The sequence below is a fragment of the Tinamus guttatus genome, unplaced genomic scaffold, assembly GCF_059628265.1.
Source record: "Tinamus guttatus ecotype Peru unplaced genomic scaffold, ASM5962826v1 Tinamus_guttatus_pri_ptg000683l, whole genome shotgun sequence".
In the NCBI taxonomy this organism is placed as follows: domain Eukaryota; kingdom Metazoa; phylum Chordata; class Aves; order Tinamiformes; family Tinamidae; genus Tinamus; species Tinamus guttatus.
The window spans coordinates 131-67,584 of record NW_028289217.1 but is presented as its reverse complement, the minus strand read 5'-3'; the positions used below and the strand labels follow the sequence as shown (position 1 = coordinate 67,584).

General features: G+C 66.2%; 7 protein-coding genes across 8 annotated transcripts in view; 2 read left to right on the top strand and 5 right to left on the bottom strand.

The window, feature by feature from the left end:
• The window catches only part of RFX1 (regulatory factor X1), a 13,854-nt gene extending 4,504 nt beyond the window's left edge, over window positions 1-9,350 (bottom strand). The window contains exons 1-8 of the mRNA XM_088536624.1: window positions 9,333-9,350; window positions 6,908-7,240; window positions 4,623-4,729; window positions 3,574-3,657; window positions 3,231-3,326; window positions 1,798-1,892; window positions 167-497; window positions 1-62 (exon numbers count right to left, since the gene is read on the bottom strand). The exon at window positions 1-62 is cut by the window's left edge and continues 120 nt beyond it. Coding sequence (XP_088392750.1) covers window positions 1-62; window positions 167-497; window positions 1,798-1,892; window positions 3,231-3,326; window positions 3,574-3,657; window positions 4,623-4,729; window positions 6,908-7,202 — 1,070 coding nt within the window. The 5' untranslated portion in view covers window positions 7,203-7,240; window positions 9,333-9,350. The remainder of the gene's footprint in view (window positions 63-166; window positions 498-1,797; window positions 1,893-3,230; window positions 3,327-3,573; window positions 3,658-4,622; window positions 4,730-6,907; window positions 7,241-9,332) is intronic.
• An 885-nt stretch (window positions 9,351-10,235) lies between these two features.
• On the top strand, window positions 10,236-18,310 carry LOC148591876 (ATP-dependent Clp protease proteolytic subunit, mitochondrial-like). Its single transcript, XM_088536625.1, has 7 exons — window positions 10,236-10,263; window positions 11,331-11,432; window positions 12,157-12,228; window positions 13,474-13,570; window positions 16,290-16,477; window positions 17,948-18,053; window positions 18,129-18,310. Exons 1-7 carry the CDS (start codon window positions 10,246-10,248, stop codon window positions 18,308-18,310), a joined length of 765 nt encoding a protein of 254 aa, XP_088392751.1. The 5' UTR covers window positions 10,236-10,245.
• Window positions 18,311-32,835: 14,525 nt separating this feature from the next.
• LOC148591875 (RNA demethylase ALKBH7, mitochondrial-like) lies at window positions 32,836-39,455 on the top strand. The gene is given in 6 exon segments (XM_088536617.1): window positions 32,836-33,124; window positions 33,127-33,170; window positions 33,546-33,722; window positions 33,874-33,998; window positions 38,558-38,679; window positions 39,388-39,455. Coding segments are annotated over 6 exon segments (825 nt in total).
• A 335-nt stretch (window positions 39,456-39,790) lies between these two features.
• LOC148591874 (persephin-like) lies at window positions 39,791-40,123 on the bottom strand. The gene has a single exon (XM_088536616.1). The coding sequence runs from the start codon at window positions 40,121-40,123 to the stop codon at window positions 39,791-39,793; it is 333 nt and encodes a 110-aa protein (XP_088392742.1).
• A 717-nt stretch (window positions 40,124-40,840) lies between these two features.
• On the bottom strand, window positions 40,841-46,675 carry LOC148591873 (general transcription factor IIF subunit 1-like). 2 transcript variants are annotated; one of them, XM_088536611.1, is made up of 13 exons: window positions 46,651-46,675; window positions 45,561-45,607; window positions 45,378-45,450; window positions 44,378-44,571; window positions 44,134-44,304; window positions 43,031-43,209; window positions 42,817-42,961; window positions 42,672-42,733; window positions 42,476-42,595; window positions 42,316-42,389; window positions 42,097-42,235; window positions 41,166-41,292; window positions 40,841-41,052 (listed from the first exon to the last, which is right to left on the bottom strand). In XM_088536611.1, exons 1-13 carry the CDS (start codon window positions 46,660-46,662, stop codon window positions 40,848-40,850), a joined length of 1,548 nt encoding a protein of 515 aa, XP_088392737.1. In that variant the 5' UTR covers window positions 46,663-46,675; the 3' UTR covers window positions 40,841-40,847. The 2 variants fall into 2 exon arrangements, with proteins under 2 accessions (XP_088392737.1, XP_088392738.1); XM_088536612.1 differs by having other exon boundaries at window positions 42,672-42,730.
• A 1,087-nt stretch (window positions 46,676-47,762) lies between these two features.
• On the bottom strand, window positions 47,763-60,577 carry LOC148591872 (far upstream element-binding protein 2-like). The gene is made up of 21 exons (XM_088536615.1): window positions 60,560-60,577; window positions 60,344-60,448; window positions 58,819-58,915; window positions 57,405-57,446; window positions 57,224-57,263; window positions 56,091-56,140; window positions 55,924-55,995; window positions 55,791-55,848; window positions 54,474-54,645; window positions 54,301-54,399; window positions 52,850-52,948; window positions 52,661-52,763; window positions 52,475-52,575; window positions 52,248-52,389; window positions 52,004-52,164; window positions 51,801-51,919; window positions 51,606-51,694; window positions 50,144-50,341; window positions 48,857-48,934; window positions 48,613-48,773; window positions 47,763-47,807 (listed from the first exon to the last, which is right to left on the bottom strand). Exons 1-21 carry the CDS (start codon window positions 60,575-60,577, stop codon window positions 47,799-47,801), a joined length of 2,013 nt encoding a protein of 670 aa, XP_088392741.1. The 3' UTR covers window positions 47,763-47,798.
• A 1,063-nt stretch (window positions 60,578-61,640) lies between these two features.
• LOC148591871 (uncharacterized) lies at window positions 61,641-66,158 on the bottom strand (the record flags this gene model as incomplete). The annotated part of the gene is made up of 7 exons (XM_088536614.1): window positions 61,641-61,757; window positions 61,838-61,921; window positions 61,998-62,150; window positions 63,140-63,247; window positions 64,988-65,062; window positions 65,138-65,326; window positions 65,961-66,158. Coding segments are annotated over 7 exons (924 nt in total), but the record flags the coding sequence as incomplete, so codon positions are not given.
• Between the last annotated feature and the right edge of the window lie 1,296 nt (window positions 66,159-67,454).

The window sequence follows — 67,454 nt, the reverse complement described above, 5'->3', positions numbered from 1 at the left end:
AGGGTGCTGCGGGGCAGGCTCACCCCCTCGGCCGTCTCGTAGTTATCCAGCAGCCACTGCACCTGCGCCCCGAAACCGCCCCGTTTTTTGGGGGACTTTTAGGGCACTTTTTTGGGGGAAAAACGCACCGGAACGGGGCTGCAGGAGCCTCCGCGCGGGCACTCACGGTGGCCGGGGAGGCGCGCGTCGTGTGCGAGTACGACTGGCCCGAGCTGCCCAGCACGTAGCCGCCCTGGATCACGTAGGTGCCGGCGGCGCCGGTGCCGCCCGTGCCGGTGCCGGAGGCGGAGGCGGCGCTGCCGGAGGCGCCGGGGGCGCCCACGAGCTGCCCCCCGGACACGTACATGGGCACGGCGGCGGCGGCGGCCGCCACGGCCTGCGAGGTGGCCGGCGTGCTCGGCGGCACCGCCGGCGCCGGAGGGTCGTAGTAGGCGGCGGCGCCGGCGGCGCTCGGGGGGTACAGGGGGGTCTCGGCGTAGGGGTAGGAGCCGGAGCGTCTGCGGGGGGAAACGGGAAGGGTGAGCGGGAGGCGGGGACGGGGACAGGGTGGGGGGACATGGGGACAGGGTGGGGGGACACAGGGACATGTGGAGAGATGGGGAAAGGACGGGGGGACACAGGAATGGATGAGGAAAAGGATGAGGGGACACAGGGACATGTGGAGGGATGGGGAACAGGATGGGGGGATACAGGGACACGTGGAGAGATGGGGAAGAGGATGGGGGGGACAGAAAGATGGATGAGGGGGACAGAGGGACACGTGGAGGGATGGGGTGAAGGATGGGAGGATACAGGGACATGTGGAGGAATGGGGAACAGGATGGGGGGATACAGGGACACGTGGAGGGATGGGGAAGAGGATGGGGGGGACAGGGAGGGATGGGGGACAGATGGGGGGACAGAAAAATGGATGAGGGGGACAGAGGGACACATGGAGGGATGGGGTGAAGGATGGGGGGACACAGGGACACGTGGAGGGATGGGGAAAAGGATGGGGGGACATAGGGACATGTGGAGGGATGGGGAAGAGGATGGGGGGATACAGGGATGGATGGGGAAAAGGATGGGGGGACAGAAAGATAGATGAGGGGGACAGAGGGACACGTGGAGGGATGGGGAAGAGGATGGGGTGGACAGGGAGGGATGGGGGACAGATGGAGGGACAGAGAGATGGATGAAGGGGACACAGGGACACGTGGAGGGACGGGGAAAGGGTGAGGGGACACGTGGAGGGATGGGGAATAGGATGGGGGGACACAGGGATGGATGGGGGACAGATTGGGGACAGAGAGATGGATGAGGGCAACAAAGGGACACATGGAGGGACAGAGAAAAGGGTGGGGGGGACAAAGGGATGGATAAGGGGGACACAGGGACACATGGAATGACAGGGAAAAGGATGGGGGACACAGGGATGGATGGGGGGAAAGACAGAAGGACGGAGGGACAGAGGGATGGATGGGGGGACAGAGGGATGGAGAGACAGACACAGATGGGGGGACAGGGACACGGATGTGGGGGACAGAAGGACGGATGAGGGGACAGGGAGATGGATGGGGACAGAGGAACAGGTAGGGGGATGGAGGAGCAGAGAGAAGGATGGAGGGACAGAGAATCAGATGGGGGGACAGGGAAGGATGGATGGGAGGACACGGACAGATGGGGGGACACAGGGACAGATGGGGGGACACAGGGACGGATGAGGGAGACGGGAATGGATGGAAGGACGGAGGGACACATGGAGGGCCAGACGAGGGCCCAGATGTGGGGCACAAACAGGGCTGTGGGGCCGCTCACATGGTGCCGGCGGCGTAGGCGGCGTCGCTGCCCTCCACGTACTGCACCTGGCCCGGGTAGACGTGTTGCACCGGGACCTGCTGCAGCTGCTGCACCTGCGCGGGGACACGGGGGGACACGGGGGGACACGGGGGGACACGGGGGGACACGGGGACACGCGGCGCTGAGCCCGGCGGCGGCTCCGGGCGCCGGCGGCTCCGCGGGAAGCGGGAACGGGGAGCGGGATCCTACTCTGAGCGCGGCGGCCGCTCCCAGCAGCAGCAGCCGGGGGTCCCTCGGGGCGGCCGCGGGGCGCTGCGCGACAGCGGCACCGCTGGGGCGGCCGGCCTGCCCCACTGCTGCCCCCCTGCCCCCCTTACTGCCCCCCGTCCTGCCCTGCTGCCCCCCTGCTGCCCCCTGTCCTGCCCCGCTGCCCCCCTGCTGCCCCATTGCCCCCCTGTCCTGCCCCGCTGCCCCCCTGCTGCCCCATTGCCCCCCTTACTGCCCCACTGCCCCCCTGTCCTGCCCCCCGTCCTGCCCCTCATCCTGCCCCCCTGCCCCCTGTCCTGCCCCCCCGTCCTGCCCCCCCTACTGCCCCGCTGCCCCCGTCCTGCCCCACTGCCCCCATGTCCTGCCCCCCCGCTATCCTGCTGCCCCCCATCCTGCCCCACTGCTCCCCGTCCTGCCCTGCTGCCCCCGTCCTGCCCTGTCCCCCCCATCCTGCCCCACTGCCCCCCGTCCTGCCCCCCCGCTATCCTGCTGCCCCCCATCCTGCCCCACTGCCCCCCTGCTGCCCCCCATCCTGCCCTGTCCCCCCATCTTTCCCTGTTCCCCCACCCCGTCTTTCCCTGTTCCCCCCTCATCCTTCCCGCTTCCCCCCACCTTTCCCTGCTCCCTTCACTTGTCCCCATTTTCCCTCACTTTACTTTTCCCTGTTCCCCTTGCTCGTCTTTCCCTGCTTTTCCCTCACTTCGTCTATCCCTGTTTTCCTCACTTTGCCTTTCCCTGTTTTTCTCTCTTTGGTTTTCCCGCTTTTCCTCTCTTGCTTTTCCTTTCTTTTCCTTGCTTTTCCTTCCCTGTTTTTCCTTTCTCACTATTCCTTTCCTGCTTTTCCTCCTCTCCTTATTCCTTCTCTTTCTTTTCCTTCCCTCTTTTCTTTCTCTCTCTTTTCCTTCTCTTTCTTTTCCTTTTCTCCCTTTTGCTTCCCATTTCCCTCCGTTCTCCCCGTTTTTCCCTTTCTCTTACCCTTCCCTCCTCTCCTCGTTTTTCCCTTCCTGCTTCTCCCTCTTTCCCACTTTTCCTTCCCTCTCCGTCTCTTTCCCCCTGCTCCGCCCGGCCCCCTCCGCGCGGAGCCGGGATGGAGCCGGGCGCAAACGCCTCCACATTCCTGGGAATCCTCCCCGCTTATCGCTCCCCGCCTGCTCCGGGAGGCTCCGGAGCGGCTCCGGACTCACCTCCGGAGCAGCGGGAACGGGTTGGACCCCGTGCACCTGGAGCTGCTGCCCGGGGCCCGTTTTGGCTCCGGAGCTGCTGGTCGGCACCGGCGAGCGCTGGGAATGGAGAGAGCCGGCCGGGATGAGCGGCGCATCCCGACATTCCCGCTTCCCGACGCGGGATGCGCCGCTCCGACATCCCCACGGGGGCGGAGATTCCCGGGGCAAAAGGAGGTGTCGCAACAGCACGTTGGGCTCGGGATGCGCCGGGATGCACCGGGAAGGGCAGCGGGATTTGGATGCTCCTGGTGCTCCGTGGGGCTCGGAGCCGGCACGGAGGGATCCGGAGCAGCCGTGTCCCTACCTGCTGGGATACCTGGACACCGGTGATCTGGAGCGGGGAGACGGCCGCCGGCTTGGCCTGGACGCCGGCTTGAACCAGGAGCCTCTGCGGGAAGGAGCGGAGAGGTCGGACCGGGATGCTCCGGAGCACTCCGGGATGCTCCGAGGCATTCCAAGATGCTCAGGGGCACTCCAGGGCACTCCGGGGCACTCCGGGATGCTCCAGGGCACTCCGGGATGCTCCGGAGCACTCCAGGATGCTCCGAGGCATTCCAGGATGCTCAGGGGCACTCCAGGGCACTCCGGGGCACTCTGGGATGCTCCAGGGCACTCCGGGATGCTCTGGAGCACTCCGGGATGCTCTGAGGCATTCCAGGATACTCCAGGGCACTCCAGGATGCTCCAGGGCATGCCGGGATGCTCAGGGATGCTCCAGGGCACTCCGGGATGCTCTGGGATGTTCCAGGGCATTCCAGGGTGCACCAGGACGCTCCGAGGCATCCCAGGATGCTCTGGAGCACTCTGGGATGCTCTGAGGCATTCCAGGATGCTCTGAGGCATTCCAGGATGCTCCAGGGCACTCCGGGATGCTCCGGGATACTCTGGGATGCTCTGGGGCATTCCAGGGTGCACCAGGATGCTCCGAGGCATCCCGGGATGTTCTGGAGCTCTCCAGGATGCTCTGAGGCATTCCAGGATGCTCTGGGGCACTCTGGGATGCTCCGGGACACTCCGGGATGCTCCAGGATGCTCCAGAGCATTCTAGGATGACCCGGGGTACCCTGGGATGTTCCAGGGCATTCCAGGGTGCACCAGGATGCTCCGAGGCATCCCAGGATGCTCTGGAGCGCTCCAGGATGCTCCGGGACACTCCAGGATGCTCTAGGGCACTCCGGGATGCTCTGGGACGCTCTGGGATGCTCCGGGACACTCCAGGATGCTCCCGGATGCTCTAGGGCACTCCGGGATGCTCCGGGGTACTCCGGGATGCTCCGGGGCATTCCGGGGTGCACCAGGACGCTCCGAGGCATCCCGGGACGCTCCGGAGCGCTCCGGGAGCCGCTGCCGTACCTGCTGCGTGGCCTGGACCTGCTGCACCACCTGGGTGGGAACGCCGGCCGGAGCCGCCGAGCCGGGACTGGCCTCCGACACGGTGTCGCTGGGCCGCATAGCGCCTTCTGCCGGAAAAACGGGAAAAGTCGGGAAAAATCCGCCCAAAAGCAGCCCTTTCCCCCCCCCCCGCTTCCCAAATCCCACTCGATTCCAGGGAAAAGGGGAGTGCCGCTGGGGAGGCTGCGGAAGCGCCGGGATTTTCTCCCTCTCCCGGGACCTTGGGCTGGGGGGATCCACAGGGAAGAGGCGGCAACAGCGGGAAGGGATGGAGAGCCCTGGATCTGTCCCATGGGAATGCCTGGCTTGATCCCTCCGCATCCCTGGGCTTAAAACCCTCCGGATTTGCTCCGGGATGATGTGGGAATGCCGGGAAGGCCGCTGTGGTGACCCGTGGACACCGGGAAGTGGCGCCGGATGAGACCCATGGCCACTGGGAAGGGCCCTTGGTGGCCACTGGGAAGCAGCTTCAGTGGTGGCCATCGGGAAGCGGCATCGGATGAGTCCCGTGGCCACCAGGAACTGGATTCAGTAGCCACCGGGAAGCGGCATCGGACGAGCCCCGTGGCCACCAAGAAGCAGCTTCAGTAGCCAACGGGAAGCAACCCCAGATGAGCCCTGTGGCCACCGGGAAGTGGCTTTGGATGAGCCCCATGGCTACCAGGAAACAGCTTCAGTAGCCACCGGGAAGCGGCACTGAATGAGTCCCGTGGCCACTGGGAAGCGGGTTCAGTAGCCACCGGGAAGTGGCTTTGGATGGGCCCCGCGGCCACTGGGAAGCGGCAGTGGATGAGACCCGTGGCCACCAAGAACTGGCTTCAGTAGCCAATGAGAAGTGACCCCAGATGAGCCCCGTGGCCCTGGGAAGTGGCAATGGATGAGCCCTGTGGCCATCAGGAAGCCACATGTGGCCACCAGGAAACGGCTTCAGTAGCCACTGGGAAGCGGCATCGGATGAGCCCCATGGCCACCAGGAAGTGGCTTCAATAGCCACCGGGAAATGGCAATGGATGAGCCCCATGGCTACCAGGAAACGGCTTCACTAGCCAACGGGAAGCGATCCCAGATGAGCCCCGTGGCCACCGGGAAGTGGCTTCAGTAGCCAATGAGAAGTGACCCCCAGATGAGCCCTGTGGCCACCAGGAAGTGGCAATGGATGAGCCCCATGGCCACCAGGAAACAGCTTCAGTAGCCACCGGGAAGTGGCAGCGGATGAGCCCCGTGGCCACCAGGAAACGGCTTCAGTAGCCACCAGGAAGCGACCCCAGATGAGCCCCGTGGCCACCAGGAAGTGGGTTCAGTAGCCACTGGGAAGTGACCGCAGATGAGCCCTGTGGCCCCGGGAAGCGGCAGCAGATGTTCCCCGTGGCCACCGGGAAGTGGGTTCACTAGCCAACGGGAAGTGGCTTTGGATGAGCCCCATGGCCACCAGGAAACAGCTTCAGTAGCCACCGGGAAGTGACCCCAGATGAGCCCCGTGGCCACTGGGAAGTGGCTTCAGTAGCCACCGGGAAGCTGCACTGGATGAGCCCTGTGGCCACCAAGAAGTGGCTTCAGTAGCCAACGGGAAGTGGCAGCGGATGAGCCCCATGGCCACTGGGAAGCGGCATCGGATGGGCCCTGTGGCCACCGGGAAGCTGCCTGTGGCCACCAGGGAGCGGCTTCAGTAGCCAATGGGAAGTGACCCCAGATGAGCCCCATGGCCACCGGGAAGCAGCAATGGATGAACCCTGTGGCCACCAGGAAACGGCTTCAGTAGCCACCAGGAAGCGGCAGCACATGAGCCCTGTGGGAATTGGGTTCAGTAGCCACCAGGAAGCTGTATCGGATGAGCCCCATGGCCCCGGGAAGTGACAATGGATGAGCCCCATGGCTACCAGGAAACGGCTTCACTAGCCACCGGGAAGCGACCCCAGATGATCCCCATGGCCCCGGGAAGTGGCAATGGATGAACCCCGTGGCCACCAGGAAACGGCTTCAGTAGCCACCGGGAAGTAGCATCGGATGATCCCCGTAGCCACTGGGAAGCGGCTTCAGTAGCCAACGGGAAGTGATCCCAGATGAGCCCTGTGGTCCTGGGAAGTGGCAACGGATGAGCCCTGTGGCCACCAGGAAGCAGCTTCAGTAGCCACCGGGAAGGGACCCCAGACGAGCCCTGTGGCCACTGGGAAGCGGCATCGGATGATCCCCGTGGCCACCGGGCCGGGCCCCGTGGCCACCCCCCCGTCCCTGTCCCCGTCACCTACCGGACACGGTGACCACGATGTACTGCTGCGGGGGGGCCGGGGGGGCGGCGGGGGCGGCGGGGGCCGGGGGGGCGCCCAGCTCGGCTCCGTACGAGGCCTTGGGAGCGGCGGGAGCGGCGGGAGCGCCGGGAAGCTCCGTCCCGTACGGAGCGGCCGGAGCCGCCGCCTGTTGCTGCTGCTGCTGCTGTTGCTGCTGCTGCTGCTGGGGCGTCGCGGCGGGCGGCGGCGCCTGTTGCTGCGGCGCCTGTTGCTGCTGGGCCGCCTGTAGCTCGGTAACGTAGGCCGGCGTCGCCATGCCGACGGGAGGATCCGCGCGGGCGGCTCCGCGGCGCCCTGGGGGGGGGGCGGCGGGAGGGGACGGGGTGAGGGACGGGGGGAGCACGGAGCCACCGGGGGGGGGGGGATCCGTGGGATGGGGATGGGATCCGTGGGATGGAGCCTATGGGATCTGTGGGATGGGGATTGGGGGGCTCCTGGGATGGAGCTGGGATCTGTGGGATGGGGATGGGGGGGGACTGGGATGGAGCCTATGGGATCTGTGGGATGGGGCCTATGGGATCTGTGGGATGGGGCCTATGGGATCTGTGGGATGGGGATGGGGGGAGTCCCTGGAGCTGGGATCTGTGGGATGGGGGGGGACTGGGATGGAGCCTATGGGATCCGTGGGATGGGAATTGGGGGGTCCTGGGATGGAGATGGGATCTGTGGGATGGAGCCTATGGGATCTGTGGGATGGGGATTGGGGGGCTCCTGGGATGGAGCCTATGGGATCCGTGGGATGGGGATGGGGGGAGTCCTGGGATGGAGATGGGATCTGTGGGATGGGGATTGGGGGCTTCCTGGGATGGAGCTGGGATCTGTGGGATGGAGCTGGGATCTGTGGGATGGGGATGGGGGGAGTCCCTGGGATAGAGACGGGATCTGTGGGATGGGGATTGGGGGGCTCCTGGGATGGAGCCTATGGGATCCGTGGGATGGGGATGGGGGGAATCCCTGGAGCTGGGATCTGTGGGATGGGGATTGGGGGGGGTCCTGAGATGGAGCCTATGGGATCTGTGGGATGGGGATGGGGGGAGTCCCTGGGATAGAGATGGGATCTGTGGGATGGGGATTGGGGGAGTGCCTGGAGCTGGGTGGGATTCACTGGGATGGAGCCGAGTGGGATCTGTGGGATGGGGACTGGGGGGGGCTCCTGGGATGGAGCTGGGATATGTGGGATGGGGACTGGGGGGGGCTCCTGGGATGGAGCCGGGATCTGTGGGATGGGGATTGGGGGGGCTCCTGGGATGGAGCCGGGAGGGATCTATGGCATGGGGGGCCCTTGGAGCTGGGTGGGATTCACTGGGATGGAGCTGAGTGGGATCTGTGGGATGGGGATTGGGGGCTCCTGGGATGGAGCCGGGTGGAATCTGTGGGATGGGGATGGGGGGAGTGCCTGGAGCTGGGTGGGATCCACTGGGATGGAGCCAGGGGGAGCCCCTGCATCCAGGCGGGATGTGCCCGGATGGAACCACGGGGACACCCTGGAGCCAGGGGGGATCCACTGGATTTGGGGGGGGGGATCCCGGGATGGAGCTGGCTGAGCCCCTGGAGCCGGAGCGGATCCCCCGGGATCCGGAGCGGGAATGGAGGCGGCTCCGGAGCCCCTGGGGAAGCGGCCGGGCTCCGTAACTTCCCGACAGGGATTGCGGGAATGGGGTGCCATGACGGTGATGTCACCTCTGTGGTGATGTCACTCCAGGGGTGATGTCACACCTGCGTGGTGACTGTCACCTCCCCGTGTCACCGCTGGGGTGACATCACAGCACGATGACACCGCCCCCCCGCCTCCCCCTAGCAATGCAGGGTGACATCATGGGGTGACCCCCCCCCCCTCCCCCGGCACCACGTTGCTGGGCGCTATGACATCACCAACATGACATCACCCTGCTGGGTGACATCACAGCGCGGCATCCCTTGGTGACATCACAGGGTGACATCACAGCCCTTCCCACTGGCCACGTGACATCACCCCAATCCCCTCCCCCGCGCTGCTGACGACATCACGGCCATGACATCATCACCGTGTGACATCACCGCGTGACATCATCAACCCCCCCCCGCCAGCGCGCCCCCCGGCCGGGGGGGGAAGGCCCCACCCACCGCGCCATTGGCGCCCCGCGGAGCCCCGCCTCTTCCTATTGGCCCGCCCGCCCACCAATCACCGGGGCGCGCGGCAGGCCCCGCCTCCCGCCGCGGCCTGGGCCCTTCTTAATCCCGGGGCCGCCGCCGGGGCCCCTCAGTCGGGGCAGGGCAGCGCCCGCCCCCCCCTCCGCCCTTTCCCCCCGCTCCGTCCCGCCGCCGCCTTCCCCCCCCCCCCCCCCGCCCCGCCGCCGCTTCCCCGGTCCCTCCCGCCCGCCGCCATCTTGAGCGGCCTCGGACCCACCTGCCTCGTCCCTCGGCGGGGCCCCGCGGAGGCCGCGTCGCTTCCAGGGCCGGAGGCGCCGGGCGGCGAGGCCGGGCCCGGGCCCCGGGGCCGCGGTTGCCGGCGCGGGGAGGGGAAAGGGGCCCCGCGGCGGCGGCGGCGGCGGGGCGGGGGCGGCGGCGGTTGTTGTTGCCGGGTTCCCTGGTCGCCACGGCTACCGTGGCTATGGCGCCCTCCGTGTTCCCTCACCGGGGCAACTGTTGCTACCCACCTCGGCTGCGGGCGGGGCCGCCGCGGAGGAAGCGCGGGGAGGGGCGGGGCGAGGCGGCGCCCCGCCCCCCGCGCGCCGCCGTTGGCCGCCGCCGCCGCCCGCCGCGCGCCCGTTGGCGGCGCCGCGCGTCGCTCCGCGCGCGGGTCCCGCCCCCGCCGCCCGCCATTGGCTCCGCGGGGCGTCCGTCACCTCCAGGAAAGGGGGGGCGGGAGGCGGGGGCGGGGGGATTGGCCGCGGCGGGAGCTGGCGAGCGGCGATTGGGCGGCGTCGCTGCCAATCAGGCGCGAGCGGGGGCGGGGGGAGCCGCGCCCCTGCGCGCATGCGCGTGCGGGGGGGGGAACACGCGCATGCGCATGGGCCGCGCGGGATGATGGGAAATGTAGTTTTCCGTGCGGAGGCGAAGACTCCCCCCCATTCGGGGGAGTGGCTCAATAGCCCGTGGCGTCACCTTTCCCCACTGACGTCACCGCGTGCCGGTTCGGGGCCATCTGACCCCGCTGTGGGCCCCTTGTCCCCCCGTGTCCTCCCCGCCATGTCCCGGTATCCTTCAATGTCCCCCGTTCCCGGGGAGGACGGAGTGGGGGGGACGCGGCGCGCTGCACGCTGGGAGCGGCGGTCACGTGAGGGCGGCGGGGCGGTCACGTGAGGGCGGCGCGGGGCGCCATGAGGCCGCTGGTGGCGGTGAGGGGGGTCCCGGGGTGTCATGGCGGGGGGGGCGGTTATGGGGGTGTCCCGGGGGGTCTCTGTTATGGGGGGGCCCTAAAGGGCTCCGGGCTTTGAGGGTTCATTGGGGGAGGCCCCGGTTTTTGCGGGGCTCCTGGTGATGGGGGGGCTCCGTAAAGGGGGGGTCCCGTTATGGGGGGGTCCCAAGAGGTCCTGGTTAAGGGGGGTCCCCAGTGTCCCGGCTATGGGGACCCCATAGGGGGGGGGTCCCCAATGTCCCAGGAACGGGGACCCCATGGGGGGGTCCTGACTGTGGGGGGGTCCCAGGGGTCCTGGTTATGGGGTAGGGGGTCCCAAATGTCGCAGCCATGGGGACCCCATGGGGGGGTCCCGGCTATGGGGGGGGTCCCAAATGTCCTGGCTATGGAGACCCCACGGGGGGGGGTCCTGATTGTGGGGGGGGTGCCAAATGTCCCAGCTATGGGGACCCCATGGGGGGGGTCCTGACTCTGGGGGGGTCACAGGGGTCCTGATTATGAGGAGGGGTCCCCAGTGTCCCGGGTATGGAGACTCCATGGGGGGGGGGGTCCTGCTTGTGGGGGGGGGTCCCAAATGTCACAGCTATGGGGACCCCATGGGGGGCTCCTGGCTATGGGGGGGTCCCAAGTGTCCTGCCTATGGAGACCCCATAGGGGGGTTCTGACTCTGAGGGGGTCCCAGAGATCCTGATTATGGGGAGGGGGTCCCAAATGTCCCGGCTATGGGGACCCCATGGGGGGCTCCTGGCTATGGGGGGGTCCCGGGGGTCCCGATTATGGGGGGCTCCCTGTGAGGCAGGTCCTGATTCTGGGGGGGTCCTGGGGGTCCTGATTATGGGGGGCTTCCTGTGAGGCAGGTCCTGACTCTGGGGGGGTCCTGGGGGGACCCGATTATGGGGGGCTCCCTGTGAGGCAGGTCCTGACTCTGGGGGGGTCCCTGGTCACGGAGGCTCCAGCCTTGGGGGGGGGTCTCAGGGCTCCCATGGGTTCAGGGTCCCCCCACACAATCCGTGGGTCCAGGGGGGGTCTCTAACGCCCCCCCCCCAGCAGGGGCTGCGCCTGGGCTGCCGGGCGGCCTCCGCGCGCGGCCTCCACGCGACGGCGCCGGCCCGAGGGCCCCCGCTCATCCCCATCGTGGTGGAGCAGACGGTGAGTGACGCCCCCGGGACACCCCCCGGGACACCCCCCTGCTGTAACACCCCCCGTGACACCCCCCTGTGACACCCCCCCGGGACACCCCCCTGCTGTGATACCCTCCCAGGACACCCCCCTGGTGACAGCCCCCGGGACACCCCCCTGCTGTGACACCTCCCTGTGACACCCCCTTGCTGTGACACCTCCCCCTGCTGTGACACCCCCCCTGCTGTGACCCCTCCCCTGCTGTGACACCCCCCAGCTGTGACAACCCCCCGCTGTGACACCCCCCCGGGACACCCCCCATGATACCCCCCTGTGACACCCGCCCGCTGTGACACCCCCCTGGTGACACCCCCCGTGACACCCCCCTGGTGACACCCCCCGGGACAGCCCCTGCTGTGACACCTCCCCGGGACACCCCTCCCGTGACACCCCCCCGCTGTGACACCTCCCTGTGACTCCCCCCCGTGACACCCCCCCTGCTATGACACCCCCCCGTGACGTCACACCCCGCCCGTGACACCCCCCTGCTGTGACACCTCCCGCTGTGACACTGTGACACCCCCTTCCCCGCTGTGACACCCTCCCGCTGTGACACCCCCCATGACACCCCCCCTGCTGTGACACCCCCTGCTGTGACACCCCCCCCCCCCCCAATGTCCCGGCTGTGACACCCCCTGCTGTGACACCCCCCTTGCTGTGACCTGCCCCCCCAATGTCCCCGCTGTCCCCGCAGGGCCGTGGCGAGCGCGCCTACGACATCTACTCGCGGCTGCTGCGCGAGAGGATCGTCTGCGTCATGGGGCCCGTGGGTGACATGGGGGACGGGTGACATGGGGGGACACGTGTGGCGTGAGGGGGACACGGGTGACATGGGGGGACACGTGTGATATGGGGGGACGAGTGGCGTGAGGGGGACATGGGTGACATGGGGGGACACGTGTGGCATGGGGGGACACGGGTGACATGGGGGGACACGTGTGGTGTGAGGGGGACACGGGTGACATTGGGGGACACGTGTGGCGTGAGGGGGACACAGGTGACATGGGGGGACGGGTGACATGGGGGGACACGTGTGGCATGGGGGGACACGGGTGGCATGAGGGGGACATGTGTGGCATGAGGGGGACACGGGTGACATTGGGGGACACGTGTGGCATGAGGGGGACACAGGTGACATGGGGGGACGGGTGACATGGGGGGACACGTGTGACATGGGGGGACACGTGTGATATGGGGGGACATGTGTGACATGGGGGGACACGGGTGGCATGAGGGGGACACGTGTGACATGGGGGGACACGTGTGGCGTGAGGGGGACACGGGTGGCATGAGGGGGACATGGGTGACATGGGGGGACACGTGTGGCGTGAGGGGGACACGGGTGACATGGGGGACACGTGTGACATGAGGGGACGTGTGGCGTGAAGGGGACACGTGTGGCGTGAGGGGGACACGGGTGGCATGGGGGGACACAGGTGGCATGGGGGGGACACGTGACATGAGGGGGACATGTGGCATGATCGGAATATATGGTATGAGGGGGACACATGTGACATGAGAGAGACACGTATGGCATGAGGGGGGACATGTGACATGAGAAACGTGGTATGGGGGGGACGTGTGGCATGTGGGGGACACATGTGCCATGAGAAAGGTATGTGACATGGGGGGAATATATGGCATGGGGACATATGCCACGAGTGGGACACATGGCGTGGTGGGGGACACGTGGCACGTGGGGACATGTGGCATGCAGAGGGGACATGTGGCATGTAGAGGGGACATGTGGCATGTAGAGGGGACATATGGAGTGAAAGGGACGCGTGGCATGATAGGGACACGTGTTGTGGGCAGGAACGTGGCATAGAGGGGACATACAGCATGTGGGGGACACAGGGCACGGGGGGACACGTGGCATGGGGACACGGGACATGGGGGGACACATGGAAAGGGGGGACGTGTGGCACGGGGGGACAGGTGGCACGGGGGGACACGGTGCTATGGGGACACGGGACACGGGTGACATGGGGACACCCCAATGTCCCCGCAGATCGATGACAGCCTGGCCAGCCTGGTGATCGCCCAGCTGCTCTTCCTGCAGTCCGAGAGCAACAAGAAACCCATCCACATGTACATCAACAGCCCTGGTGAGGGGACACGGGGACATGGGGACACAGGGGGGACATGGCGGGGACATGGGGGGGTCCATCCACATGTACATCAACAGTCCAGGTATGGGGACATGGGGACACCGGGGACATGGGGACATGGGGGGGACACGGCGGGGTCCATCCACATGTACATCAACAGTCCTGGTGAGGGGACATGGGGACATGGGGACATGGAGGGAACATGGAGGACATGGGGGACATGGGGAGGTCCATCCACATGTACATCAACAGTCCTGGTGAGGGGACACGGGGGGGACATGGGGGACATGGGGGGGGTCCATCCACATGTACATCAACAGCCCTGGTATGGGGACATGGAGGGGACATGGGGACATGGCGGGGACATGGGGGGGTCCATCCACATGTACATCAACAGTCCGGGTATGGGGACATGGGGACACCGGGGACATGGGGACATGGGGGGGACACGGGGGGGTCCATCCACATGTACATCAACAGTCCTGGTGAGGGGACATGGCGGGGACATGGGGGGGTCCATCCGCATGTACATCAACAGTCCGGGTATGGGGACATGGGGACACCGGGGACATGGGGACTTGGGGGGGACACGGCGGGGTCCATCCACATGTACATCAACAGTCCTGGTGAGGGGACACGGGGGGGACATGGGGGACATGGGGGGGGTCCATCCACATGTACATCAACAGCCCTGGTATGGGGACATGGAGGGGACATGGGGACATGGGGGGGAGACGGGGGGGTCCATCCACAGGTACATCAACAGCCCTGGCATGGGGACATGGAGGGGACATGGGGACACGGGGGGGACACGGAGGACATGGGGACATGGGGGACACGGAGGGGACATGGGGATATCGGGGACATGGGGGATATGGGGACATGGGGGGGGTCCATCCACATGTACATCAACAGCCCCAGTGAGGGGACAGGGAGGGGACATGGAGGGGACATGGGGACACGGGGGGGTCCATCCACATGTACATCCACAGTCCTGGTGAGGGGACCCCCATGGCAGGACCCATGGGTGGGTGGCAGGACCCACAGGGGCTGTCAGGACCCAGAGGAGATGGCAGGACCCCACGGGTGGGTGACAGGACTCATGGGTGGGTGACAGGACCCATAAGGAGGTGGTGGGGGGTGGCAGGCCCCATGGTGGGTGCCAGGCCCCATGGTGGGTGCCAGGCCCCACGGCGGGTGCCAGGCCCCACAGGTGGATGGCAGGACCCACAGGGGGTGGCAGGACCCATGGGAGGTGGCAGGACCCATGGGGGGGTGACAGGACCCATGGAAGGGTGACAGGACCCATGGGAGGGCTGGCAGGACCCACCTGAGGTGGCAGGACCTGTGAGGGGGTCAGCAGGACCCATGGCGGGTGGCAGGACCCACAGGGGGTGACAGGACCCATGGGAGGGCTGGCAGGACCCACCTGAGGTGGCAGGACCTGTGAGGGGGTCAGCAGGACCCATGGCGGGTGACAGGACCCACAGGGGGTGACATGGGAGGGCCAGCAGGACCCACCTGAGGTGGCAGGACCCATAAGGGAGGTCAGCAGGACCCGTGAGGGTGGTGGGGGGTGGCTGGACCCACGGGTGGATGGCGGGACCCATGGGGGATGGCAGGACCCAAGGTGGGTGCCAGGCCCTACGGTGGATGCCAGGCCCCATGGGTGGATGGCAGGACCCACAGGGGGTGACAGGACCAATGGTGGGGTTGGCAGGACCCAGAGGAGGTGGCAGGACCCCATGGGTGGGTGACAGGACCCACAGGGGGTGACAGGACCCATAACGAGGTGGTGGGGGGTGGTGGGGCGTGGCAGGCCCCTCGGGGGGTGCCAGGGCCCACAGGTGGATGGCAGGACCCACAGGAGGTGCCAGGACCCACAGGAGGTGCCAGGACCCACAGGGGGGTGCCAGGACCCACAGGTGGATGGCAGGACCCACGGCAGGTGGCAGGACCCACAGGGGGGTGCCAGGACCCACAGGAGGTGTCAGGACCCACGGGGGTGGCAGGACCCATAGGAGGTGGCAGGACCCACAGGAAGTGGCAGGACCCACAGAGGTGGCAGGACCCATGGTGGGTGGCAGGACCCACAGGAGGTGGCAGGACCCCACGGGTGGGTGACAGGACTCATGGGTGGGTAACAGGACCCACAGGGGGTGACAGGACCCATGGGAGGGCCAGCAGGACCCAGAGGAGGTGGCAGGACCCGTGAGGGGGTCAGCAGGACCCATGTGGGTGGTGGGGGGTGACAGGACCCAGAGTGGGGGCAGGACCTATGGGGCGTGACAGGACCCACAGGGGGTGACAGGACCCATAAGGAGGTGGTGGGGGGTGGCGGGGGGTGCCAGGCCCCTCGGGGGGTGCCAGGGCCCACAGGGGGTGCCAGGACCCACGGGAGGTGCCAGGACCCACAGGGGCTGGCAGCACCCACAGGGGTGACAAGACTCACAGGGGGTGGCAGGACCCACAGGGGCAGCAGGACCCACAGGAGGTGGCAGGACCCCATGCGTGGGTGCCAGGACACACAGGGGTGACAGGACCCACAGGAGGTGAGAGGACCCACAGGAGGTACCAGGACCCACAGGAGGTGGCAGGCCCCACGGCGGGCACCAGGCCCCACGGTGGTGGCGGTGCCCGTGCCCCACGGCGGCCCCCGTGCCCCACGGCGGGTGCCAGGCCCCACGGCGGCGGCGCTGACGTCCCTCCCGCGCAGGCGGCGCCGTGACGTCGGGCCTGGCCATCTACGACACGATGCAGTACGTGCTGAACCCCGTGTGCACCTGGTGCGTGGGGCAGGCGGCCAGCATGGGCTCCCTGCTGCTGGCGGCCGGCGCGCCGGGAATGCGCCACTCGCTGCCCAACGCGCGGATCATGATCCACCAGCCCTCCGGAGGAGCACGCGTGAGCCCCGCGGGAACGGGAATGGGGCGGGATGGGAGTGGAGTGGGAATGGAGCGGGAAGGGAGCGGGAACGGGGCGGGATGGGAATGGAGGGGGAACAGAGCGGGATGGGAACAGAGCGGGAGTGGAGCGGGAATGGGAATGGGGCGGGAGTGGGAATGGAGCGGGATGGGAACAGAGCGGGAAGGGAGGGGGAATGGGAATGGGGCGGGAGTGGGAACGGAGCGGGAAGGGAGCAGGGAGCAACATAGGGGCACGCGCCCACGCACGGGATTGGGACGGGATGGGCACGGGATGAGGACCGGCACATGGGTACGGGGAAGGAGCGGAGCGGGAACGGGATGGGAACGGGGTGGGAGCGGGGCAGGAATGGGGTGGGAACGGGATGGGAACGGGGTGGGAGCGGGGCAGGAACGGGGTGGGAACGGGATGGGAACGGGGTGGGAGCGGGGCAGGAATGGGGTGGGAATGGAGTGCGAACAGGGCGGGGAGCGACACGGGGGCACGCGCCCACACACGGGATGGGCACGGGATTGGAACGGAGCGGGAACAGGACAGGGACAGGGCAGGAACAGAGCGGGAATGGGACAAGAACGGAGCGGGAACGGGACAAGAACGGGGAGGGAGCGGGGTGGGAACGGGGCGGGAATGGGGCAGGAATGGGACGGGAACGGGGAGGGAGCAGGGCGAGAGCGGAGCGGGGCAGGAGCGGAGCAGGAATGGCACAGGAATGGAGCAGGAACGTAGTGGGAGCGGAGCGGGAGCGGGACAGGAGCAGGGAACAGGACAGGAATGGAGTGGGAACGGGACGGGAACGGTGTGGGGAGCAGCATGTGGGCACCCGCCCACACACGGGATGGGGACGGGATGGGAACCTGCACATGGGTATGGGATGGGGATGGAGTGGGCATGGGATGGGGACAAGGATGGGATGAGAATAGGAATGGGAAAGACAACGGGATGGGGACAAGGATGGGATGAGAATAGGAATGGGAAAGACAACGGGATGGGGACAAGGATGGGATGAGAACAGGGAGGGGAAAGACAATGGGATGGGGACAAGGATGAGATGGGGACAAGGATGGGATGGGGACAAGGATGGGATGAGAATGCGGATGGGAAAGACAATGGGATGGGGACAAGGATGGGATGGGGACAGGGACAGGAAAGACGATGGGATGGGGACAAGGATGGGATGGGGACAAGGATGGGATGGGGACAGGGATGGGATGGGGACAGGGATGGGGACAAGGATGGGATGGGGACAAGGATGGGATGGGGACAGGGATGGGAAAGACAACAGGATGGGGACAAGGATGGGATGGGGACAGGGATGGGATGGGGACAAGGATGGGATGCAGCAGGAGAGGGATAACAACAGGGATGGGACGGGACGGAGCTGGGGACAGCAGGACGCGGGGACAGCCCCGGTCCCGCCATCCCGTGTCCCACTTGGTCCCCGTCCCGCAGGGCCAGGCCACGGACATCGCGATCCAGGCAGAGGAGATCCTGCAGCTCAAGCGGCAGATCACGGGAATCTACGCCAAGCACACGCGGCAGGCGGCCGCCGTCGTGGGTGAGTGTCACCCGTGTCACCGGCGTCACCGGCGGCGTCACCGGGACGTCCCCGGTGTCACCCGTGTCCCCGCAGAGGCCGCCATGGAGCGCGACCGCTACATGAGCCCCGTGGAGGCGCAGGAGTTCGGGCTGCTCGACAAGGTGCTCGTGCACCCGCCGCCCGACGGGCAGGACGAGCCCCGGCTGGTGCACAAGGAGCCTCCGGAACCGACACCGGAACCGGCACCGGCACCGGGACCGGAGCCCCGGCCCTGACACCTCCCCCCCTTTTCATTAAACGGCCCCAAACGGCAGCTCGTGCAAGGAGGGGGTGTCGGGACCCCCCCCCAATCCCTTTCTGCCCCACTTGGGGCAATATTGGGGTCTATATCCCCCTCCCCAACCTATATCCAGGCCCTATATCGTCCCCTACCAGGGCTATATCTGTTTTAGTTGGGCCCTATATCCCCTCTGCAGATCCTTGTCTGTCTTGGTTGGGCGTTATATCCCCACCCAGACCTATATATGTCCTGGTTGGAACCTATATCCTTCTTCCAGACCTGTATATGCCCTGTCCAGGCCCTATATACTGCCCTAAGCCCATATTTGTCTTGACTGAGCCCTATATCCCACCTCCCAAGACCCATATATGCCCTGGTCAGAACCTATATCACTTCTCCAGGCCCATATATGCCCTGTCCGGGCCCTATATACCCCCCCAGACCCATATTTCTCTTGACTGGGCCCTATATCCCACCCTGCCAGACCCATATATCCCCTATTTGGAACCTGTATGCCCCCTCCAGACCTATATATGCCCCATCTGGGCCCTATATACTTCCCCAGACCCATATTTGTCTTTACTGGGCCCTATATCCCACCCCCCCAGACCCATATATGCCCCATCTGGGCCCTATATACCCCCCAGACCCATATTTGTCTTTACTGAACCCTATATCCCAACCCCCTCAGACCCATATATGCCCTGTTTGGAACCTATAGGCCTCCCCAGACCCATATATGCCCCAGCGAGGCTTTATACCCCCCCAGGACCTATATTTGCCTCGGCCTGGCCCTATAGATCGCGCGCGCCCCCACCCCGCCGTGAGGCCTCCCGCCGAACTACATCTCCCGGCATGCCCCGCGGCCCGCGCCTATTGGCCGGCGCCGGCAGCCAATGGGGGGTGAGAGGGGCGGGGCGAGGCGGGCTATTTAAGCGGCTGGCAGGGGGCGGGGCCAGCCGTGACGGGCAGGTGGGGCCGCGGCTGTGGGGCCGCTGCGAGGCCCCTATGGGGGCCCTTATGGGGGGGGGGTCCTATGGGGCAGAGAGGGCCCTTGGGGGCAGCTTAGGGGGTCGGGAGGCTGCTTGGGGGCCTGGGAGGCCCCTTGGAGGCCTGTGGGGCAAGTTCGGAGGCCGTTGGGCCCCTTGCTGGGGCTGTGGGGGCCGTGGGGCAGGTTCGGAGGCCGTTGGCCCCTTGGGGCCCTTTGGGGGGGGCATGGGGCAAGTTTGGAGGCCGTTGGGCCCTTGGGGGGGATGCGGGGCCCTTTGGAGGGGCCGTGGGGCAGTTTCAGAGGTCCTTGGCCCCTTGGGGGGGCTGTGGGGCCTTCTGAGGGGGTCGTGGGGCAGGTTCCGAGGCCATTGGGCCCCTTGGGGGGGCTGTGGGGCAGGTTCAAAGCCCGTTGGGCCCTTGGGGGGGCTATGAGGCCCCTTGGGGGGCCTGTGGGGCAGGTTCTGAGGCCGTTGTCCCCTTGGGGGGGCCCGTGGGGCAGGTTCAGAGGCCATTGGGCCCTTGGGGGGGGATGTGGGGCCCTTCGGGGGGGGCATGGGGCAGTTTCAGAGGCCATCGGCCCCTTTGGGGGACTGTAGGGCCTTTTAAGGGGGCCGTGGGGCAGGTTCTGAGGCCGTTGGGCCCCTTGTGGGGGCTCTAGGGTTCTTTGGGGGGGGCATGGGGCAGGTTCGGAGGCCATTGGGCCCTTGGGAGGGCTATGAGGCCCCTTGGGGGGGCTGTGGGGCCTTTTGGGGGGGCTGTGGGGCAGATTCAGAGGCCATTGGGCCCCTTGGGGGGGCTATGGGGCAGGTTCGGAGGCCTTTGGCCCCTTGGGGGGGCTATGAGGCTCCTTGGGGGGGCTGTGGGGCCTTTTGGGGTGGCTGTGGGGCAGATTCAGAGGCCGTTGGGCCCCTTGGGGGGGCTATGGGGCAGGTTCGAAGCCCATTGGGCCCTTAGGGGGGCCGTGGGGCAGGTTTGGAGGCTGTTCAGCCCCTTGGGGGGTCTCTGGGGGATTCGGGGCACTCGGGGGGGCTGTGGGGCAGATTTGGGGGGCCGTGGGGCAGCCGAGCGCCCTCCCCAGGGGCTGCGTCTCCCCCCAGCTCCCGTCCGGGGGGGCCATGGACACCCCGAGCCCGGCCCCCTCCCCAGGTAACGGCGGGGGGGGGCACCCGGATGCCTGGATCCGTGATCCGGGGGGCGGGCTCCGGAATGCCGGGATCCCATTCCGGATTGATCCCCCCTGCTCCAGATCCCAAGGATTTCCTGGGGGCAGCGGAGGTGGGGGGGGATTGGAGCCCCCCCAGCTCCCCGGGGGACACCGGGGGGCTCTGCCCAGCCCCCCTGGACCAGGCAAGAGTTGGGGGGGGGTCTCATAGGGGCTATGGGGTCTGGGGATCCATAGGGAGATGGGGGGGCTCAAGAGGGGGTTGGGGGGCACTGGGGGTGTTGGGGGGGCTGGGAGGGGGTTGTGGATTTGGGGGGGGTCCCTGGGGGGGGGATGAGGTTTGGGGGTGTCGGGGGGAGAGGACAGAGGTGTCTGGAGGGGCCCATGGGGGTCCCAGGAGTTGGGGGGGGTCACAAGGGTCCCCCGAGCCCCAGGTGGGAGGGGGCCGGGGAGGGGATCAGAGGGGTTTGGGGGCAGTTATGGGGGTCTGGGGGTGTTTATGGGAGCTGGGGGCGGTTGTGGGGGTCTAGGGGGGGTTATAGGGGCCTGGGGGTGGTTGTGGGGGTCTGGGTGGAAGTTGTGGGGGTCTGGGGGGGGCTATGGGGATTTGGCAGGTTTCTGGGAGCCTGGGGGGGCAGTTATGGGGGTCTGGGGGGTTATAGGGGTCGGGGGGGGGCTATGGGGAATTTGGGGGGGTTCCGGGGGCCTGGGGGGGCAGTTATAGGGGTCTGGGGGGGTCTATGGGGATCTGGGGAGTTTTGGGGGGTCTGGGGGGGGTTATAGGGGTCTGGGGGGGTCTATGGGCATTTGGGGGGGTTCCGAGGGCCTGGGGGGCAGATATGGGGGTCGGGGGGGGTTATAGGGGTCTGTGGGGGGCTCTGGGGATTTGGGGGCGTTCCGGGGGGGTCCCGGTGCCATCCCCCCCCCCCCAGGAGCTGGCGGCGCTGGGGCTGCCGCCCGGGGGGGGCCCCGCGGCGCTGGCCGGGCTGCTCCGGCTCTACCGGGAGGCGGCGGCCGGGGGCGCCCGGCGGGAGCGGGAGCTGGCGGCGCTGCGGGAACGGCTGGGACCCCTGCAGGTCCGGGGGGGCCCGGGGGGGTCTCCGCGGGTGTCCCCGTCCCCACGGCGTCCTCATGGTGTCCCCATTCCCCGGATATCCCCGTCCCCACAGTGTCACTGTGTGTCCGCACTCATCCCCTTGGCATTCCCACAGTGTCCCCTTCCCGATGATGTCTCCGTCGCCACGATGTCCTTGTCCCCACACTGTCCCCATCCCCACACTGTCTCCATCCCCACACTGTCCTCATTCGCATGCGTCCCCCTGTTCCATGTGGCTTGACCTTCCTCTCCTTGTGTTGCTCCTATGCCCGACATGTCCCCATATTGTCCTCGTGTCCTACAGTGTCCCCACGATGTTTTCATGCCTACCATGTCCCAATGCTGTCCCTACACTGTCCCCGCATTGTTCCCATACCTGCTGTGTCCCCACGCCGTCCCTGCATTGTCCCCATGGTCGCAGTGTCCCCACACTGTCCCAACACTGTCCCCACCGTATTCCAATGTTGTCCCCATGCCCGCCGTGTCCGTATGGCAGCAGTGTCCCCATGCTGTCCCCGCCGTGTCCCCACGGACGCCGTGTTCCCATACTGTCCCCACACTGTCCCCACGTTGTCCCCACGGCCTCCGTGTCCCCATGCCCGCCGTGTCCCCATGGCGTCCGTGTCCCCACACTGTCCCCACGTTGTCCCCACGCTGTCCCCGCCGTGTCCCCAGGCGCGGGTGGCCGCGTGCGCCCGGCAGGTCGCGGGCGGCGCCGCCGGCTCCGAGCGCCTGCGGGAGCAGAACCGGCGCCTGCGGACGCAGCTGGAGGCCGAACGGGCCGAGGTGCCGGCCGGGCCGGGGAGGGGACGGGGGGGACACAGCTTGGGGACACGCTCTGATCCCCCCCGGTGTCACCGTGTCACCTCCCCACAAGGTGGCCCGGCTGGGGGCCGCCCTGGCCACCCGCAGCGCCCAGCACGCCCTGGAGAGCCGGCGGCGGGAGCAGGAGCTGACCCGGCTCAAGGAGCGCCTGGCGGAGCGGCGGGAGCGGCGCCCTGGTGAGACCCCCGGGAGACCCCCGAGACCCCCAGACACCCCCGGGAGACCCCCGAGACCCCCGTGAGACCCCCAACCCCACCCCGGGAGCCCCGGGAGACCCCCGAGAGCCCCCTGAGACCCCTGTGAGACCCCAATGCCCCCCGAGACCCCCTGAGACCACCCCGAGAGCCCCTGAAACCCCCGTGAGACCCCGAGACCCCCGTGAGACCCCCAAGACCCCCTGAGACCCCCGAGAGACCCCCTGAGACCCCAACCCGCCCCAAGAGGCTCCCAAGACCCCGTGAGACCCCCAACCCCCCATGAGAGCCCCTTGAGACCCCCAGACACCCCCGTGAGACCCCAACCCATCCCGAGACCCACGTGAGACCCCCTGAGACCCCCATGAGACCCCAACCCACCCTGAGACCCCCGTGAGACCCCCCCGAGAGCTCCCTGAGACCCCCGTGAGACCCCGAGACCCCCCTGAGACCCTCGTGAGACCCCCATGAGACCCCGGAGACCCTCCTGAGACCCCCAGACACCCCCATGAGACCCCCGAGACCCCCGTGAGAGCCCCCCGAGAGCCCCCTGAGACCCCCGTGAGACCCCGAATCTCTCCTGGGACCTCTGTGAGACCCCAACTTCCCCCGAGACCCCCAGACACCCCCATGAGACCCCAACCCCCGCCCGAGAGCCCCAGACCCCCCTGAAACCCCCAGACCCCTCCAAGAGACCTCAATCCCCTCTGAGACCCCCAGACACCCCTGTGAGACCCCAATGCCCCCCGAGACCCCCCGAGAGCCCCAGACACCCCCGTGAGACCCCAATGGCCCCCGAGACCCCCCCAAGAGCCCCCGACACCCCCGTGAGACCCCTGTGAGACCCCAATGCCCCCGCCGAGACTCCCAAACCCCCCTGAAATCCCCAAACCCCCCTGAGACCCCCAACCCCCCCGAGAGCTCCAGAGCCCCCCAAGACCCCCAAACACCCCCCCGAGAGCCCCAATTCCCCCCCCCGGAGACCCCCAAACGCTCCCTGGGCTCCCCAAACTCCCCTTGGGCTCCCCAATTCCCCCTAAAAACCCCCTGGGGTCTCCCCAAACCTCCCCCGCCGAGACCCTCAGGACCCCCCAAGACTCCCAAGTCCCCCCTGGGCTCCCCAAACTCCCCCAGGGTCCCCCCAGCTCCCCCCTGTTCCCCCTAAACCCATCGGGGTCTCCCTGAAACCCCCCCCGGACCCTCCAAAACTCCTTGCCCCCCCCCCCCGGGCCCCTCAGGACCCAGTTGGGCTCCCCCAAATCTCCCTCAGGAGCCCCCCACCCCAGGGGCTTCTCTAAACCTTTTTGCCCCCCCAAATCCCCCTGGGGACCCCCCCAAACCTGTGTGGGATCCTTGAGACCCCCCCAAAACCCTGGTGCATCCCCCCCACCAGCCATGGAGCTTCTCAACGTGCTGCCGCGGGGGGGCGGCCGCCGGGGGGGCTTGAGGCCCCCAAAGACCCCCGGAATGTAGGAACTGGGCAGGGGGGGCTGGGAAATGGGGCTGGGGGGGCCTGGAATGGGGCTGGGGGGGGGTCCTGGGCCTGGGAAATGGGGCTGGGGGGATCCCAGGGGGTGGGAAATGGGGCTGGGGGCTCCTGGACCTGGGAAATGGGGCAGGGGGGATCCCAGGGGGTGGGAAATGGGGCTGGGGGTTCCTGGAATGGGGCTGGGGGGGATCCCAAAGGGTGGGAAATGGGGCTGGGGGTTCTTGGACCTGGGAAATTGGGGCAGGGGGGATCCCAGGGGGTGGGAAATGGGACTGGGGGCTCCTGGACCTGGGAAATGGGGCTGGGGGGATCCCTTGGGGTGGGAAATGGGGCTGGGGGCTTCTGGACCTGGGAAATGGGGCTGGGGGGTTCTTGGACCTGGGAAATGGGGCAGGGGGGATCCCAGGGGGTGGGAAATGGGGCTGGGGGCTCCTGGAATGGGGCTGGGGGCTCCTGGGCCTGGGAAATGGGGCAGGAGGGATCCCAGGGTCTGGGAAATGGGGCTTGGGGGGATCCCAGGGGCTGGGAAATGGGGCTGGGGGCTCCTGGAATGGGGCTGGGGGGGGATCCCAGGGGGTGGGAAATGGGGCTGGGGGGGATCCCAGGGGGTGGGAAATGGGACTGGGGGCTCCTGGACCTGGGAAATGGGGCAGGGGGGATCCCAGGGGGTGGGAAATGGGACTGGGGGCTCCTGGACCTGGGAAATGGGGCTGGGGGGATCCCTTGGGGTGGGAAATGGAGCTGGGGGTTCCTGGAATGGGGCTGGGGGCTCCTGGACCTGGGAAATGGGGCTGGGGGGGATCCCAAGGGCTGGGGGCTCCTGGAATGGGGCTAGGGGGATCCCAGGGGGTGGGAAATGGGGCTGGGGGTTCCTGGAATGGGGCTGGGGGGGATCCCAAAGGGTGGGAAATGGGGCTGGGGGCTCCTGGACCTGGGAAGTGGGACTGGGGGGAATCCCAGAGGGTGGGAAATGGGGCTGGGGGCTCCTGGAATGGGGCTGGGGGGGGGTCCTGGGCCTGGGAAATGGGGCTGAGGGGATCCCAGGGGGTGGGAAATGGGACTGGGGGTTCCTGGACCTGGGAAATGGGGCTGGGGGGATCCCTTGGGGTGGGAAATGGGGCTGGGGGGATCCCAAGGGGTGAGAAATGGGGCTGGGGGTTCCTGGAATGGGGCCGGGGGCTCCTGGACCTGGGAAATGGGGCTGGGGGGGATCCCAAGGGCTGGGGGCTCCTGGAATGGGGCTAGGGGGATCCCAGGGGATGGGAAATGGGGCTGGAGGTTCTTGGACCTGGGAAATGGGGCAGGGGGGATCCCAGGGGGTGGGAAATGGGGCTGGGGGTTCCTGGAATGGGGCTGTTGTGGGGGGGGTCCTGGGCCTGGGAAATGGGGCTGGGGGGATCCCAGGGGGTGGGAAATGGGGCTGGGGGGGCCTGGAATGGGGCTGGGGGGTGTCCTGGACCTGGGAAATGGGGCAGGGGGGATCCCAGGGGCTGGGAAATGGGGCTGGGGGCTCCTGGAATGGGGCTGGGGGGGATCCCAGGGGGTGGGAAATGGGGCTGAGGGTTCCTGAGATGGGGCTGGGGGCTCCTGGACCTGGAAAATGGGGCTGGGGGGATCCCAGGGGGTGGGAAATGGGGCTGGGGGGGATCCCTTGGGGTGGGAAATGGGGCTGGGGGTTCCTGGAATGGAGCTGTTGTGGGGGGGGGTCCTGGGCCTGGGAAATGGGGCTGGGGGGGATCGCAGGGGGTGGGAAATGGGGCTGGGGGGGCCTGGAATGGGGCTGGGGGGTGTCCTGGACCTGGGAAATGGGGCAGAAGAGATCCCAGGGTCTGGGAAATGGGGCTTGGGGGGATCCCAGGGGCTGGGAAATGGGGCTGGGGTCTCCTGGAATGGGGCTAGGGGGGATCCCAGGGTCTGGGAAATGGGGCTGGGGGCTCCTGGGATGGGGCTGGGGGCTCCTGGACCTGGGAAATGGGGCTGGGGGCTCCTGGGCCTGGGAAATGGGGCAGGAGGGATCCCGGGGGGGGGAAATGGGGCTGGGGGCTCCTGGAATGGGGCTGGGGGGATCCTAGGGGGTGGGAAATGGGGCTGGGGGCTCCTGGAATGGGGCTGGGGGGGATCCCAGGGTCTGGGAAATGGGGCTGGGGGCTCCTGGGATGGGGCTGGGGGCTCCTGGACCTGGGAAATGGGGCTGGGGGCTCCTGGGCCTGGGAAATGGGGCAGGGGGGATCCCAGAGGGTGGGAAATGGGGCTGGGGGCTCCTGGAATGGGGCTGGGGGGGATCCCAAAGGGTGGGAAATGGGGCTGGGGGCTCCAGGAGCAGGGGGGGGATTTGCCCCGGGGGGGGGTGTCCGCACCCACCTTGTCCCCCCCAGGAAGGAGCCGCTGGGACGAGCGCGGGGCAGCGCGGGGGGGACGAAGGCGGCAGCGACCCCCTGCGGGCGCCGCTCCTCGGCGCCGGATCCGGAGCGGGATCCGGAGCGGGAGCGGGAGCGGGAGCGGGAGCGGGAGCTGGAGCAGCTGCGGGCCGAGGCGGCGGCCGCGCGGGAGCTCATCGTGCTGCAGCACCGGTGCCTGCAGGTGACCCCGGTGGGGACAGCGCCACACGGGGTGGGGACAGTGTCACACGGGGGGGACAGTGTCACACGGGGTGGGGACAGTGCCACACGGGGTGGGGACAGCGTCATACAGGGGAACAGTGCACAAGGGTTGGGGACAGCGTCATGGTGGGGGACAGCGCCACAGGTTGGGGACAGTGCCACACAGGGTGGGGACAGCGTCATACGGGTTGGGGACAGTGCACAAGGGTTGGGGACAGCACCACATGGGGGGATAGCGCCCCACGGGTTGGGGACAGTGCCATACAGGGGGGACAGTGCCACACGTGGTGGGGACAGCGTCATACGGGGTGGGGACAGGGCCACACAGGCTGGGGACAGTGCCGCATGGGTTGGGGACAGCGCCACACAGGGTGGGGACAGCATCATACGGGGGGCAGTGCCACATGGGTTGGGGACAGTGCCACAAGGGTAGGGGACAGTGCCACACAGGCTGGGGACAGCGTCATATGGGGGGGACAGTGCACAAGGGCTGGGGACAGCGCCACACAAGTTGGGGACAGTGCTATACAGGGGGAACAGTGCCACACGCAGGAGGGACAGTGCCACGTGCATTGGGGACAGTGCCACAACCGTTGGGGATAGTGTCATACGGAGGGGACAGTGCCACACGGGGTGGAGACACTGCCACATGGGGGGGGACAGCGCCACACGGGTTGGGGACAGCGTCATACGGGGTGGGGACAGGGCCACACAGGCTGGGGACAGTGCCATACAGTGGGGACAGTGCCACACGTGGTGGGGACAGTGTCACACGGGTGGGACAGCACCATGGGTTGGGGACGGCGCCCCACAGGTTGGGGACAGTGCCATATGGTGGGGACAGTGCCACACGGGTTGAGGACAGTGCCACATGGCTTGGGGACAGTGCTATACAGGGGGGACAGTGCCACAAGAGTAGGGGACAGTGCCACACCCATTGGGGACAGCGCCACATGGGTAGAGAACAGTGCCACACAGGCTGGGGACAGCGTCATATGGGGGGGACAGTGCACAAGGGTTGGGGACAGCGCCACACAAGTTGGGGACAGTGCTATACAGGGGGAGCAGTGCCACACGCAGGAGGAACAGTGCCACGTGCATTGGGGACAGTGCCACAACCGTTGGGAACAGCGTCATACAGGTCGGGGACAGTGCCACACAGGTCGGGGACAGTGCCACACGCAGGAGGAACACTGGCACACGGGTTGGGGACAGTGCCACGTGCATTGGGGACAGTGCCACACGTGTTGGGGACAGTGCCATACGGGGACGACAGCACCCCACGGGTTGGGGACAGCGCCCCACGGGTTGGGGACAGCACCATACGGGTTGGGGACGGCGCCCCACGGGTTGGGGACAGCACCACGTATATTGGGGACAGCGCCCCACGGGTTGGGGACAGCGCCCCACGGGTTGGGGACAGTGTCACACCCATTGGGGACAGCACCATACGGGTTGGGGACAGCACCCCACGGGTTGGGGACAGCACCATACGGGTTGGGGATGGTGCCCCACGCATTGGGGACAGTGTCACACCCATTGGGGACAGCGCCCCACGCGTTGGCGCCCGGCAGGAGGCGGCGGCGGCGGCGCCCGGGGGGGACCCCGAGGCCCTGGAGCTGCGGCTGCGGCTGCGGGACGAGCGCGGCCGCCTGGCCCGGCTGCGCGCGGCCACCGAGCGCGAGCGGCGCCGCTTCGGGGACGCCGCCGTGCGCCTGGCGCGCCAGGTGGGGACACGGGGGGACCCCCAGGGACATGGGGACACCCTTGGGAAACGGGGACGCCGCCGTGCGCCTGGCGCGCCAGGTGGGGACACGGGGGGACCCCCAGGGACACGGGGGGACCCTCCAGGGCACGGGGACACCATTGGGACACGGGGACGCCGCCGTGCGCCTGGCGCGCCAGGTGGGGACAAGGGGGACCCCGGGGCAAGGGGACACCCCTGGGGCACAGGGACACCCGTGGGACATGGGGACACCCCCCGGGACACCCCCTGGGATATGGGGACACCCTTGGGAAACGGGGATGCCGCTGTGCGCCTGGCGCGCCAGGTGGGGACACGGGGGGACCCCGGGGCAAGGGGGGACCCCCAGGGACATGGGGACACCCTTGGGACACGGGGACGCCGCCGTGCGCCTGGCGCGCCAGGTGGGGACGAGGGGGGACACGGGGACACCCCCTGGGACGTGGGGACACCCCCCAGGACACCCTTGGGAAACGGGGACGCTGCCGTGCGCCTGGCGCGCCAGGTGGGGACACGGGGGGACACGGGGCAAGCGGGGACCCCCTGGGACATGGGGACACCCCCTGGGACACCCCTTGGGACACGGGGACACCTCACAGGGCATGGGGACACCCCCCGGGACATAGGGACACCCCTCGGGACACGGGGACACCCTTGGGACATGGGGACACCCTTGGGAAACGGGGACGCCGCCGTGCGCCTGGCGCGCCAGGTGGGGACGAGGGGGGACATGGGGACACCCCCTGGGACGTGGGGACACCCCCGGGGCAAGGGGACACCCGTGGGACATGGGGACACCCCCCGGGACACCCCCCGGGACACCCCCTGGGACATGGGGACACCCTTGGGAAACGGGGACGCCGCCGTGTGCCTGGCGCGCCAGGTGGGGACGAGGGGGGACAAGGGGCAAGGGGGGACCCCCAGGGACATGGGGACACTCGCCCAGGGCACAGGGACACCCTTGGGAAACGGGGACACCCTTGGGAAACACGGACACCACCGTGCGCCTGGCGCGCCAGGTGGGGATAAGGGGGGACCTCGGGGCAAGGGGACACTGCCGAGACATGGGGACACCCCCTGGGACACAGGGACACCTCGTAGGGCATGGGGACACCCCTCAGGACACAGGGACACCCTTGGGAAACGGGGACGCCGCCGTGCGCCTGGCACGCCAGGTGGGGACGAGGGGGGGCCCCGGGGCAAGGGGACACCCCTGGGGCACCCCCTGGGACACCCCCTGGGACAAGGGGACACCCCACGGCGCGGGGACACCGTCGGGACATGGGGACACCCGTGGGACATGGGGATACCCCTCAGGACACCCTCAGGGCCCGGGGACACCCGTGGGACATGGGGACACCCCCCGGGACACCCCCTGGGACAAGGGGTCACCCCGGGGTGCGGGGACACCCTCAGGACATGGGGACACCCGCCCAGGGCACGGGGACACCCCTCGGGACACGGGGACACCCTTGGGAAGCAGGGACGCCGCCGTGCGCCTGGCGTGCCAGGTGGGGACGTGGGGGGACCCCCTGGGACATGGGGACACTGCTGGGACATGGGGACACCATTGGGGCACAGGGACACCCCCCCAGGACACGGGGACACCCCCCCGGACATGGGGACACCTCTGGGACACCCTCTGGGACACCGCCGGGGACATGGGGACACCCCCTGGGACACCCCCCCAGGACACGGGGACATCCCCCAGGACATGGGAACAGCCCCTGGGACATGGGGACAGCCCGCGGGGCATGGGGACATCCCCCAGGACACGGGGACATCCCCAGGACACGGAGACACCCCGTGGGACATGAGGACACCCCGGGGCATGGGGACACCCCCTGGGACACCCCTGGGACACAGGGACACCCCCCCGGGGCACGGAGACACCCCGCCGGGGCACGGAGACACCCCGTGGGACACGGGGACACCCCCTGGGACATGGGGACACCCCGCAGAGCAGGGAGGTGACGGGAAAGGGACCCCCTGAAGGGCTGGGGTCCCATCCTGGGACAGGGAGGGTCCCCTTGGGGACAGGGAAATGCCACCTCCTTCAAGGCAGGGACCTCCTTATGGGGATGGTGACACTGCCCTGGGTTTGGGGACCCCCCTGGGGACAGGGACACTCCAGGGGACAGGGACATGGCAGGAAAGGGACCCCCTGTAGGGCTGGGGCCCCATCCTGGGACAGGGAGGGACCCCTTGGGGACAGGGAAATGCCCCCCCATCCCCAAGGGAGGGGACAACAAGGGACATCCCCCCCCCCCCAAAGTGGGACCCCCCCCTTCTTTTGGGGAGCAACCAGCCCCCCCAGCAGTGCCCCCCCCCACCGGACCACCCCCTATTTGGTCCCTGGGGTCCCCCCCATGTGTCACCCCCCCTCCATGTGGCACTGGGGGGGGTTGTCCCCAATATGGGGGGGGTCCAATGTGGTCCCCCCCCCCCAGCAGGAGCAGCTGGAGCTGGAGCGCTGGGAGCTGCTGCGGGAGCAGCTGGGGGGGTCCTGGCTGGAGGGTGAGTGGGGCTGGGGGGGCAAATGGGGCTGGACCCCCCCCCGGGGGGGCTTTTGTGTCCCCCCCATTTTTGTGACCCCCCCCCCCCGGGGGGGCTTTTGTGTCCCCCCATTTTTGTGACCCCCCCCCCCATTCCCATAGAGTCGCCCCCTCCCGCGAGCCGGAGCCGCCCGAGTGCCCTGGGGGACAGGCAGGAATTGGGGGGGGGGGCAGAAAAGGGGGTTGGGGGGCAGATAATTGGGGGGGGGGCTGATAATGGGGGAGCTAATGGGAGGGCAGATAATGGGGGGCAGATAATGGGGGGGCAAATAATGGGAGGGCAAATAATGGGGGGCAGATAATGGGGGGCTGATAATGGGAGAGCAAATAATGGGCAGATAATGGAGCTGATGGGGGCAGATAATGGGGGGCAAATAATGGGCAGATAATGGAGGTGATGGGGGGCAGATAATGGGAGGGCAGATAATGGGGGGCAGATAATGGGAGGGCAAATAATGGGCAGATAATGGAGCTGATGGGGGGCAGATAATGGGGGGCAGATAATGGGGGGGCAGGTAATGGGGGGGCAAATAATGGGCAGATAATGGAGCTGATGGGGGCAGATAATGGGGGGCAGATAATGGGCAGATAATGGGAGGGCAGATAATGGGGGGGCAAATAATGGGAGGGCAAATAATGGGGGGGCAGATAATGGAGGAGCAGATAATGGGAGAGCAAATAATGGGCAGATAATGGAGCTGATGGGGGGCAGATAATGGGAGGGCAGATAATGAGGGGGCAAATAATGGGGGGCAGATAATGGGAGGGCAGATAATGGGGGGGCAGATAATGGGGGGGCAAATAATGGGCAGATAATGGAGGTGATGGGGGGCAGATAATGGGGGGGCAAATAATGGGGGGGCAAATAATGGGCAGATAATGGAGGTGATGGGCAGATAATGGGGGGGCAAATAATGGGCAGATAATGGAGGTGATGGGGGGCAGATAATGGGGGGGCAAATAATGGGGGGGCAAATAATGGGCAGATAATGGAGGTGATGGGCAGATAATGGGGGGGCAAACAATGGGCAGATAATGGAGGTGATGGGGGACAGATAATGGGGGGGGCAGATAATGGGGGGGCAGATAATGGGCAGATAATGGAGCTGATGGGGGGCAGATAATGGGGTTAATTGGGGTAATGATGGGGACAAAGGGGGGAATGGGGCAGTTAAGGGGGGACGGGGGAGGAGGGGGCTGTGGGGGGGGCTAAAGGGGGGGTTAATGGCGGGGATTGGGGGTAATGGGGGGTAACGAGGGCACTAACGAGGCTCTGCCCCCCCCCCCCCCGCAGCCCCTGGGAGCCCCGGCGCCCCCACGGCCTGGGCGCCCCCGACGGCTCCTCGTAGCCGCCCGCGTCGTCCCTGTCCCCATCCGTGTCCCTGTCCCCTTCCGTGTCCTTGTCCCTGTCCCTGTCCCCATCTCTGTCCCTGTCCCCGTCCCTGTCCCCGTTTCCCCCTTCCGCCCAATAAAGTGTCCCGTGATGCCCCGCGGCCGCCCCGCACCCTCCCGGTGTCCCGTGATGCCCCGCGGCCGCCGCTCCCGCCGCCAGGGGGCGCTGCCGGCGGACCACAATGCCCCGCGGCGGCGCCCTTCCGGTGCGCGGCGCGCCGAGGTCCTCCCGCCTCCCACAATGCAGCGCGCGGGGGTCCGCCCGCCTCCCCACAATGCCGCGCGCGGGGTCCTCCCGCTTCCCACAATACAGCGCTCTGGGGTCCTCCCGCCTCCCACAATGCAGCGCTCTGGGGTCCTCCCGCTTCCCACAATGCAGCGCTCTGGGGGTCCTCCCGCCTCCCACAATGCAGCGCTCTGGGGTCCTCCCGCTTCCCACAATGCAGCGCGCGGGGGTCCTCCCGGCTCCCGGCATGCAGCGCGCGGGCGCCCTGTGGTGGCGGCGCGCGCTGAGCGGCGTCGTTAGCGACGGCGCCGCCGTTTCCGGGGCCGGAGCCGCCGCAGCTGTTTCCGGGGCCGCCTCCGCCGTTTCCGGGGCCGCCGCGGGCGATGGCGGCGCCGGGGGCTGGGCGGACCCGGCCGTGGGCGCGGGGCCGGTGCGGGCGGCGGCGCCGGAAGCGGCGCGGCGGCTGCGCGGCCTGGCCCGCGTGTGGCCCGGCTTCCTGACGGGCGCCGAGGAGGCCGCGCTGCGCCGCGAGCTGGAGCGCTGCTGGGCCGGCAGCGCTACCAGTTCGACCATTGGGACGGGGTGAGCGGCGGCACCGGCAGCGGCCACCGGGGGGCACCGGGCACTGCGGGGGGGGCGGAGGAGCCGGGCGGGGGTCAGGAGCTGCTGGTCGGGGTCAGGGGTCACTGGGGGTCACAGGAGGCAGAGGTCAAAGGGCACGGGGGTAGAGGCTGGGGGAGGACAATGGGGTCAAGGGGCAGAGGTCAAGGAGCTTAATTGGGGTCAGAGGGCAGGGGTCAAGGTCAGAGGCCACCGGGTGGGGTCAGAGAGTCCCAAATCGGTGGTTGCTGCAAGAGGGGAGGGGCAGGACCCGTCATCCCCGCATCCACCATATGGATCTATGGATACGGATGGATCCGCTATATCCACCCGTGTCCGTGTCCCGGCCGCTCCCAGGCGATCTGGGGCTTCCGGGAGACGGAGCGATCCCGCTGGGAGCCGCCGGCGCGGGCGGCGCTGGAGCGAGCGGCCGCCGCCGCCTTCCCCCCCCCGGCGCGGCCCCCCCAGCCCCTCGTGCACGTCCTGGACCTGCACCCGGGGGGCCACGTGGGGCCCCACGTGGACAGCGTCAAGGTGGGTCTATGGGGGGGGTATTTAACGGGGGGGGTCCCGCTATGGGGCTGACCCCCCCGGGGTGTTTTTGGGACCCCCCCGGGGTGTTTTTGTGCCCCCCCCCGGGTGTTTTTGTGACCCCCCCGGGGCGTTTTGTCCCCCCCGTCCCCAGTATTGCGGCTGCACCATCGCGGGGCTGTCGCTGCTGTCGGCCGCCGTCCTGCGGCTGCGGAGCTGCCGGGAGCCCCCCGAGAGCCTCGAGCTGCTGCTGGAGCCCGGGTCGCTCTACGTGCTGCGGTGAGCGGGGCAGAACGGGGCCGATCTGGGGCAAAACGGGGCCGATTTGGGGCAGAACGGGGCCCATCTGGGGCAAAACGGGGCCGATCTGGGGCAAAACGGGGCCGATCTGGGGCAGAACAGTGCAAATTTGGGGCAAAACGGGTCCAATTTGGGGCAATACGGCGCTAGTTCAGGGCAGAATGATGCCAATTTGGGGCAGAACGGTGCCAATTAGGGGCAGAATGGTGCCAATTTGGGTAAAATGGTACTGATTCGGGGCAAAATGGTGCCAATTTGGGGCAAAACGGGGCCAATTTGGGGCAAAAAGGCACTGATTCGGGGCAGAACGGTGCCAATTTGGGGCAAAATGGTGCCAATTTGGGGCAAAAAGGCACTGATTCGGGGCAAAACAGTGCCAATTTGGGGTAAAATGGTGCCAATTTGGGGCAAAAGAGCACTGATTTGGGGCAAAACGGTGCCAATTTGGGGCAAAAGAGCACTGATTTGGGGTAAAATGGTGCCAATTTGGGGCAAAACAGCACCGATTCGGGGCAAGATGGTGCCAATTCAGGGCAAAATGGCACTGATTCAAGGCAAAATAGTGCCAGTTTGGGGCAAAATGGGGCCAATTTGGGGCAAAAGAGCACTGATTCGGGGCAAAACGGTGCCAGTTTGGGGTAAAATGGTGCCAATTTGGGGCAAAAGCACTGATTTGGGGCAAAATGGTGCCAATTTGGGGCAAAACAGTGTCAATTTAGGGCAAAACGGCACTGATTCGGGGCAAAATGGTGCAAATTTGGGGCGGAACGACACTGATTCAGGGCAAAAGCGCACTGATTCAGGGCAAAAAGGTGCCAATTTGGGGCAAAACGGTGCCAATTTGGAGCAGTACGGCACTGTTTGGGGTAAAAATGGTGCCAATTTGGGGCAAAACGGCACTGATCCGGGGCAAAACAGCACTGATTTGGGGCAAAATGGTGCCAACTTGGGGCAAAATGGTGCCAATTTGGGGCAAAACGACACTGATTCGGGGCAAAACAGCACTGATTCAGGGCAAAATAGTGCAAATTTGGGTAAAAGGGCACTGATTTGGGGCAAAATGGTGCCAATTTGGGGCAAAGCAATGTCAATTTGGGGCAAAACGGTACTGATTAGGGGCACAAGGGGGCCAATTTGGGGCAAAATGGTGCCAATTTGGGGCAAAATGGGGCCAATTTGGGGCAAAAAGGGCCGATTTGGGGCAAAACGGTGCCGATTTGGGGCAAAAGGGCGCTGATTTGGGGCACAACGGGGCCGATTTGGGGCAGAATGGTGCCAGTTTGGGGCAAAATGGGGCCAGTTTGGGGCAAAATGGTGCCAATTTGGGGCAAAACAACACTGATTCGGCGCAAAAGGGCACCGATTCGGGGCAGAATGGTGCCAGTTTGGGGCAGTACGGCACTGATTTGGGGCAAAATGGTGCCAATTTGGGTAAAACAGCACTGATTTGGGGCAGAATGGTACTGATTCAGGGCAAAATGCTGCCAGTTTGGGGCAAAATGGTGCCAATTTGGGGCAAAATGGTGCCAATTTGGGGCAAAATGGTGCCAATTTGGGGAAAAACGGCACTGAATCGGGGCAAAGTGGTACTGATTCGGGGCAGAATGGTGCCAGTTTGGGGCAGAACGGTGCCAATTTGGGGCAAAACGGCACTGATTCGGGGCAAAAAAGCACTGATTTGGGGCAAAATGGTGCCAATTTGGGGCAAAACGGCACTGATTCGGGCAAAATGGTGCCAATTTAGGGCAAAATGGCACTGATTCGGGGCAAAATGGCACTGATTTGGGGCAAAATGGTGCCGGTTTGGGGCAATACGGCACTGATTCGGGGCAGAGTGGTGCCAGTTTGGGGCAAAATGGCACTGATTCGGGGCAAATGGTGCTAATTTGGGGCAAAACGGTGCCAATTTGGGTAAAAAAGCACTGATTTGGGGCAGAATGGTGCCAGTTTGGGGCAAAATGGCACTGATTCGGGGCAAAACAGCACTGATTTGGGGCAAAATGGTGCCAATTTGGGGCAAAACGACACTGATTCGGGGCAAAATGGTGCCAATTTGGGTAAAACGGCACTGATTTGGGGCAAAATGATGCCAGTTTGGGGCAAAATAGTGCCAATTTGGGGCAAAATGGGGCCAATTTGGGGCAAAACGGCGCTGATTTGGGGCTGAATGATGCCAATTTGGGGCAAAACGGTGCCAATTTGGGCAAAACGGCACTGATTCGGGGCAAAAAAAGCACTGATTTGGGGCAAAACGGTGCCAATTTGGGGCAAAACGGCACTAATTTGGGCAAAATGGTGCCAGTTTGGGGCAAAATGTGGCCAATTTGGGGCAAAATGGCACTGATTTGGGGCAAAATGGTGCCGATTTGGGGCAATACGGCACTGATTCGGGGCAGAATGGTGCCAGTTTGGGGCAGAACGGCACTGATTTGGGGCAAAATGGTGCCAATTTGGGTAAAACAGCACTGATTTGGGGTAGAATGGTGCCAGTTTGGGGCAAAATGGCACTGATTCGGGGCAAAATGGTGCCAATTTGGGGCAAATTGGGGCCAATTTGGGGCAAAACGGCACTGATTTGGGGCTGAATGATGCCAATTTGGGGCAAAATGGTGCCAATTTGGGCAAAACGGCACTGATTCGGGGGCAAAAAAGCACTGATTTTGGCAAAACGGTGCCAATTTGGGGCAAAACGGCACTGATTCGGGGCAAAATGGTGCCAATTTAGGGCAAAATGGCACTGATTTGGGGCAAAATGGTGCCAGTTTGGGGCAAAATGGTGCCAATTTGGGGCAAAATGGTGCTAATTTGGGGCAAAACGGCACTGATCCGGGGCAAAATGGTACTGATTTGAGGCAAAACGGCACTGATATAGGGCAAAACGGTGCCGATTCGGGGCAAAATGGTGCCAATTTGGGGCAAAACGGCACTGATTCGGGGCAAAATGGTGTCAGTTTGGGCAAAACGGCACTGATCCGGGGCAAAACGGCACTGATCCGGGGCAAAATGGTGCCGATTTGAGGCAAAACGGCACTGATTCGGGGCAAAATTGTACTGATTCGGAGCAAAACGGTGCCCTTTTGGGGCAAAACTGTGCCAATTTGGGGCAGAACGCACTCATTTGGGGCAAAACGGTGCCAATTTGGGTAAAACTGCACTGATTTGGGGCAAAATGGTGCCAGTTTGGGGCAGAACGGCACTGGTTCGGGGCAGAACGGTGCCAGTTTGGGGAAGAACGGCACTGATTTGGGGCAGAACTGCACTGATTCGGGGCAAAATGGTGCCAATTTGGGTAAAACGGCATTGATCTGGGGCAAAACGGCGCCGATTCGGGGCATAACGGTGCTGATTTGGGGCAAAACGGCACTGATTCGGGGCAAAATGGTGTCAGTTTGGGCAAAATGGCACTGATTTGGGGAAAACGGTGCTGATTTGGGGCACAACGGCACTGATTCGGGGCACCACAGTGCCAATTTGGGGCAAAACGGCATCGGTTTGGGGTAAAAGAGCAGCAATTTAGGGCAGAACGGCACCAATTTAGGGCAAAAGGGTAGCAACTTTGGGCAAAATGCCACCAATCTGGGGCAGAACATCACCAATTTGGGGCAAAAACCCAGCAATTTAGGACAGAACAACACCAATTTGGGGAAAATGGCATGGATTTGGGGTGAAACAGCAGTAATTTAGGGCAGAATGGCACCAATTTGGGGCAAAAAGATAGCAATTTGGGGCTAAAAGGCACCATTTTGTGGCAGAAGGGTACCAATTTGGGCAAAAGGGCAGCGATTTGGTGCAAAATGTTACTAATTTTGAGGCAACACAGCAGCAATTTAGGGCAGAACGGCACCAATTTGGGGTAGAACAGCACCAATTTGGTGCAAAAGAGCAGCAATTTGGGGTGAAAGGGTAGCAATTTGGAACAAAGCGGTACCAATTTGGAGCAGAAGGGCCTTAATTCGGGGCATAACGGCACCAATTTGGGGCATAACAGCACCAATTCAGAGTAAAATGGTACCAATTCTGGGCAAAACAGCACCAATTTGGGGCAAAAGGGTAGCAATTTGGAACAAGGCGGTACGAATTTGGAGCAAAAGAGCTTTAATTTAGGGCAAAAGGGGCATAATTTAGGGCAGAACAGCACCAATTTGGGGCACAATGGCACTAATTCGGGGCAAAAAGGTAGCAATTTGGGGCAAAACTGGTATCAATTTGGAGCGAAAGGGCCTAAATTCAGGGCAAAACGGCAGCAATTCGGGCATAACGGCACCAATCTGGGGCATAACAGCACCAATTCAGAGCAAAATGGTACCAATTCTGGGCAAAACAGCACCAATTTGGGGCAAAAGGGCAGCAATTCGGAACAGAACGGTACCAATTTGGAGCAAAAGGGCCTAAATTCAGGGCAAAACAGCAGCAATTTGGGGCAAAACAGCACTGATTTGGGGCAGAGCGCGTGGGTGAGGGGCAGCAGCTGCAGTTTGGGGCAAAACGAGGCCATTTGGGGCGTCGGGACCCCCCGATTGACCCGGTTCTGCCCCCAGGGGGGCCGCCCGTTACGACTTCACCCACGAGGTCCTGGCCGAGCGGGAGTCGATTTTCGGGGGCCGCCGGGTGCCCCGAGGCCGCCGCATCTCCCTGATCCTCCGCAACGCTCCGGAGCCGGGTGAGATGTAAAAAAAAACCCAAAATTTTGCAAAAAAACCACAAAACACGTTAAAAAAAAAATGACAACGTGCCGCGGAAAAATGTGTGAATAAGAGCATAAACCAGCCCATAAAGAGCCCAGAAACACCCCCTGAAAGGATGGGGAGAAGCTAAAAACAAGGGCATTGAAGAAAGAATTCTGTAAAAAAAACAACTGGGAAGGTTCTGGGGACAACCCTGAAAATGGCTTGTTAAAAATGCTGGAAAAACTGTGTGGAAAATTCAGAATTCCATAAAACTATTAAATAGAACAAGAACAGACTGCATTTTAAAAAATAAAAGGACGTTATAGCATAAAAACCACCCCGAGACACCCCTGGGTCATCCCATCACGGATTTATTGTGCCGGAGCGGCCGAATCCAGCCCCGCTCCGGGCGGGAACCCGGCGCTCCGGGCAGGAATTGTGGGAATTGCGTCGTTCCAGGTGTTGCTCCAGGTGGGAATTTGTTGCGTCTGGGAATTTGCTGCTCCAGGTGGGAATGGTGCCGCTCCTGCTGGGAATGGCGCTGCTCTCATTGGGAATGGTGCCGCTCCCGGTGGGAATGACGCTGCTCCCAGTGGGAATTATGCCTCTCTGGGCGGGAATAGTGCCATTCCCGGTGGGAATGGTGCTGCTCCCGGTGGGAATGGCGTTGCTCTCATCGGGAATAACACCGCTCGGGGTAGGAATGACGCTGGTCCTGGCGGGAATGATGCTGTTCCGGGTGGGAATGGTGCCGTTCTCGGTGGAATGACGCCACTCCAGGTGGGAACGACACCGCTCCAGGCGGGAATGGTGCCGCTCCGGGCAGGAATGCTGCCGCTCCAGGTGGGAATGACGCTGCTCCTTCCGGGTGGAACCGACACCACTCCAGGTGGGAATGGTGCCATTCTCGGCGGAATGACGCTGCTCCAGGTGGGAACGACACCGCTCTGGGTGGGAATGGTGTCGTTCCGGGCAGGAATGCTGCTGCTCCAGGTGGGAATGACGCCGCTCCGGGCGGGAATGACACCGCTCCAGGTGGAAACGGTGCCGCTCCAGGTGGGAACGCCGCCGCTCCGGACGGGAACGCCGGCGCTCCGGCCGCCCTCACCCCACGCAGCGGCAGGCGGCGGCCGAGAGCTGCCGCAGCTGGTGCCAGCGGTGGCCGTCGTCCAGGAAGGCGACGTCCTCGTAGCGCGCGGGGCGGCAGCAGGGCCCGGCGGCGGCGCCGGGCGCCGGGCGCAGCCGCGCCAGGGCCAGCGCGTGGTTGGACGGCGCCGCGGGGCAGCGGCCGCCGCAGAAGCGGAACACGACGGTCTCGGCCGACGCGTAGCCCAGGCCCAGCTCCTGCACCCGCACGGCCCGGCTGCGCAGCCCGCACGGCGCCGCCGCCGCCGCCAGCACCAGAACCAGCACCGGGACCAGCGCCGCGCGCCGCATCCTGCTCCCCGCGCCGAGCCGCGGCCGCCCGGAGCTTTTATAGGGAATGGGATGGGGCGGGATGGTGATGCCCCCCCGTGCTGCGTCTCCAGGAGGGATTTACCCCCCTCAAGCGCTTTGGAGCTGCTCCCGGGAGGAATTCGTCCCCCCAGAAGGAATTTGGACCCCCCCCTTGTGCCCTCGGGAAGGAATTTGGCGCCCCCCAAAAGGTATTTGGCCTCCCTGGGGCTCCCAAAAGGGATCTGTCCTTCCTGGGGCTCCCAAAGAGTTTCTGTTTTCACCCCAAGTAGGAAATTTGCCCCCCTCATATCCCCCCAAAGGGAATTTTTGCCCCCAGATGGGGAATTTGTCCCCCTGGGGCTGCTCCAAAGCGGAACTTCCGCCTCCAGGGCCTCCAGGGGGCAAATCCCAAATCCCCCATGGACATTTATAGCCCCAAAGGGGGATTTACCCCCTCCAGAGGGGAGATTTAACCCCCCAGAGCTGCCCCACATATGGATTTACCCCCCCCTTTTCCCTGTGCTACCACCTGGCTCCCATCGTCCCCTCCCCGCGGCGCAGCCATAAATCCCGCCACATTCCAGCCACCCGGAGCCAAGGGAAAAACCCATCAATCCCCAGCGCCTCCCCGGGGAGCATGGAAAAAAAAATCCCCTTTTCTCCCCCCGGCCGCTCCAAAAAACGGCCCCGTTTATTGGAAAAGGAGCCCGGGATGGGGGGGGCACTACTCTTTGAGGAAAAAATGCATCTTTTCGTTGATCATCTTGCGCTCGGGGTTGAGGCGCTTGAGGATCTGCGCGAGGACGTTGACCGTCTGCTCGCTGCTCAGCCCCGTCTTCTTGGTCTGGAACTTCTTGAGCAGGTCCTTGGTGGTCATGGGCTTGCGCGTGAGGTAGCGGCGCACGGCGTCCTCCGTGAGCTGCACGTCCCTGCGCGGGGACACGGCCGGGGGTGACGGGGTGTCCCCGCGGTGCCACCTGGGCCGCTGGCCTTGTCACTTACCCGCTGGCCCTGTCACTTACCCGCTGGCCCCGTCACTTACCCGCTGCTCGGGGTGGATTTTCCCGATTGCGGCTGTGGCGTCGATTTGCCGGAACCGGGCGCCGCCGCCGCGTCCAGTTTGAGGCGTTTGGCGGCCGGCAGCTCCCCCGAGGTGGCCTGGCGCTTCCCTGCGGGGGGGACGCGGCCTTGGGGACAGCTTGGGGACACGGGGGTTGTCCCCAAGGTGTCCCGGGTGCTGCTGCGGGGAAGCGGGAGCCCCTCTTGGGGCCGCCTCGAGGCGCCTCCGGCCCCAGGAGCGGCTTGGAGGCACCCAAGGGTGCTGGGAGCCCCCGTGGGGGGGTGACGAGTCCCGGGAGCTACTTGGGGCCACCCCGGGGTGTCACAAGTCACTTGAGGGGGTCCCAGGAGCCCCCCAGGGTGACAGGAGCCACCAGGAACCCCCTCAAAGCCACCCAAGGGCGCCAGGAGCCCCCTTGGAAGATGCCACGAGTCCCTGGAGCCACCTGGGGCCACCCTGGGGTGTCACAAGTCACTTGAGAGGGATCCAGGAGCTCTTCAGGGTGACACGAGCCACCAGGAACCCCCTCAAAGCCACCCAAGGGCGCCAGGAGCCCCCTTGGAAGATGTCACAAGTCCCTGGAGCCACCTGGGGCCACCATGGGGTGTCACAAGTCACTTGAGAGGGTCCCAGGAGCCCGTCACAGGATGACAGGAGCCACCAGGAACCCCCTCAAAGCCACCCAAGGGTGTCACAAGTCCCAGGAGCCACTTGGGGCCACCCTGGGGTGTCACAAGCCCCTTGGAGCCCCTTTGGAGCCACCTCAGGTGCCACCCCAGGGTGCCAGGAGCCCCTTGGAAGCCACTCAGGGTGCCAGGAGCCCCTTCGGAGCCACCCCAGGGTGCCAGGAGCCCCCAGACCCGTTCCCGGCGGCACCCAAAGGTGCCGGGGGGGGGTCCCCAAAGCCCCCCACCTTGCTCCAGCTTGGAGGCGGCGGCGCGGAGGGTGCTCGAGGTGCTGCCGGGCTCCACCGTGGGCGTCCCCGGGCGGCTGCCGCCCCGCGAGCTGCTGGCCGAGCCCCGACGCTCCTTCTTGGGGGGCGTCTTCTTCTTCTGGGGGGAAAAAATCGGGGGGCGTGGGTGAGGACAGACCCCCAATTAGCGGCTTTTCGCCCCAAAACGCCGCTCCTCACCGCCATGAAGAGCGCGGACGACGTCTCGCTGTCGATGTCGCTCTCCTCCGAGGTCTGCGACTCGTCGCTGCTGTCTGTGGGCCCCCAGGCTCAGCCCCGTTTCCGCCGTTTTTCTACCCAAAACCGCCTCATTCCGCACCCCCCATCCCAACCCTGGCACCTTTCTTCTTCTTCTTCTCCTGCGGCGTCGGGGCCTTCTTCTCCTCCTCCTCCTCCTCCTTCTCCTCCGCGGGTTTCTCCTCCTCGCTCTCCTCGCTGCTCTCACTCGCCTCGTCGATGCCTTGGGACCGGGGGTGACATCAGGGGACATCCCAGGGCCAGGGGGGTCCCCAACAACCTCCCCAGGAACCACCGACCTTTGGGCCCGTCCTCCTCCTTGGTCACCTTGGCCTTCCCCACGTCCTCCTCCAGCGAGCTGCTACGGGGCGAGGGGGGGACACAGGGTGTCACAGGGTGTCACAACCCCCCGTGCCGCAGTGTCCCCAACTCCAGGCCACCCACCTGGAGGCGTCGGACATGTAATCGACCTCCTGGCCCTCGAAGTCGCCGTCGTCGCTGTCCTCGAAGGCCTCGTCGTCCGACCCCTTCTTCTTCTTCTTCTTCTTCCCCGGCGGTGGCTTCTTCTTGGCCTTGGGCGCCTTCTCCCCTGGAGGGGACGGGAAAACTCAGCCCCGTTCCCATCCCCATCCCGCCCTTTTCCCAATCCCGGCCTCACCTTCGGCCTCGCTGGCCTCGCTGTCGTCGGAGCTGAGCTCCAGGTCGTCCTCCAGGTCGTGGATCTTGAGCTCCCCTCCCTTCTTCTTGGGCTTCTTCTCCTTGTCCTCGTCCTCCTCGTCCTGGTCGCGCAGGCGCCGCTGCTGCATGATGCTGAAGTGGTTCAGCACCTTGTTGCGCCTGGGGACACGGCGGGGAGAGGGTGACGCCACTTGGGGACGTTCCCACCCGGCAGAAGGTCCCTCCCGAGCTCCAGGAGGTCCCACATGTGTGTCCGGGATGGCCCCGTGGCTCCAGGATGTCCCCACCAGCTCCAGGATGTGCCCTTCGCTCCAGGACACGTCCCCACCAGCTCCGGGACACATTTCCCACCCCCAGGACGTCCCCTCGGCTCCGGGATGTCCCCTCGGCTCTGGGATGTGTTTCCCAGCTCCGTGACATCCCCTCAGCTCCAGGACACGTCCCCACCAGCTCTGGGACACATTTCCCACCTCCAGAATGTCCTCTTAGCTCTCAGATCTGCTTCCCAGCTCCAGGACATCCTCTCAGCTCCAGGACGTCCCCACCAGCTCCAGGACACGTCTCCCAACCCCAAGGACGTCCCCTCAGCTCCAGGATGTCCCCACTAGCTCCAGGATGTCCCCTCAGCTCTGGGACAAATCTCCTGACCCCAAGGACGTCCCCTCAGCTCTAGGACGTCCCCTCAGCTCCAGGACATTTCTCCCAATCCCAAGGATGTCCTCTCAGCTCCAGGATGTCCCCACCAGCTCCTGGACATGTCTCCCAATCCCAAGGACGTCCCCTCAGCTCTAGGATGTCCCCTCAGCTCCAGACACGTCTCCCAATCCCAAGGACGTCCCCTTGGCTCCAGGACGGATCCTCCAACCCCAGGACGGATCCTCCAACCCCAGGACGTCCCCACCAGCTCCAGAACACGTCTCCCAACCCCAAGGACGTCCCCTGGGCTCCAGGATGTCCCCTCAGCTCCAGGACACATCTCCCAACCCCAAAGATGTCCCCTCAGCTCCAGGATGTCCCCTCGGCTCCAGGACGTCCCCTCAGCCCCGGGCCCCGTCCCCGCCGCGCCGGCCCGGCCCCGCTCACCTCTCCCACTCCTCCTCGGCCTCCTCGGCCGTCAGCGTGCGGTGCTTGGCCACGGGGGTGAAGTTGTACCAGTTGTGCACGGGGAAGGCCTCGAAGGCGCCGTCCGGGCACTGCGTGAAGATGTAGTAGGAGGCGTTCTCGGTGACGCCGCCCTTCTTCACCCCCTTGTACCTGCGGGTGACGGCACCGGCTGCACCGCGCGTCCCCCCGGCGCCCGCCCGGCGCCGCGCGCGGCCCCACTCACTTGCGCCCGGCTTTGCCGTTGACCTTGAGCAGCCAGGGCTGGTCCTCGGCGCGGAATTCCTTGAGGACGATGCCGTATTTTTTGCGGCGCGCTTCCTCGCGGAGCTTGCGGTTGAACTCGCTGCCCGCGCCCGACTCCGGCAGCTCCTCCTCCTGGTAGATCTTCTTGTTGCTCAGGTCCCGCTCCATGCGCGCCTGCGGAATTCCCGGGATCCCGTCAGCCCCTGGGCTTGGTCTGGAATCCCAGCCCTGATCCCGCTGGCCCCAAATCCAGCCCCAAACCTGACCAACCCCCAACCCTGTCCCTGAATCCCAGCCCTGAATCCTGGTGTCCCCAAATCCCAGCCCTGATCCTGCTGGCCCCAAATCCCATCCCTGAATCCTGGTGTCCCCAAATCCCAGCCGCAAATTCAACCAAATCCCAGTCTTGTCCCTGAATCCCAGCTCTGAATCCCGGTGTCCCCAAATCCCAGCCCTGAATCCTGGTGTCCCCACATCCCAGCCCCAAATTCAACCAACTCCCAATCTTGTCCCTGAATCCCAGTTCTGAATCCTGGTGTCCCCAAATCCCAGCCCTGATCCTGCTGGCCCCAAATGCAGCCCCAAACCTGACCAACCCCCAACCCTGTCCTCAAATCCCAGCTCTGAATCCTGGTGTCCCCAAATCCCAGCCCTAAATCCAACCAACCCCCAATCTCATCCCTGAAACCCAGGCCTGAATCCTGCTGGCCCCGAATCCCAGCCCTAAATCCTGGTGTCCAAATCCCATCCCCAAATCCTCATCTCGAATCCAGTTGTCCCTGAATCCCAGCCCTGAATCCCATCCCTCAATCCCGCCAGCTCCGAATCCCCCCCAGTCTCATCCCCGAATCCCACCCTGAATCCAGCCGTCCCCAATTCCCGCTACCTCCAAGCCCCGACCCTAAATCCGGTTGTTCCCCCCCAATCCCGAATCCGCCGCTTCCCGAATCCCGTTCCCCCCCGCCGGAATCCGCCCTCACCTGGTGCCAGGTGGCGAAGTTGACCTTGTCGGCGGCATTAAAGGCCATGATGTTGTACCTCTTGCTGGTGCTCCTGGGGGAGAGGCGCCGTCACCCGCGTCCCCCCGCGTCCCCTCGTGTCCCCTCGTGTCCCCCCACGTCCCCCCGTGTCCCCTGTGTCCCCCGCCGGCGGCAGACACCCACCTGGGCACCCGGACCACGTACTCGGTGACCATTTGGCTGCTGGTGCCCTGCGGAGAGAGGAGCGGAGCGGGATGGGACGGTGCGGGAGGCCCCAAGGGGGTCCCCCGGGGGCCGTGAGGGGATCGATGGGGTCCGTGGGGGCCTTGGGGGATCTATGGGGTCCCCCAAAGGGTCTATGGGGTCCCCGGGGGGCCATGAGGGTCCCGCCAGGGTCCATGGGGGCCCTGGGGGATCTATGGGATCCCCCAAACGGTCTATGGGGTCCCCTGGGGGCCATAAGGGTCCCCCCAGGATCCATGGGGTCCCCCAAGGGTCCATGAGGGTCCTGAGGGATCTATGGGGTTCCCTGGGGGCCATGAGGGTCCCCCCAGTGTCTGTGGGGGCCCTGGGGGATCTATGGGGTCTCCCAAAGGGTCTATGGAGTCCCCTGGGGGCCAGGAGGGTCCTCCCAGGGTCTGTGGGGCCCTGGGGGATCTATGGGGTCCCCCAAAGGGTCTATGGGGTCCATTGGGGGCCAAGAGGATCCCCCCAGGGTCTGTGGGGGCCCTAGGGGTTCTATGGGGTCCCCCAAAGGGTCTATGGGGTCCCCCAGGGTCCGTGAGGGTCCCCCCAGGGTCCATGAGGGCCCTGGAGGATCTATGGGGTCCCCCAAGGGCCTATGGGGTCCCCCCAGGTTCCATGGGGGCCCTGGGGGTTCTAAGGGGCCCCACAAAGGGTCTATGGGGTCCCCTGGGGGCCATGAGGGTCCCCCCAGGGTCTATGGGGGCCCTGAGAGGATCTATGGGGTCCTCCAGGTCCACGAGGGTCCCCCCAGGGTCTATGGGGTCCCAGGAGGGTCCCACAGAGGTCCCGGGGTCCCCTGGTCCCTGTGGGGACCCACCAGCATCCATGGGATTCCTGGGGGGATCTACAGGGTCCCCTGGGGTCCATAAGGCCCCCCCTGGGCCCATGGGTGCTGTGGGGTCCCTAGAGGGTCCATAGGGCACCACGGGGGGTCTCAATGGGTACTGGGGGGGTCCCCCAAAGGGTCCCACCCGGGTCTGGGGGGTCCCATGGGTGCCAGGGGGGGGGTCCCGGGGGTGTCACTCACCAACGAGGCCATTTCTGCGGCAGCCGGGGGGTCCTGGGGGCAGCACGGGGTGAGGGGGGGCCGCAGCCCCCCCGAGGCACCTATAGAGCCCCTACAACCCCCCAACGCAACCCACGGTGCCGGCAGCCCCTATAGGGCCCTTCTACCCCCTCGCAGCAGCCCCTATAGGGCCCCACACGGCACCAGGGTCTCCCGACGACCCTTCCCAAAGCGGCCCCAAGCCCCTAGGAGCCCCTATGGAGCCCCCGACGCCCCTATAGGGCCCTCAGGTCCCCTCGCAAGAGCCCCTATGGGGCCCACACAGCCCCCCCAGCAGCCGCCATGTCCCCAGGAGCCCCTATAGGGCCCTCGTGTCCCCCCCACGCCGCCCGCCATGGCTGCCGAGGGCCCCGTTTCCCCCTCCCGCAGCGTCCCGGACCTACTAGGAGCTCCTATGGATCCCTATGGAGCCCTATGGAGCCCTATAGGAGCGGCCCGACGCGCAGATCCCCCCCCCGGCCCCACCGCGGATGCGTCGTCGCCACCACCGCTCCGCGACTGGCCGCTCCGGGCACCCGTCGCTTCACGCCGCCGCACTGCGCAAGAACCGGAAGCGGCTGGGCGGAAGCGGAAGCTTCCCGCCGCCTCCGGAAGCGTTGCCACGGCAACGCGCCAAGCGCGCCCCGCTTTCAGGCCCGAAACGCCGTTTTTTTTTCGCCCAAAAGCGGCGCGAAAAGGCCCCGTTCCCACCCAAAGCGGCGCGGGGGGAGGCGGGGCACGGAGGCGGGCGGAGGTTTTGTTATCGTTTATTTGTGAAGTTAAAACAAGCGGTAAAAAGTAAAAACCGAGCGGGCGGGAGCCGCCGCCCCGGGGGGGGGGCCGCGCCGCCCCCCCCCCGCCCTCCGCTCCCCCCCCCGCCGTCCTCCCCCCCCCCAAACGTTAGTCGCTTCCTGCTACGGCGGCGGCGGGGCTGGGGGGGGGGGGGGCGGCGCGAGGGGGGGGGGCCGCAGCGGGGGGGGGGGCGGCTGAGGGAGGGGGGGCCGCGGGGCGGGGGGGGGTCACAGAGGAGGGGGGTCACGGGGGGGGGGGGCCGGTCGCCGCCCGGGCCGGCCGCGGCCGCGCCGAAACCAAAAGGGGGGGGTCACGGACGGGGGGGGGTCACATTCGGTTCACTGAGCCTGTGGGGAGAACGGGGGGGGGGGGGTTAGTGGGGGGGGTGGAGAGACCCCCCCCCCCCCCCGTGCAGGTTGGGGTGGGGGGAGCAGCCCCATGTTGGGAAATGGGGGGCCCCGGGGGGGGGCAGGAGTTGGGGGGGGGGTCACAGAGGAAGGTTGGGGGGTCCTGGGAGGGGGGCACAGGGACCATCCCAAGGGGGGCCCCCCCAGGTTTTGGGGGGCGGACAGGGGGATTTGGGGGGTCCCGAGGGGCTCTGGGAAGGGTCCCCAAATGTCCCAGAGGGGCCCGGGGGGGGGGGGGGGCAGAGCCTGGGGGCAGGGCGGGGATTGGGGTGTCCCAAGGGTTGGGGGGGGTCCCAAATATCGGGGGGGGGGGGCTTGGGGAGGGTGTCCCGGACATCAAAGGGGACCCCAAAACGGGTCCCAACGATTTGGGGGGGGGGGGCAGGTGATGGAGGAGCTCCCAGGAATTCGGGGTTGTCCCAGGGATTGGGGGGGGGTCCCAGCTGTCGGGGGGGGCAGCTCCGGGTTGGGGGGGGGTGGTGAAGGGGTCCCCCAGTCCCAGGGGGGGGTCCCAGGGATTAGGGGGGTGCCAGGAGGCTCCCATTTCCTGGGGAGGGGGGGGGGGTCCAGCACCCAGGGGGGGTTCCCAGTATCTGGGGGGGGTCCCAGCACCCAGGAGGGGTTCCCAGTATCCGGGGGGGTCCAATCTCCCAGGGGGGGTTCCCAGCACCCAGGGGGGGTCCCATCTCCCAGGGGGGGTTCCCAGCACTCAAGAGGGGTCCCACCTCCCGGGGGGGGGTCTCACCTGCTGTCCCTGCTGCGTGGGGGGGGGCGCGGGGCCGGCGGCCCCGGGGGTCTGTCCGTAATAGGCCGCCTGTTGCCGGTAGTACTCGGCCCAGGCCGCGCTGTAGTCGGGCTGGGGGCCGGGGGGGGCCCCGGGACCGGCGCCCGTGGCCACCTGGGCCGCTGTGGGGGGGGCGGAGGGGGGGGGTTGTGAGCGAGGTGGGGGCCACCCCAAGCCCCCCCCTCGTTGTCCCCCCAAAACTCACCCTGTTTTTTGTAATACTCCTCCCAGGCTTTTGTGTAGTCCTGCTGCGGGGGGGCCCCGGGCTGCTGGGGCTGCTGGCCTGGGGGGGGGGCAGAAAGGGTTGGGGACCCCCCCGAGGAGCTTTTGTACCTCCCCAGGTGGCCTTAACCCCCCCATCAATCTTTACAACCCCCCCAAAATATTAAGACCCCCCCAAAGTGTCTAAGAGCCCCCCCAAACTTGAGCCCCCTCCACAAGAATATTCAAGCGCCCCCCCCCAAGCCGACTCAGCAGCCCCCCCGGAGGCTGAGGCCCCCCCCTCGGGGGGCCGGTTGGGGTGTTGTGTCATGGGGGTGTTGTGCTCGTCGCGGTGTTGTGCTTGTCATGGTGGTGTGCTCGTGGCGGTGTTTCGCTCATCACAGTGTTGTGTCGTGGGGGTGTTGTGCTCGTCTCAGTGTTGTGCTCATGGGGGTGTTGTGTTGTGCTCGTGGGGGTGTTGTGCTTGTTGGGGTGTTTCGCTCATCACAGTGTTGTGTCGTGGGGGTGTTGTGCTCATGGGACTGTTGTGCTTGTGTTGTGCTTGTGGGGGTGTTGTGCTTGTTGGGGTGTTTCGCTCATCGCAGTGTTGTGCTCATGGGGGTGCTGTGTGCTGTGCTTGTGGGGGTGTTTCACTCATGGGGGTGTTTCGCTCGTCACGGTGTTGTGCTTGTGGGGGTGTTGTGCTCATGTGCTCGTGTGGGTGTTGTGCTCGTGGGATGCTGTGTGCTGTGCTCGTGGGGCTGTTTCGCTCGTCACGGTGTTGTGCTCGTGCTCGTGGGGGTGTTGTGTGTTGTGCTCGTGGGGGTGCTGTGTGCTGTGCTCGTGGGGGTGTTGTGCTTGTGGGGCTGTTTCGCTCGTCACGGTGTTGTGCTTGTGGGGGTGTTGTGCTCATGCGCTCGTGGGGGTGCTGTGTGTTGTGCTCGTGGGGCTGTTTCGCTCGTCGCGGTGTCGTGCTCGTGGGGGTGTTGTGCTTGTGGGGCTGTTTCGCTCGTCACGGTGTTGTGCTTGTGGGGGTGTTGTGCTCGTGGGGCTGTTTCGCTCGTCACGGTGTTGTGCTTGTGGGGGTGTTGTGCTTGTGGGGCTGTTTCGCTCGTCACGGTGTTGTGCTTGTGGGGGCGTTGTGCTCATGTGCTCATGGGGGTGTTGTGCGCATGGGGGTGTTTCGCTCATCGCAGTGTCGTGCTCGTGGGGGTGTTGTACTCGTGGGGCTGTTTCGCTCGTCGCAGTGTCGTGCTCGTGGGGGTGTTGTTTCCGGGGGGGAGCGCGGTACCTATTTTCTTGTAGTACTCCTCCCACGCCTTGGTGTAGTCGGACTGGCCGGTGGGGGGCGGCTGGGGGGGCTCCCCCTGCACCGGGGGGGCGGCGGGGGCCGGCGGCTGCCCCGGCACCGGCCCCGGCGGCTGCTGGTAGTAGTGCGAGTAGTAGGCGGCCCAGGCCGCGTTGGGGTCGGCCGCCGCTGCCGCTTTACCTGGGGGGGCACCGAAATCAGCGGGGGGGGCGGAAAATAAGGGGAGGGCGAAGAGTTGGGGGGGGGGGTCAAAAATTGAGGGGAGGGGGCAAAGAATTAAGGGGGGGTCAAAGAGTTAAGGGGGGGTCAAAAATTGAGGGGAGGGGTCAAAGAATTAAGGGGGGGTCAAAGAGTTAAGGGGGGGTCAAAAATTACGGGGAGGGGTCAAAGAATTAAGGGGAAGGGTCAAAGAATTAAGGGAGGGGTAAAGAATTAAGGGGAGGGTTCAAAGAATTAAGCAGGGTTCAAAGAATTAAGGGGGGAGCAAATAATTAAGGGGGGGTCAAAGAATTAAGGGAGTATCGAAGAGTTCGGGGGTCAAAAAATTAAGGAGAGGGAGCAAAGAATTAAGGATGGGTCAAAGAATTAAGGGGGGAGCAAAGAATTAAGGGGGAGTCAAAGAGTTAAGGGGGGGTCAAAGAGTTAAGGGGGGGCAAAAAATTACAGGGAGGGGTCAAAGAATTAAGGGGGGGTCAAAGAGTAAAGGGGGGGTCAAAAATTAAGGGGAGGGAGCAAAGAATTAAGGGGGGGTTCAAAGAGTAAAGGGGGGTCAAAGAGTAAAGGGGGGTCAAAGAGTACGGGGAGGGGGCAAAATATTAAGGGGGGGTTGAAGAATTAAGGGGGGGTCAAAGAGTTCAAGGGGGGGTGTCAAAATAAATGAAGAAAAATAAAGGACAAGTAAAATGATTAAAAGGAGGGGGGAAAATTGAAAGGGGGGTCCATAAATTAAAGGGGGTGTCAAAATGAATAAAGGAGAAAAATACATAAAAAGGGGATGAGTAATTAAAGGGGGGGTGGAAAAGTTAAAGGAGAGGAGCATAAATTAAAGGGGGGGTCAAAAGTAAATAAAGAGAGGGAATAAAGGAGGGAAAGGATTAAACGTGGGATCCGAAAAGGAAAAGGGGGGTTAAAATAAATAGTGAAATAATTAAAAGGGGGTTCAAAAATTAAAGAGAGGGTTAAGATAAGTTATAAAGGAGTCAAAGAAATAAAAGGAGCGTTCAGGAAATTGAAGAGGAATCAAAAAATTAAAGGGGGGGGGTCAAAATAAACACACAGAGAATAAAATAATTAAAAGGGGAAGGTCAGGAAATTCAAGGGGGGGGGTCAAAATAATTAAAGAGAAATAATTAAAAAGGGGGATCAAGGAATTGGAGGGGGTGTCAAATAAAGAGTAATCGAAGTGGGGGGGTCAAGAAACTCGAGGGGGGGCCGCGACACTCACTGGGGTCGTGGGGGGCCGGCGGCTGCCACTGCGGGTAGGTGTTGCCCCAGCCCTGGGGGGGGTACTGGTGCGGGGGGGGGGCCCCCGGGGCTGCGGGAGAAGGGAGGGGGGGCACTGAGGAGGGCGGGGGGCACCCCCTAAGCGCCCCCCCCCCCTTGGCACCCCCCCGCGGCGGCGGCGGCCCCGGGTACTCACTGCGGGGGGGCGCCCGGCGGGCCCTGGTTGAAGGGCCCCGGGTTGAAGGGGCCCATGGGGCCGGCGGGACCCGGCGGCCCCCCCGGGCCCGGCCCCGGCCCCACGGGGCACAGGGGACCCTGCGGAGGGGACAGAGAGGACGCTCAGGACGCGGGTGGCGCCGAGGGGGGGTGAAGCGGGGTGCCCCCCCCCGGCGCCCCCACCTCGATCTTCTCCTCGATGAGCTGCTTGGCGTGGTCGATCTGCTGGGGGGAGCCGCGGATGATGAAGAGCTTGAAGTTGGGGTCGCCGTTGGGGGGCAGCTGCCGCGAGATCTCCACGAAGGCCCCCGTCTGCTGGTTGATGGCTTTGACGTTCTCCCCCCCTGCGACACGCCGGGGCCGGGGGGTGACACGGGGCCGAGGACGCCGCGGCGGCGGCGGGGAGGGGACGCGGCGCCGCGCTCACCTCTGCCGATCACCAGGCCGCACTTGTGCGTGGGGATGGAGAAGGTCATCTCGCCGCCGGGGGGGCCCCAGCTGCCCTGGCCCCGGCCGCGGCCGCGGCCCCCGGGGGGCATCCCGGGGCCCGGGGGGCCGGGGGGGCCGCTCTGCGGGACACAACGACACGGGGTGAACACGGGGACCCGGGGGGACGCGGTGACCAGGGGGGGACGCGGCGCGCGGCCCCCGTACCCGCAGGCTCTGCAGCAGGTCGTTGATGATGCGCGCCGCGTGCTCGCAGCGCTCGGGGGGGCCCATGATGTGCGCGATCTTCTCCGGGCCCGTCCCGTCGTCTGCGGGACACCGGGACGGGGGGGTCAGCACCGGGATGGGGGGGGTCGGCGAGGCCCCCCCCCCCAAATCCGCGCCGCTCCCGACCTTGTTTGAACTGTATCCGCACGCCGGCGTCGCTCTGGATCTTCTTGATCATTTCGCCGCTGCGGCCGATGACGACGCCCACCGAGTGCCGGGGGACGGGCACCTGCGCGGGGACGCGGCCGGCAGCGGGACGGTGCCGGGGGGGTCCCCGTCGTCCCCCCCGCCGCCGCGTCCCCCCCGCAAGCTCACGTCGATGCCGCCGCCGACGCGGGAGCCATACTCGTTGCGCTCGCCGAAGCCGCCCTGGTCGCGCTCGCGCAGGATGTCCATGACCATCTCGCACGCTTGCTGCGGGACGGGGGACACGGGCACCGTGAGGGGACCATGGGGGGACACGGGGACCACGGGGGTGTCAAAGGGACCGTGAGGGGACACAGGGGACTGTGGAGGGTCATGGGCACCGTGAGGAGCACACGGGGGGTTATGGGGACCACGGGGAGGGCACAGGGACCGTGAAGGGAAATGGGGACCGCAAGGGGACACGGGGACTGTGGGGGGGACACAGGGACTGTGAGGGGACGCAGGGGGGACACGGGGACCATGGGGGGTCATGGGGACCACAGGGAGGTCACGGGGACCATGGGGGGAAATGGGGACTGTGGGGGGGACACAGGACCGTGAGGGGACGCAGGGGGGACACGGGGACCATGGGGGTCAAAGGGACTCTGAGGGGACACAGGAACTGTGGAGAGTCATGGGCACCGTGAGGGGCACATGGGGGGAATACGGGGACCACAGGGAGGGCACAGGGACCATGGGGGGAAATGGGGACTGTGGGGGGGACACAGGACTGTGAGGGGACCATGGGGGGACACGGGGACCACGGGGGTGTCAAAGGGACCGTGAGGGGACATGGGGGACTGTGGAGGGTCATGGGCACCGTGAGGAGCACACGGGGGGTTATGGGGACCACGGGGAGGTCACGGGGACAATGGGGGAAATGGGGACCGCAAGGGGACATGGAGACTGTGGGGGGGACACAGGGACTGTGAGGGGACGCAGGGGGGACATGGGGACCACGGGGGTGTCAAAGGGACCGTGAGGGGACATGGGGGACTGTGGGGGGGACACAGGACCATGAGGGGACCATGGGGGGACACGGGGACAACGGGGGTGTCAAAGGGACCGTGAGGGGACACGGGGGACTGTGGAGGGTCATGGGCACCGTGAGGAGCACACGGGGGGGAATACGGGGACCACGGGGGTTATGGGGACCGTGGGGGGAAACGGGGACTGCAAGGGGACACGGGGACTGCAGGGGGTCACAGGCACCGTGACAGGACACAGGGACTGTGGGGGGGACATGGGGACTGTGAGGGGACATGGGGACCACAGGGCCCATGGGGACCATGGTGGGGACACAGGGCCTACGGCGGGGACACGGGAACAAAGAGCATCATGGGCACCGTGGGGGGCACACAGGGGTCACGGGGACCATGGGGGGACACAGGGACCATGAGGGGACATGGGGACTGTGTGGGGGGGGTATCATGGGGACCACGAGGACTGTGGGGGGACACAGAGACCACAAGGGGACACAGGGACTGCAGGTGGTCACAGGCACCGTGGGGGGGACATGGGGACCACGGCGGGTCACGGGGACCGTGGAGGGACACGGGGACCGCGGTGGGGGGTCCTACCTGCACTTTGTAGGGGTCACCGATAATCCGCAGCGGTTTGTCCACGTTGGTGTTTTGGGAACCGTCTTGGATGAGGATCATTTTAACGCCGGCGCGTTCCTGCGGCGGGACGGGGCTCAGCGCGCGCCGAGAACACGCCAAGGACACGCCAAGGACACGCCAAGGACACGCACCTGGAGCTGCTTGATGGTCTCGCCGCCCTTGCCGATGACGAGGCCGGCCTTGCCGGCCGGGATCATGATCTCCTGCACTGTCCCGTTCTGACCGTTCGCGTTGTCATGGAATTGTCCCGGGGGTCCCCCCCGGCCCCGGGACACGATGTCGTCCAGCATGAGCTTGGCCTTCCTGCGGGGGACACGCGTGTCACGCGCCGGGGACACACACACACACGTGTGGCACATGGCGAGGGACACACACACGTGTCACATGGCGAAGGACACACATGCGTGGAATGCGGTGAGGGACACGTGTGTCACGTGGCGAGGGACACACACACAACACGTGTCATGCAACAGGGGAGCACATATATGTGTCACATGCTGGGGAATGGACACATGCATGTCGCATGGCAGAAGAACACACGTGTGTCACACGGTGGGGGACACACGCGTGGCACGTGGCGATGGACACACACACGTGTCACATGGCGAAGGACACACATGCGTGGAATGTGGTGAGGGACACGTGTGTCACGTGGCGAGGGACACACACAACACGTGTCACGCAACAGGGGAGCACATACATGTGTGTCACATGGTGAGGGATGGACACACGCATGTCACATGGCAAAGAGACACATGCATGTCACACAGCGCAGAGATACACACGAATGTCATGTCAGCGGGGGACACACGCGTGTGTGTCACATGGTGGGGGACGGACACACACGTGTCGCGGCGGGTGACACAAACGCATGTCACATGCCGAGGGACACGTGTGTCACATGGCGGGGGGACGGACACACACGTGTCACAGCGGGTGACACAAACGGGTGTCACATGCCGAGGGACATGTGTGTCACATGCTGGGAGGACATATACGTGTGCCACGTGGCGAGGGACACCCGCGTGCCACACAGCAGGGGACACACACGCGTGTCGGACACACATGCATGTCACACGGCGAGGAACACCCGCATGCCACGCAGTGTGGGGACACGTGTGCCATGTGGGGATGGGGACACACACACACGTGTCACGCAGTGGGGGAACACATACATGTGTGTCACACGGTGGGGGACACACACATGCATGTCACATAGCAGGGGGGACACGTGTGTCGCGCTGGGGACGCAGACACGTGCCATGCAGCGGGGCGACATGCATGTCACGCAGCAAGAGGACACACACACGTGCCATGCAGCGAGGGGACACGCATGTCACACAGCAGGGAGACACACACATGTCGCGTGGTGTGGGGACACACACGTGTCACATCGGGGGACACACGTGTCACATCGGGGGACACGCGTGCGCGCCGCCAATACTCACTGCACGGACTCCGGGGAGCCGGTGAGGGACACGCTGCGCTCAGGGAGGCCGCCGCTGTCTGGGGGTGGCGGGAGGGGACACGTGTGACACCCCGTGGTGTCCCCCGTGTCCCCCCGCCGCCGCCCGCTCCTACCTGGCGAGATCTGCACTTTGCAGCCCGAGTCCTGCTGGATTTTGTTGATCTGCTCCCCGCCCCGGCCGATGACTGCGGGACATCGGGGGGCAGTGAGGGGGGCGCAGTGTCCCCCCCCCCACTCCGGGGTGTCCCCAATGTCCCCTCCCCGCGGTGACGGTACTCACTGAGTCCCACCATGCCATCGGGCACCCGGTACTCCTCGGTCACCGTCGACCTGCTGGCAAGGGGACACAGCGTCAGGCTCTGCAAGGGGGGCATGTGGGGACAAGGTGGGGACAAGGCGGGGGACACTACTGGGACAAAGACGGGGGGACGTGGCTGCTGTGGGGACAGCGGGATGGATGTCACCACAGCAAGAACGTGGTGGCAGCAGGGACAGAAGGGACGGGGTGGGGACAGAGAGGTTGGCACGGGGTAAAGGTGTGAAGGGGACACCATGGGGACAGCAGAAACACCGAGGGGACAGAGGGGACATCCGGGCAACACACGCACAGGGACGCTGCAGGGATGCTGGGGACACCGTGAGGATGCCAGGGACACCGTGGGGACACCGTGGGGACGCTGGGGAGACTGTGGGGACACCGGGGATGCCGCAGAGATGCTGTGGACACTGTGGGGATGCTGGGGACACCATGGGGATGCTGGGGACACTGCGGAGATGTGGGGGACACCATGGGGATGCTGGGGACACCGTGGGGATGCCAGGGACATCACAGGGATGCTGCAGGGATCCTGGGGACACCATGAGGATGCCGGGGACATCATGGGGACACCGCGGACATGATGAGGACGCCATGAGGATGCTAGGGACGCCGTGGGGACGCTGGGGACGCCACGGGGATGCCGGAGATGCCATGGAGATGCTGGGGACGCCATGGGGACGCCGGGGACACCATGGGGACGCCGTGGGGATGCTGGGGACACCGTCGGGATGTTGGGGACGCCACGGGGATGCCACCAGGATGCTGGAGACACCATAGGGATGCCGTGGGGACGCTGCGGACATCATAGGGACACCGACACCATGGGGATGCCGGGGACACCACGGGGATACTGGAGACACCGTGGGGACACCGCAGAGACGTTGGTGACACCATGGGGACACCAGGGACACCACGGGGATGCTAGGGACACTGTGGGGACACCATGGGGACGCCAGGGACACCACGGGGATGCTAGGGACACCGTGGGGACGCCGCAGAGATGCTGGTGACAGCATGGGGACACCAGGGACACAGTGGGGATGCTAGGGACACCGTGGGGACCCCACGGGGACGCCGGGGACACCGGGGCTCACCTGGGCGGGGGGTGCATGGGCCCCAGCTGGGAGGGCAGCGCTGGAAGGGAAGGGCCGTGAGGCCGGGGCGCGGGCGCCCCGGGGAGGCCGGCGCCGCCGGGGGCCGGGGGGGGCAGCCCGGGCCGCGTCCCCGGGTCCCCCCGCGGCGCCGCCGCCCCGGCCCCCGCCCGGCCCCGCTCACCGTCGCCCGGCGCCGCCGCCAGCTTCTTGCTCTCGGGCTGGTCTGCGGGGAGGGAAGGAGGCGTCAGCGCCCGCGGGGGACGCGCGGGGACGCGGCCCGGTCCACGCGGGGACAGGGCCAGTCCCAGCCCCGGGGACACGGACCCATATAGAGACACGGCCCAGTCCCCACGGGGACAGGTCAGCTCGAGCCCTGGGGACGTGGATCCCCACAGGGACGTGGATCTCCACAGGGACACGGCCCGATTCCCATGGGGACACAGTCACCTCCAGCCCCGGGGATGTGGATCCCTACAGGGACATGGCCTGGTCCCCACGGGGACAGGGCCAGCCCCAGCCCCGGGGACACGGATCCCTACAGGGACACGGTCCGGTCCCCATTGAGACGGGTCACCTCCAGCCCCGGGGACACGGATCCCCACAGGGACACAGCCCGGTCCCCACGGGGACAGGGCCATCCCCAGCCCCGGGGACACGGATCCCCACAGGGACGTGGATCCCCACAGGGACGCGGCCCGGTCCCCATGAGGACATTGTCACCCTCATCCCCAGGCACACGGATCCCTACAGGGACACGGCCCGGTCCCCACGGCGACAGGTCACCCCAGCCCTGGGGACACAGATCCCCACAGGGACGCGGCTCGGTCCCCATGAGGACATTGTCACCCTCATCCCCAGGCACACAGATCCCTACAGGGACGCGGTCCAGTCCCCAAGAGGATGTGGCCTTTCCCTAAGGGGACACAGAGCAGGTACAGGGGGACACGGCCACCCCTAAAGGCGCCTGGGGGACATTCTGGTCCACACAGCCAATACAGCCACTGCTAAGGGAACACAGACCTACCACAAAGGGACATGGCCACCCCTAAGGTGACAAATATCGCTCACAGAAGAACGTGGCCACTTCTAACGGGACGCAAACCACTCATAAAAGGGCACAAGAACATGAATCAGTCACACGGGGACAGGGCCACCCCTAAGGGACACAGATCAGTCACAGGGGGACATGGCCCCCTCCAAGGGGGCGTAGCCACCTGTAAATAGGGACACAGCCCCCCCAGGGGACATAGCTCTGCGGGGGACGGGGACACACTGTGGCCCTCACAGGAGCGCAGAATCATCCCCAAGGGGACATAAAACAGCCACAGAGGGACATGGCCCCCCCTAAGGGGACACAGGCCACTCACACAGGGACACGGCCACCCCTAAAGGGGGACACGGCCACCCCTAAAGGGGGACACGGCCCCAAGAGGGGGGACACAGCCACTACCAAGGGGACAAAGAGCAGCCGCAGGGGCACACGGCCACCCATAACAGGGGACACAGCTCCAGAGGGCCATAGAGCAGCTGCAGGGGGGGGACACACACGTCCCCCCCGCCGTGTCCTCGTGTCCCCGTCGCGGTGGCGGCCGCACCTCCGTCCTCCAGCTGCCGCTTCTGCCCCCCGAAGCCAAAGTCGGGCGCGTTGTTGTTGACGGCGGTGGCGGCGTCGCCACCGATTTTCGCCGCGATCTGGGGAGAAAAAGTGACGGGAAAGGGGAAGGTGACGGCACCGGCCGGGAAGGGGTGACGGGACCGGCCGGGAAGGGGGTGACGGGACCGGGAAGAGGAGAATGGGAGGGAAAGGGGGTGACAGAACCGGCTGGGGTGACGGGATGGGACAGGGGAAGATGGGACCAGCAGCAGGTGACAGGATGGGATGGGGCGATGGGATGGGACAGCAGGTGACAGGACCGGCTGGAAGCGACAGGATGGGACAAAGAACTGGCTAGAGGTGACGGATTTGGACAGTGGGTGACAGGACTGGCAAGGGGTGACAAGATGGGACAGGAGGGGGTTGACAAGATGGGACAAGAGTGAGGAGACCGGCTGGGAATGATGGGACCAACCAGGGGGGACGGGATGGGATGGGGGGTGACAGGACCAGCTGGGGGTGACAGGATGGGACAGGGGGTGACGGTAGCGGCTGGAGGTGACGGGATGGGACAGGGGCGATGGGACTGGCCAGGGGTGACAGGATCAGCTGGGGGGTGACGGGATGGGACAGGGGTGATAGGACCGGCCGGGGACGATGGGATGGGACAGAGGGTGACAGAATGGGACAGGGGTGATGGGACCGGCTGGAGATGACAGGATGGGACAGGGGTGACGGGACCAGCTGGGAATAATGAGATGGGACAGGGGGTGACAGGGTGGGACAGGAACAACGCGACCAGCTTGAGGTGACGGGATGGGACAGGGATGACAAGATGGGACGGGGGTGACGGGACGGGCCGGGGATAATGGGACCAACCGGGGGTTATGGGATGGGACAGGGGGTGGCAGGATGGGACAAGGGTGACGGGACCGGCCGGGGATGACAGGACCAACCGGGGGTGATGGGATGGGACGGGGGGTGGCAGGATGGGACAGGGGTGACGGGACGGGCCGGGGATAATGGGACCAACCGGGGGTGATGGGATGGGACGGGGGGTGGCAGGATGGGACAGGGGTGACGGGACCGGCTGGAGGTAACAGGATGGGACAGGGGTGACGGGACCGGCCGGAGATGATGGGACCAACCGGGGGTGATGGGACCGGCCGGGGGGGACACGACGGAACCCGCAGCGCCCGGTGCCTCCACACGCCGCCGCGACCCCAAACCCCCGATTTGTGCCTCAAAACCAACGCGTTTTTTTTTTTTCTCTCTCTATTCCGGTGCATTCGCCTCGTTTCTCACTCTCCCGCCACTCAACTTTCCCGCTGCTTCTCCCGCCGCCTCCGGTACCGCCCCCCCCCCCACACACACACACTCCCGCCCTTCCCGGGGGGAGGTCACGCCGGTAACCGGAGGGAGGCGGGGGAAGGGGGGCGGGGGTGTTACCGGGGATGCCCACGTGACCGGCGGGTCTGTGTGTGCGTGTGCGGGGCGGGAGCGGGGCCGGCGGCGCCGCCGCTCACCTGGCGCGCGCGCTGCACGGCGTCGGCGAACGCGTCCTTGCGGATGGCGCCGGGCGGGCCGCCCCCCGCGCCGGGCGGGCCGCCCCCCGCGGGCCCCGCGCCTCCCTGCGGCGGCGGCGGCGGCGGCCCCGCGTTGGCGGCGGCGGCGGCGTTGGCGGCGTTGGGGGGAGGGCCGCCCCCCCCGGCGGCCCCCGCGGCGGCGGGAGGGGGCCCGGCCGCGCTGAACTCGGACATGGCGGCGGCGGCGGCGGCGGCGAGGGCGCGACGCGGGAAGCAGGCCGCGCTCTCCACACACACGCCGCGGAGCACGCTGGGAGCGGGAGGCGGGACTTGCGGCGCGGCGCCCGCCCCTTCGCGGCGCGGCCCCCCCACGGCGACCCGCGCAGCCGCCGGCCAATGGGAGGCGCGGGGATGGGGTGAGTGGCGGCGCGCGGCGGCCAATCAGGCGGAGGAACGAGGCGGCGCGCTCTGCGGGCCTATCAGGAGGCGGGGAGGCGGGGACCTAAGTGTGAGTGGCGGGGGATGCAACCAATAGGCATAGAAAGAGAGTCGACGGGGTATCCGCATTGGATGCCCGGCTCTTAGGATTGACGCGGCGGCTCGCCAATCGCACGCAGCTTGGTTGCCGTCGGTAGCCTATCATTGGATGAGCGGACAGGGAGTGCGCCGGGAAGAGGGCGGGCCCCTGCTTGATTGGCGCTCGGCGCGGCCAATGGCGCACGGCGAGCGCCTGCGCTGCCTGCCCCGCAGAGCCGCCGGCGGCTCATGATTGACAGTGCGCACAGCCAATGAGAGAGGAGGCAGCTACACGCTAGGCCGCTATTGGCGGGCAGGGCGCGCGGGGGCAGGACTCATCTAGAATGACATGAAGGCAAATCAATCAGGGCAGCAAGCTGGCGATCTGATTGGAGGGAGGCGGTGGGCGGGGCCAGCGCAGAGTGAAAGCCAGTCAGGCCAATCCCAAGCCACGGGCGGGTCCCCGCAGTGACTGACAGGCCGTGCACCAATGAGCTGGCAGCGCTGCACCCCAACATGGGCAGGAAGGCGGGTCCGCGCATGACTGACAGCCCTGCTGGCCAATGAGCGCGAGGGCCGCGCCGGGGGCAGCCAAGGAGCCTCGTGAGGCCGTTTGGGAGGGAAACGGCAGCCAATGGGAGGCCAAGCGCCATGATTGACGGCGCTGCGGGCCAATGGGGTGGCAAAGGCGGGTGCTAATCTCCCCCCCAAAAGTGCAGCACAAGCCCCATGGGGTCCCCCACACGGGGGCCATTTATTACCCAGGCCGGGGCGGGGGGGCTCAGGTGGCGGCCGCCCGCGGCTCCGTCTTGGCCTCGGGCTCCGCGGGCGGCGCGGGCGGCACCGGGGGGTTGCGCAGGTCCATGTAGAACGTCAGCGACACCCCCATGGCGAAGAGCTGCGGGGCAGGGACCCGCGCGGGGGTCAGCGGCAGCCCCACGGCGGGGACCCCCCGCCCCACGGAAACGCAGCCCCCACCTGCAACAGGGCAGCGACGGTGGCGACGGCGCCCAGCCCCAGGCTGCGCTCCTTGATGAGCGCCATGAGCTTCTTGTAGCAGCCCTGCGGGAGGCACAGGCGGCCGCGGGTGTTGCCGCGGGGTGTTGCGCGGGTGTGCGCGCGGCGGGGGCGGTCCTACCTGGGGGTGCACCACGGTGGGGTGGGTGTTGTGGCCGTCGCACGCGGGGCTGGCCGGCCGCAGGCAGCAGCTGCGGGGGTAGCTGCGGCGCGAGCGCGCCTGGAACGCGGAGCCCGCGAAGTCCGCGTAGCCGTGGACGCCGCAGCAGCGCAGCTGGGGGCGCCCCGTCAGCGCCGGGACCCCGACGCCCGCGGCACCCGCGTCCCCAGGGTCCCCAGGGTCCCCAGCACCCGAGGACCCGCGTTCCCAATGTCCCCAGGGTCCCCAACGCCCAAGAACCCATGTTCCAAACATCCCCAGGGTCCCCACTGCCTGAGGACCCACCTTCCCAATGTCCCCAGGGTCCCCAACGCCCACGGCACCCACGTTCCCAGGGTCCCCAACGCCCACGGCACCCACGTTCCCAGGGTCCCCAATGCCCGAGGACCCATGTTCCCAATGTCCGCAGGGTCCCCAACGCCCGCGGCACCCACCTTCCCAATGTCCCCAGGGTCCCCAATGCCCAAGGACCCACCTTCCCAATGTCCCCAGGGTCCCCAATGCCCGAGGACCCGTGTTCCCAATGTCCCCAGGGTCCCCAACGCCCACGGCACCCACCTTCCCAACGTCTCCAGGGTCCCCGACGCCCTCAGCACCCAGGTCCCCAGTGTCCCCAGTGTCCTCAACACCCATGGTCCCATGATTTCAATGTCCCCAGTGTCCCCAACACCTGTGGGACCCACGTTCCCAATGTCCCCAACGCCCCCTCTTCCCAGAGACCCACGTTGCTGATGTTCCCAATGCCCGTGGGACTGCGTTCCCAATGTCCCCAACGTCTCGCAGCCGCAGGGACCCAGGTTCCCCATGACCCCAGCACCCCAGGGACCCACGTTCCCAATGTCCCCCCAGTCCCAGGGACCCACGTTCCCAACCTCCCTTAGCCCCCATGGTCTCCACATCCCAATCTGGTGTCCCCAGTGTCCCACAGCCCCTGCACCCCGTGTCCCCAATCCCCTCTACCCAAATTCCCTCGTCCCCACAGCCCCAGTGCCCCTTGGCCCAACGTCCCCATGTCCCCTATCCCCCACACCCGAGTGTCCCCGCTAGCCCATGATGCCCCATGGCTCCATGTCCCCAGTGTCCCTTGTCCCCAGCGTCCCCACCTTGGTCATGAAGGCGTCCCAGCCCTCGGTGACGAGGCCGCCGTCCCGCGCTGCCCCATAGCGGCGCCTCAGGGCCCCCAGTGCCTTGTCCAGCACCAGGCTGCGGGCCTGCGCGCGCCCCGCGTCACCGGCTGTCCCCACGGGACCCCCAAACCCCTGGGGGACCCACTGGACCTCCCAATGGGACCCCAAAACCCCTGGGAGATTCTCATGGGACCCCAAAACCCATGGGATCCCCCCCAGGACCACCCCCAAGGGACCCCAAATCCCCTTGGATTTCCCAATGGGACCCCAAACCCCTGGGAGACCCTCATGAGACCTCAAAATCCCTGGAGTCCCCCCTAGGGACCCCAAATTCCACTGGACCTCCCAATGGACCCCCAAGCCCCTGGGAGACTCTCATGGGACCCCAAAACCCATGGGATCCCCCCCAGCGACACCCCCAATGGACCCCAAATCCCCCTGGACCTCCCAATGGGACCCCAAACCCCTGGGAGACCCTCATGGGACCCCAAAATCCCTGGAATCCTCCCTAGGGACCCCAGATTCCACTGGACCTCCCAATGGGACTCCAAAACCCCTCGGAGACCCTCATGGGACCCCAAAACCCATGGGATCCCCCCCAGGACCACCCCCAAGGGACCCCAAATCCCCCTGGACCTCCCAATGGGACTCCAAACCCCTGGGAGACTCTCATGGGACCCCAAAATCCCTGGAATCCCCCCTAAGGACCCCAAATTCCACTGGACCTCCAAATGGGACTCCAAAACCTCTGGGAGACTCTCATGAGACCCCAAAACCCATGGGATCCCCCCCAGCGACAACCCCAAGGGACCCCAAATCCCCCTGGACCTTCCAATGGGACCCCCAAAATCCCTGGGAGACCCTCATGGCATCCTAAAATCCCTGTGATCCCCCTAGGGACACCCCCCAAGGGACCCCAAATCACCCTGGACCTCCCAATGGGTCTCCAAAACCCCTGGGAGACCCTCATGAGACCCCAAAACCCATGGGATCCCCCCTAGAGACCCCAAATTCCACTGGACCTCCCAATGGGACCCCAAAACCCCTGGGAGACCCTCATGGGACCCCAAAACCCGTGGGATTTCCCCCCCCCCAGTGACATCCCCCAGGGACCCCAAATCCCCCTGGACCTCCCAATGGGACCCCCAAACCCCTGGGAGACACTTGTGGGACCCCAAAATCCCTGTAATACCCCCTAGGGACCCCAAATTCCACTGCACCTCCCAATGGGACCCCAAAACCCCTGGGAGACTCTCATGAGACCCCAAAATCCATGGGATCCCCCCCAGCGACAACCCCAAGGGACCCCAAATCCCCCTGGACCTCCCAGTGGGACCCCAAAACCCCTGGAATCCCCCCTAGAGACCCCAAATTCCACTGGACCTCCCAATGGGACCCCCAAAGCCCTGGGAGACCCTCATGAGACCCCAAAACCCATGGGATCCCCCCCAGCAACAACCCCAATGGACCCCAAATCCCCCTGGATCTCCCAATGGGACCCCCAAAACCCCTGGGAGACCCTCATGAGACCCCAAAACCCATGGGCTCCCCCCCAGGGACACCCCCAAGGGACCCCAAATCCCCCTGGACCTCCCAATGGGACCCCAAAACCCCTGGGAGACCCTCATGGGACCCCAAAACCCCTGGAATACCCCCTAGGGACCCCAAATCCCCCTGAACCTGCTAATGGGTCCCCCAAAGCCCTGGGATCCCCCCCAGGGACACCAAAACCCTTGGGGACACCCCCACATGGGACCTCCCCCAATGTCCCCGTGGGGCAGGACCTGCCGGGACCCCCAGCCCCCCCGGCCCCCCGTTGCTCACGAAGGGGGTGTAGTCGTAGACGAAGACGGCGGCGGCCACCTCGGCCACGAAGAGCACGGTCACCACCACGAAGAACTGCCGAGGGCCGGGGGCGCGTCACCGCCGCGGCCGGGCGGCACCGCGGCACCGCGGCACGGCCGCCGGCACAACCTTCACCACCTCCAGCACAACCGCCGGCACAACCTGCACCTCTGGCACAACCTCCGGCACAACCTCCAGCACAACCTGCACCTCCTGCACAACCTCCAGCACAACCTGCACCTCCGGCACAACCTCCGGCACAACCTCCGGCACAACCTCCACCTCTGGCACAACCTCCGGCACAACCTCCTGCACAACCTACACCTCCGGCACAACCTCCAACACAACCTGCACCTCCGGCACAACCTGCACCTCTGGCACAACCTCCAGCATCTCCAGCACCACCTCCACCTGCATCTCCCACTCCTCCTCCATCTCTATCTCCACCAGCACCTCTACTACCTGCATCACCACCTCCACCTCCTCCACCACCTCCTCCTCCTCCTCCTCCACCACCTCCTCCTCCTCCTCCTCCACCTCCACCACCTCCTCCACAACCTCCTCCTCCTCAACCTCTTCCACCTCAACCTCCACAACCTCCTCCTCCTCAACCTCCTCCTCCACAACCTCCTCCTCCTCAACCTCCTCCTCCACAACCTCCTCCACCACCTTCACAACCTCCTCCTCCACCTCCTTCTCCACCTCCTCAACCTCCTCCTCCACAACCTCCTCCACCACCTCCACAACCTCCTCCTCCACCACCTCCTCCACCTCCTTCTCCACCTCCTCCACCTCCTCCTCCACAACCTCCTCCTCCACCTCCACAACCTCCTCCTCCACCTCCACAACCTCCTCCTCCACCTCCTTCTCCACCTCCTCAACCTCCTCCTCCTCAACCTCCTCCTCCTCCTCGGCCTCCGCGCGCTGCCCCCCGCGCCCCCCAGGCCCGTACCAGCAGGAGCAGGTTGGGGCGCCGGGCCCAGGCCCCCCAGGCGCCCGCGGCGCCCGCCAGCCCCAGGGCGCAGCCGGCGGCCACGCAGGCGTCGCCCACGTGCACGAAGACGACAGCGCGGGCGCCCGCCACGCGCCCGAAGGAGCCGCTGGCCAGGCGGCTCCAGAGCCCCAGCACCGCCAGCCCCCAGCCCCAGAGCTGCGGCCGCGCGTCAGCCCGGGCAAGGGGCCCGGGACCGCCCCACGGAGCCGCCAGGACCGCCCCACGGAGCCCCAGAGAGCTCCCAGGACTGCCCCACGGGACCCCCAGAGCCCCCCAGGACCGCCCCACGGGACCCCACAGCCCCCCAGGACTGCCCCACGGGACCCAGAGAGCCCCCAGGACCGCCCCACGGAGCCCCAGAGCCCCCAGGACTGCCCCACGGGACCCCCAGAGCCCCCCAGGACCGCCCCACGGGACCCCCAGAGCCCCCAGGACCGCCCCACGGAGCCCCAGAGCCCCCAGGACTGCCCCATGGGACCCCCAGAGCCCCCCAGGACCGCCCCACGGGACCCCCAGAGCCCCCAGGACTGCCCCACGGGACCCCAGAGGCCCCAGGACCGCCCCACGGGACCCCAGAGCCCCCAGGACTGCCCCACGGGACCCCCAGAGCCCCCCAGGACCGCCCCACGGAGCCCCAGAGAGCTCCCAGGACTGCCCCACGGGACCCCCAGAGCCCCCCAGGACCGACCCACGGGACCCCAGAGCCCCCAGGACTGCCCCACGGGACCCAGAGAGCCCCCAGGACCGCCCCACGGGACCCCCAGACCCCCCAGGACTGCCCCACGGGACCCCCAGGACCGCCCCACGGGACCCCCAGAGCCCCAGGACTGCCCCACGGAGCACCCAGAACTGCCCCATGGGATCCCCGGACCCCCCAGAACTGCCCCATGGGACCCCCGGACCCCCCAGGACTGCCCCATGGGACCCCCAGAGCCCCCAGGACCGCCCCAGGGATCCCAGAGAGCCCCCAGGACCGCCCCAGGGATCCCAGAGAGCCCCCGGACCGCTCCATGGGACCCCCAGAGCCCCCAGGACCACCCCACAGAACCCAGAGAGCCCCCAGGACCGCCCCACGGGACCCCCCAGAGCCTCCAGGACCGCCCCACGGGACCCAGAGGGCCCCCAGGACTGCCCCATGGGACCCCCAGAGCCCGCAGGACTGCCCCATGGGACCCCCAGAGCCCCCCAGGTCCGCCCCACGGGACCCCCAGAGCCCCCAGGACCGCCCCACGGGACCCCCAGAGCCCCCCAGGACCGCCCCACGGGACCCCCAGAGCCCCCAGGACCGCCCCACGGGACCCCCAGAGCCCCCCAGGACCGCCCCACGGGACCCAGAGGGCCCCCAGGACTGCCCCACGGGACCCCCAGAGCCCCCCAGGACCGCCCCCATGGACCCCACACACCACAGACCCCCAGAGAGCTCCCAGAACTGCCCCACGGATCCCAGAGAGC

What these genes read in the sequence shown, in the direction of transcription:
- LOC148591872 (XM_088536615.1), bottom strand. An exon ending in GCGGATACAGTTCAAACAAG is followed by an intron (nt 52,576 to 52,660) that starts GTCGGGAGCGGC and finishes GGTGTCCCGCAG; the next exon opens with ACGACGGGACGGGCCCGGAG. An exon ending in GGAGTACTACAAGAAAATAG is followed by an intron (nt 48,935 to 50,143) that starts GTACCGCGCTCC and finishes CCCCCCCCCCAG; the next exon opens with GCCAGCAGCCCCAGCAGCCC.
- LOC148591876 (XM_088536625.1), top strand. An exon ending in TCGTCTGCGTCATGGGGCCC is followed by an intron (nt 12,229 to 13,473) that starts GTGGGTGACATG and finishes ATGTCCCCGCAG; the next exon opens with ATCGATGACAGCCTGGCCAG. An exon ending in AGCCCTCCGGAGGAGCACGC is followed by an intron (nt 16,478 to 17,947) that starts GTGAGCCCCGCG and finishes CCCGTCCCGCAG; the next exon opens with GGCCAGGCCACGGACATCGC.
- LOC148591874 (XM_088536616.1), bottom strand. Translation starts at nt 40,123, where the DNA reads ATGCGGCGCGCGGCGCTGGTCCCGGTGCTGGTTCTGGTGCTGGCGGCG.
- LOC148591873 (XM_088536611.1), bottom strand. An exon ending in ACTTCGCCACCTGGCACCAG is followed by an intron (nt 44,572 to 45,377) that starts GTGAGGGCGGAT and finishes GGAATTCCGCAG; the next exon opens with GCGCGCATGGAGCGGGACCT. An exon ending in GGAGAAGAAGAAGAAGAAAG is followed by an intron (nt 42,390 to 42,475) that starts GTGCCAGGGTTG and finishes GGGGGCCCACAG; the next exon opens with ACAGCAGCGACGAGTCGCAG.